This window comes from Parasteatoda tepidariorum, chromosome 1, assembly GCF_043381705.1.
Source record: "Parasteatoda tepidariorum isolate YZ-2023 chromosome 1, CAS_Ptep_4.0, whole genome shotgun sequence".
Lineage (NCBI taxonomy): Eukaryota > Metazoa > Arthropoda > Arachnida > Araneae > Theridiidae > Parasteatoda > Parasteatoda tepidariorum.
The window spans coordinates 17,807,868-17,871,440 of record NC_092204.1 but is presented as its reverse complement, the minus strand read 5'-3'; the positions used below and the strand labels follow the sequence as shown (position 1 = coordinate 17,871,440).

The window sequence follows — 63,573 nt, the reverse complement described above, 5'->3', positions numbered from 1 at the left end:
CTTAAAACAGACAAATTCAACAAATATTCAAATAGTGTAGGTTTATTCATGAACAAGAAGAAAACTAAAGTAATGAGAATAAATCAAAAGAAAAATGACAAAATTAAAATCGAAAATCACGAAATAGATGACATAGAATCATTTAGCTATTTAGGTTCTATTGTAGATAAAAAAGGTGGAAGTAGCGAAGATATTAGACAGAGAATAATCAAAGCAAGAACATGTTTTAAGGGATTACATAAATTTTGGAGAGAGTCAAATATTGAAATAAAGACAAAAATAGTTGTTTACAAAGCTATTGTTAGAGCAGTACTATTATATGGCGCAGAAACCTGGAAACAGACTAAGATCGAAATACAAAAATTAGAAACCTTTCAAAACAAATATTTAAGATTTATTTTTAAAATTTTCTGGCCTTACTAAGTTTCAAGTCAAAATCTATTAAGGAAAGCTAAAATAAAAACAATAGAAGATAAAATTAAAAAACGAAGAGGGAGCTGGTTCGGTCATATCCTTAGAATGCCCAAAGAAAAAATTACATCTGTTGCGCTTACATGGGCTCCTGATGGTAAAAGAACAAGAGGAAGACCCAGACTTACCATCCAGCGCATGTTTTTAGGCGAATTAAGAGAATGTAGAATATCTGGCTGAGAGGAAGCAAGATCTATTGCTACAGACAGGAGGCGTTGGAGGGATATGCTAGAGGCCTTAAGTGCCCAAAGGCACGTAGAGGATAGGTAAGTATAAGATTAAATTATACCATGAAATAAAATAACAAATGTACAATCTTTCGCTTAAACCTGTTACTTACTGTATGAAATATTTGTAAGTAGTTTTTCACGCATTTTATAAGCCTGAGAAAGACGCAGTCAGAGAATCTATATGTTTTGATATATTAAAAATTTAGCTAATAAGTATATAAGCATTAGTTATAAGCTATACTAGTGATTGAAAATTATATGTTGAACCTAAAAAAAAAATTGTATTGTGAAATAAGTTAGTTTCGTATGGTTCAAACATAAAAAAATCTTAAGGCTGTTTTTCAAAGGATAAGTCGTAATATGAAATTATTATTATTTTCTTTTAATAGTGTATTATTTTTAAAACAGCTGTGAGTTTACAACTGTTACTCCTGACTGTTAGATCAAGTTTAGCCTATCTAAAGTCAAACGTTGTTTACGCTTATTTTGAAAATGGCGAAATGAAAGCCGTAGTTTTGCAAAAAAGAGAAGCGTTTCCGGTCTAATTTTTTAATATTTAAAAACTTACTTCAATTCTGCATTACCTGGGCTCATAGAAATCTGCAAAAACTGATAATAAGGCAAAGATTTTGATAATTTTCATGGAAAAATGTCGCCATATTGTAGATTTTTAATTAAAAGTTTCATAACTTTTAAAATATTTAAGTAATTTGTCTGTTCTAAAGTTCCAGATAATTTTTCACTGCAAGATCATATCTATATAGTTTAAAATCATCCCATCGCTTCAAGCGTAAGGCATTTAAACTATGGCTTTTTTATTTTCCTTGGCGACAAAGCTTCGAAAAACAGCGTTAAAGTGTCTAGAAAAGTCTACTTTTTATTACTGATCTAGATAATGAATTCTGTCTTGCCGCATCGGTTTACCTGTAATCTTTAATAATTTATTTCAATTACAGGACACAACGCAATCCGTTCATTACTCTCAGGTTGAATCAGAGTCTGATCTTTAAAAAGTTGAAGAGACCCTATCCATCAACTAAAAAGTCGCAATCAGACATTATCTCCACCAGACATCGCAAATTAAAAATATATTCCCCGAGTCCAAAACTCCAAAATGGCGACGCATTCTAGAATAATTTCAAAAGAGTAAAAACATTCTATTTGGAAGTCAATGTGTCGTCACACGCTGTCTAGTTCAATTGTTTCGCGCTAAGCCAAAAATAGGGAATCTGAAACAATGAAAAAGATTATTTTTTTTTTATTTACATTTCAACTGAAAATAGTCGAAAGGTAACAACTCGGAGGTACAATACGGCATCGTTTGATTACAAAACGCTCTCGGATATAATAACTGGTAGTTAAAATTTTTTCATTGTTACTTTTCATTTTGGAAAAATAAAACTTTCTGGTTTGCTGCGATATATTAATAACATAAGGCTTCAAAAATACATAATTAACATTAAAACTATGTTTTATTTAATAAAAATAACTAAGGGACAGAGGCCGGGAAAGCCTGGTTGGTAGGACGCTGGGCGAGTTTGTGGGTTCGAACCCCGGCCGAAGTAAGTGTAGTAAAATGGTGACTGATGCACGTTAAGACTGTAGAGTCGCAAAGTCCTCCATGTTTCCATAACAAATCAGTACCTCTGGGGGTATTGAATAGGAGATTGATCGTTCTTTAATTCAGGTCAAAATTACGATTTGTGGATAAATGCATGGATGTATGAATGGGTCCCTATAAACGGCCCTATAAACGGGGGTGACGTATGGATGTGGCAGATGTCGAATTCTCGGCCATAGATGGCGCCACTGGAAGACAAGAACAATCGCACCCCTCTGCTTTAGCAGGGCACCCCTCTGTCTTAGCAGGCATACGTCAACAACAACTAAGAGACAACTATTACGATAAAATATCTGCTAATTTAAGTAATAATATAACACTACTCTTTCCTCAAAAGCATTTTCACATGATTGCAATGCTAAAAAATCCGTCCTTAATAGGTTAAAACCATAAATACTAAGTGTCATCTTAAGTATACGACTGTCATTTGGTTTAAAACAGTAGTGGTAGCAAACTGTGGAAACTATCCACTATGTCAATACTACCTTTCCTCTTTTTTTCCCCACAAAAGGGCTACTACACTGCAAAAAGTCGAGTATTTTGAGTTAAAATACGAAAGCCTTTTTCAGTATGTGATGTCATAGTCGGAAGGAAAAAAAAACGAGATATGTCCGTAACCTTAAAAAAAAAACGAAGATCACTGAATACTAACAAGAACGATAACCTGCAAATATATTTACGCAACTTTCTTAATAAAGATTTGAATGCATTATTTTTGTTTCATGCGACAATATGATAGTGATCCTGATCAGTATCAAACATCGTTGATGCCAATGAATATGAAGGAAGGAAGGATTGTCAATAGCTCTCATTTCATAATTGATAGCTCGGGTATCAATAGTATGTAAGGGAAATCTTGAACTGCCAATATGCTGCAAGAAACCAGATGCTGCCAAAGTTATAAAGGCTAGCAACATTGGACGGCTTGGACACCCTTTTAAATGTAATGATGAATTAAATCCAACTAAATTAGTGACTTTTTTCAAAAACAGAAGGTACACAAAAAAAGGAAGCTCCCCCCCCCACACACACACATATCAGGATGGTTGATTCTGTTGAGAGAGATCTGGAATCAACCGATGGCAATCTATTGCTTCAGACAGAATCAGATGGAGGCAGCCTGTGCAAGTGATAGGCTGCAGTGCTGAAGAAGAAGAAGAAGGATATTTTTTACCTCTAAAATTCCGTGAAGCAGAAAAATTAAAAGTTACTTTAAATAGCAGAATTGATCCGCGTGAGATTGAGTAATTGATTGAGGAGATTGAGGAATTGAGAACTCAAATAGAGCATTCGCCTCTTAATGGGGTGAGGCAGATTCCAATCATAGCGGTTGCTGGTTTATACGAATTCAGCTCCCGGCTCGCATCGACCACAGTGCTGATGCAAAATATCTTCATTAGTAGACATATCATGGGTTAGAATCACCTTGCTGTCGGGCTAACCGTCGAATATTTTCGTGACTTTTCTCTCCTTATAACGCAAACTCGTATTAGTTCCATCAAAAAGTCATCCACGAAGACTAGTTTGTATTTAGGATAAATATGACTCTATAACATTTGAGGTAATTATGACTGTCGTTTATTAGTCTGGTACTGAATTGAGAAACAAACAGGATTCCGGGCATAAAAAAATCGATTGTTTTAATCTTTTTGCTCATTTACTTTTAAACACTCTATCCCGAAAATATCACGGGCACCAGAAATAGAGAGTGAAACTCTATCATTTTGACGAGAGCGAAAAAGAGGTTTCAAGAATCTCTGCTCTTTGAGTTCAATACAAATATTATAACTCGTATTATTAATGTAAGAAGATAGATAGAACAATGCTGTTTCTTCAAAATAAATGGTAATAATATACACTTCTTCTTTATTTGAAATGGGTTATGGGGCATTTTCTGAACCAATGGATTTAAGGGCATTTTTTAAAACCGTTCGATGCATAAAATATTAAAATTAGACTCTCAATAAGAAAAACCTACTTTTTTATTGCAAAGAAAACTTATATTAAAATTGTATTCGATTTTTTTTTTTTTTTTTTTTTTTTTTTTTTTTTTTTTTTTTTTTTTTTTTTTTTTNAGAACAATGCTGTTTCTTCAAAATAAATAGTAATGATATACACTTCTTCTTTATTTGAAATGGGTTATGGGGCATTTTCTGAATCAATGGATTTAAGGGCATTTTTTAAAGCCGTTCGATGCATAAAATATTAAAATTTGACTCTCAATTTGGAATACCTAGTTTTTTATTGCATCAAAGAAAACTTATTAAAATTGTATTCGATTTTATTTTTTTTTTAAATAATTGTTTGGTATCGTAGAATGATTTCCGAAAAAGCGCCAAAAAGGCGAAAGATAACATGTTTGGTCTGGGGTTCCTTGGTTTTACGAAATGAAATTTGAAAGATGTGATTTCGAATGCGTGATTTATCTTAATATGAAAAGGGGAATCTTTAAAAATAGTTCACGTTAGAGCGTCGAGAATTATATATGTTTTTCCCCTTTAACAGTGCAGCACTGAGGCAGAAGGTACCTTGACGAAGTATAAAGAATCTTTTGTCTTAAACCGTAGAGGAAACAAACAAGGCACCGTTGTCACTAGAAAAACTTACATGCGGGTCATCATCATCTTTCCCACCTACAAATTCGAAGGTGATACAGAGCTGCAAATAGGTAATTTTTCCTTCAAGATACCATTTAACACCTTAGAATAGGAATAAGGATACCCCAATTACCACCTACTCAAAGTTTAGCACTCTCTTTTACGAACATCTACGAATGCGCCTGCGAATTTACGATTCGTAAAGTCCTTAGCAAATTTATGATTAAAGTAGATAAAATTTTCTCGTTTTAACTATAATGTTTAAGGCGTTGTATAAGTTAAGTTACTTAAGTTAAATATGTTAAGGTAAGGACGAATGAGCTAGATAATTTATATCTTCAGAAAATTGGTTAAAAGGAGAAGCAATTTTTGCACTGTTTTTTTTTTAAATATTTTTAAACTGTTTAAATCATGAATTTTGAAGTCAGAAATCGAAATCCATCTCGAAAACATTATGTTTATTTAGAAAAACCGCATTTTTCTGTCTGATTTCGTAACACAACTAATAAGAAGACGATAAATAGGTAAAAAGTTATTTAGGATGTATTTTGTTTGGATTATTGTATAGTTTTTTATACCTGTGGAATACAATATTTTCGGGGTTCAATTATTCGTTTCTTAGTTCCTGTTTCTTTATCCACGTTTGATGAAATGAATCTTAATTCCTTATGAGTTGCATGTGTCGAATTGTTACAAACACATTTTATGACAGTAAATATTTAATGACAAGCAGGGCTAGAAGCCTACGTATACCAAGGCCCAAAAGAGTAAAAACTGTTACGAAAGGCTTTTCATTCTAGCATTTCTTTCTAAAAAAAAAATGATACATTTCTGTTACTACCAAGAATTTTTTTTACAATTATACTATGTATATAAAACCGCTTTCTATCGGAAAAAAAGAAGAAGAAAGAGCGGATATTGCTAAAATAATTTAAAGAAGAAAATAGATAAAACTGTAATGGTTTTACTAACAGCTCTTCTTCTTTTCCGTCTCGCTTTCACCCATGTTAACAAGAAACTTTAATGATTATGTTGCAATGTTGAGTCGAATCTGAACTAATTAATAATACATTGTACTAAGCACCATCTATTAGAAATATTATTGACACATACAATATACAGGGTGTTTTGTAATGACCGCGCTTTACACATAATTTTGGAATCCTTGTGGAGGAAAAAAAGAGTTTATACATTAGGAAACACAAATAAATGCTTAAGCAAGGACAAAAGCAAAAACGCTATCCAAACCCAACGAATTACAACTGGTTATTATTATTGGACGGGACTAAAAACATTAAAACTTGTTTGGTTGCCTGAGGAAACTTATAATCCTTAAAAAGGGATTGTTAGAAACAACTAAAAGTTCAATCAGGCAATAAATTCAATCAAAGTTCAATCAGGCAATTTTTTCTTTAACACAGGCCTTTATATATAAGAATTATTTTAAAACTTTAGCATCGATTTCTCATACATGTCAATAAAGTTTAAAGCTTTTAGGAGTTTAAGGGACAGGCAATAAATTACGAACGAAAAAGAATGTCTTCGTACACCCCATGACAAAAATACTGTGATAAGCTTGTAAATCATCTCAATTGCATTGATTATCATATGATATAATTGTTTGAAAAACATTTCGTAAATCTAGCTTAAATATTTCCAGAAATATGGACATTTTCATAAAAAATTAATTTTTGGAATTACATTTTCTTACTATAACTGCAGAAATATTCAATAAAATTAAACAAAATTTTTGGAGCAATTTTTTCTTAGTAATAAAAATATCATTCCTAAATTATCTAAGAAAATCTTTAAAGATTGGTAACCAATGAGAAAAGTCCGATTTGAATATCTTGTAAATTTAAAAAGTTTCTACCAGTTTTCTAAGTATGCATTTGGGGGGGGGAAGCTTTGAATGATAAGGGGTTTTCTACAAATTTCATTTTGTATCATAAAATAAAATTTTATAATAAATAATAATACTCTAAAATGATAGACATGGCAACAAACTGTGATGGTATCAGGAAATAAAACATAATTTAATAGAGTGTGGAACAATTTAAAAAAAAAAGTATGAGAAAGCGTCAACAAGTAGGATCCTCAAAGCAAACTTGTAAAGTAAAATCTTTGAGTTTTTATTGCAATTTCTACTCATGTCATGTCATTTATCAAAGTAAATTCTCCGCCTCGATGCAAATTTGTTAACCTTTTTTTAAATTAATTTATGCGATTCAAATGCAATGTAAGTTTTCCTATAATTCCCGTCGTATTTTCAACAAAGTAAATTCGTATTTTTGACTGAAGTTTTTAAAAAGTTTTGCGACTTAAATGCGGTATGCGATTTTAAAAAACGGCGTGAAAAAACACTAAAAAGCAGGTTCCGTAACATGAATTTGAAAATTTTTTTTTTTTTTTTTTAATTTCCATTGATACACTTTCGGTCCATGTTCGCCACCAAGGAATAAAAAAATTCATTTAGAACCCCCGGAAATTAAATAAAGCAATAATCATTCAAATTATTATTTAATTTACTTTAAAATGTTATTGATTTTTATTTTAAACAAACATAAATAATGCTAGTAACGTGTCATATAAAATCCATTTCAATCTCATAAACTGAGCGCAAAAGCTTCATTTCAAATTTAATGTATAATTAATATACTTTTTCCTTCAAATTAGAAGATATACTGAAAGATGAATACATTATTTAAAATATTAGAAAATTAAAAAAAAAATTAGAACTAGATTGTATTTTCTGCTCATATTTTATTTAATAAAAGAGAATTTAAACAAAAATTATTTTTGTTAATTTTAAAATGTATTAAAATTTATATGTTATTAATATTTTAAACTGAGTATTTAAATCTAGTTATTATGTGTAACTTATGAAAATAACTTGTCGTATACTTGCAAAAATATTTCTCAGAAATAATTAAAGAATAAATAAATTTATGCATGATTTTTTAATTATTATCATTATATTTTTTTCTTGGCTGCAACTACCTGTGAAAATTTCTGAGATTGACCTTGTTTCGATTTCTTTTTTCACCTCAGTTAAAAATTACCATTTATGTTGAAAAGTTGTAATTTTGTAAATGTCCATGGAAACAATACGATTTGTTCCTTTTTTTAAAAAAAATGAAAAAACTACACTGGTTATCATAAATTAAGGAAAATTCACAAAAATCGCGATGACTCAAGAAATTACACATGGAATTTTATGAAACTTACCCACAATATACAACACATAGTAAGGTATTAAACAACATAAAAAGAAATTATCAGACATTAATAGTAGTATAGAAATTAGCACATGTATAAAATAAACANTTTTTTTAAAAAATGAAAAAACTATTTTTGACAACCAATTTTGAAAAGTTTTACTTGTCAGATACAAAGCTTGACGCAATTTTTTATTTTATTTTGTAATGCAAACTCGTGAAATCAATTTTCAAACTCGTATATCATTATAATAGCTTTCACTTTAAGATAGAGTTATACATTTTAAGTATTTTTAACAGCAACTTTTCAAAAGATTTTACGACTGAGATGTGTCGAAATCTTTTTGTGCAGTGTTGACTTTTTGTCTGTTGACCAAAGGGAGACTGTTTTGATTACAGCGCCACATGACCTTTTGAGGTTCGTTAAAAACATTTTGCTGTGCATAATATTTTTCTGATTTGGCATCACTTATTTTGCCGGTGTTTCTGCTGTCTGACATTTCAAGATGTCTGCTTGGTCTGCTCCAGTGTCTGGAAATCCACACGTGTTTTTAGATGTCAAAGTCGGAGAAGAAAAAGGTTTATACTTTATCCTTCACCTTATATGCCATCATCTCACATACTATATTTATAGTTTTAGTGTATTTCTTTAACTTATTCTTTAAAATAAAAGCAAGTTGTGTGTCTTTTGTCAACCAAAACATAATTCTTTAAAACCAAAACTAGATTAATCTTGCCTTTTATTTTTAAATTTATTAATTATTTATAAAGATTATTTCACATATAATGTCGAAGCATTAGGTCTGATCAATTGTTATATTGATTATCAGAGAAATCCATTTCTCTTTCATTTGTTTACATTAGTCTGTCTGTAAATAAAACATATTACGTGCTATTATTTTAGCTTATTCTTTGCCAATGTAATTTTTATTATTTTGTATCAACTTCTATCCAGCAATTTATAAAATGTAATACAGTATGTATTATATTCCCAAGTATTATGTTGAAAGGATGTTTATAAACAATTAAACTCGGACACATTATACAGAATGTTTCCAAACACTTCTATTTTTGAGACTTTAATAGTTTGAAGAACGATTTATGTATTTTATTAATGAGTAACAGGTGTTAATGTAGATATTCTTTAAAGCATTTTGTTCAATTAGAAAAACTTAGTTTCCTTAAAAGAAAACAGCAACAGTTTCTACAATCCAAGACATGTCTCTCTTACTCTGGTTCTCAGATAAGAAGAGTGATTGTTAGTTAAACTTTAGAAAAAACGGTAGTTTCACAAAATCCTTTTTCTTAAAATTTTAATTTTGTGTCTAGTAAGAAACGATAAATCCATATTTTTATCATTTTTTTGTGTTGGTTTTTTAATGTAATTATTAATTTTCACAAATTATATCTAAATTTTCACAAAATAGGTACCTTTCAGAAAAACCACGACAGACCCCTAAACTTATATGTGTAACTTAACTAGCGGAGATTTCCGTTTCTTTATCTGTAGCAGAATAATCGCGCTTAGTCTTGGAAACTTTCGGGCAGAGCCCTCCTAGAAACTAAAAAAATCACAGAAAGAGACCATCTCGAAAAATATAACTTGTAGCCGGGGGATATTTCTGTATAGTTATCTGTCGTGCCAACTACAATCAGCAAATACAAGGTGCCAAATTTATTTTAAACTTGCAAATTTTTAAAAAAAAACATGTAGATCTTTGCTCGGGGTGACTGCGAGTTATACCTTTTGAGTTCGTCCCTTTCTAAGATTTTTTTTTTAGTTTCTTGTGGGTTACTGCCCGGAATTTTCCAAGACTTGGTGATTATTCTGCCACAGATCATGATACGGAAATCTCCCCTGTAGCCACCCCCTTGGATTAACATCTACTTGTTTTATTTGGAAAAAATTTGCAAGATCAAAATCTATTTGGCACCTTGGCAATTGTAGTTAGCTCAGCTAATCATGATTCGGAAATATCCCCATTAATCATACTAACCTATCAAAATTAATGTTATTTATAATGAGATCATGACAATGTAAATAGTAAATATTGTTATTTAGAAAGTTAATTAAACAATAACAATGAATACTAGCTATTAACTTTAAGCTTTCAATGATACAATAACAATGAGAGAACAATGCTAGAACATCTGCTACTTTATTCCTATGTAGCATACCTAAAGTCTAATCACCTTCGGCAATTCATTGTAAGTTTTTGCTAGAGGTCTCTATGATAAAGTACACTAGTAAATTTTTGAAACGTGTAAAACATTCCTAACAAGATAAATTTTAATTTTCTCCTTATTTTAACTAATATGTAAGTTTTTTTTTAAACTTTCTTTGAGCTATTAATAAGTATTTTCTTACAGTTGGAAGGATAGTTATTGAATTGTTTAAAGATGTTGTGCCTAAAACAGCAGAAAATTTCAGAGCTCTTTGTACAGGAGAGAAGGGAATTGGAAACTCTGGAAAACCCCTGCATTACAAAGGAGCAACATTTCATCGAGGTAATGTCTTTTTCATTTTTGCTAAATGTGGCTTAATATCAAATTATTTTATTTACTGTATTGTTTTATTAAAAAATCAAGGTATAGTTAAGAACGAGAGGATTTTTTTCAGTAAATTATTAGTTTGAATATACTATTACACGTTTTTTTTTTTTTACTGAAGTGTTAAAGTTTAAATTTATATGGTGTTCCATAACCACTGCCTGCCCCTATTACATTTTTTGTCTAAAAGATAAATCAAACTTTTGAAATTAATTAATTAACTCAGTATTTTTATCATTTAAATTTTTTTTAAAATTAATTGCAAACCTTATTGGCAATCGAAATGGCCTACAGGTGACATAGAACAGAACTCTCCACCTATGGCAACACTTTACATGCTTTGAGTCATAGCAGAGATGCCAACTGCTCCGAACACGTCAAAATAATTTAAAAAACGGTATATAACTTCGAAGTAAATTTTGCAAATATTTGACTATTTTTGCTTGCTTATTAAAAGGTATGACATGCCATAAGTTCGATAAAGTGGTGAATTGCATAAGCCTACAAATTCATTAGAAATAGTGGTGCATAAANGAAGTGTTAAAGTCCATAACCACTGCCTGCCCCTATTACATTTTTTGTCTAAAAGATAAATCAAACTTTTGAAATTAATTAATTAACTCAGTATTTGTATAATTGAAAATTTTTTTTAATTAATTGCAAACCTTATTGGCAATCGAAATGGCCTACAGGTGACGTAGAACAGAACTCTCCACCTATGGCAACACTTTACATGCTTTGAGTCATAGGAGAAGGAAGTATGTTAGTTTCTGTCTTGATTTTCAAATAGATTAAAACTTTTAAGTTAGGAAACTATGTGGAACTGAAAACTGCATTGAACATAGATCTAAATGAAAACGTATTGTAAATTTAAAAAATATATTTTTAACAATTAAATAAAAAAAAGAAGAAAATATTGTAGGACATTCCGATACACAAAGATAAATCGGAAATCGTCATGGAGAAATCTTCAGAGGAAGGCATTGGGCTGTTTGGCCAACTGTGATGATGATGACATTCCTGTACAACTGAGAAGAGGATGAAGGTCAAGACATGAGGGGTAGGGTCAAGACATGAAACCGGTCTTCTCCCGAGGTGGTATATTCGAGCCTTGCGATCGCGAATAATTCAATGATATATTTTAGTTAAATTCATTTAGAATATATAGGAACTACTAAAATTATTTTGCATTAAACTGTGCTTAGGCAGGGGTCTGTCCAGGCCAAATTTACTACCGTTTAGCGGTACCTTCACAGGGTCGCATTCATTTCATCGACACACCATTTCATCGACAGGCCGTTTCATCGACTAGGCCGTTTCCTCGACAGGGTCATTTCGTCGACAGGGTCATTTCGTCGACAGGGTCATTTCGTCGACAGGNGTGGTATATTCGAGCCTTGCGATCGCGAATAATTCAATGATATATTTTAGTTAAATTCATTTAGAATATATAGGAACTACTAAAATTATTTTGCATTAAACTGTGCTTAGGCAGGGGTCTGTCCAGGCCAAATTTACTACCGTTTAATGGTACCTTCACAAATTCAACTTCAGGAAAAACGGTAGTTTCACAATATTCTTTTTCCTAAAATTTTATTTTTCTATCCCTTAAGAAACGATAAATCCATATTTTTACCCTATTTTTGTGTTGATCTTTTAATATAATTTTTAATTTTTCACAAATTATGTCTAAATTTTCACAAAATAGGTACCTCTCAGAAAAACCTAGACAGACCCCTGTTAGGTAAATGGGCTTTTTAGTTGTATTCTAAAATACTTTGATTTGTTTAATTATTTTCAGAAATACACTCTTGATGAAATTATTTTGAAAAGTTTTCAAAATTAAATGAACGCAACTAGTAATAAATTCAGAATTCTAAACTAGTCTTCTTTTTTCCTCCAGAGAGTTTCAAAGTAAAGTCTGTTTTAATCCTTATTTTGATGTTTGGTTCCTCTTTTGAATGATTTAAAAATTATTTTCAATAAGCCTTTTAATTATGATAAAAATGCGATGCACACAAAATTTGCATGTCGACCTCCCTCCGCATCCTTCATGTTGTTTGAAAGCCAATGATGCTGATGTTAGTGAACTGTTTAATTATAGATCAGTGCCACAATCATTGAACCTGGGGATCAATCTTAATTTAAGATTTTCCATGCTAGTTTAGAAAAGTGAAATGACAGACGGCATAGCTTCACCACCTCAAAATTTTCATGTCTCTTTTATTCATTTTATTTAATAAAGGTCAGACTTTCCACTTTTCTGCAGAATTCTGCTTTAAATTGCAAATGATTTATTGTTTACTAGGGAGGCCATGTGTTTGAAATAGCTTACATATTTTACACTATCATTAGTCATTTGTTGTGGTACCTGAATTTACAAATGGATCTTTGACTGAAACAGGTTGCAAGCACTTTAAGCTAATTAGACTTTCATCAACTTTACTTTTTTGTTACAACCGAGATCACATTTTCTAACTTCAGCTTCTCCCCATATTTTGAAACTTATGTATCCTCCATACCTATTAAAAGCGATTTGTGACTTCTGTAAATGTATGTCTCAATAACTTACTTGAGATTTTCCTTTGTAACTATTAAGATTGCAACTGCAATTTAGTATGAAAATATGAGTATTCATTGATTTTCATGTACTTATGTATATCGGTGGAGGTTTCACGTTCAGCTGACCACCTAACCGGAACATCTGCTCCTGCACCCCAAAGCCCAGGGTCAAGAAAACTGAGATGGGCACAGTAGGCCTTGGCCCTCTATGGGCTGTCACACCACTGAGTTTTTAGTTTATGTATATGGGAGAAACTAAAAGGAAATGAGACTAATGTAAAAGAAACTAAGATTTTTATACTTGAATTGAATTGCCATAAACAATAATTATGATTTGTACAGTAGTGTCAGTTATTGCTGTAATGATATTACATAATTATGTCAATTTTTGCTCTTTAACAAGGTAAATAAAATCTTATATGTCTAGTGGTAAATATTTCATAAACTTGTTTTTAATTTTACAAATATCGCTTTATTAGTATTATGAAGAAAAAAAAAAAAGAAATTGTTGTTAGTACCAAACAGAAATGAATTTTTCTTGGTTTGGAATTTTAATTTCTAAAAAAATTGAGTTCTATAATTTGTTCCATTTTCTTATATGCTAATTTAAACCATTTATTTACTTTAACACTATTTGATTTTTAATTAAAATTTAAAACTGCAATCAACTAATTTTAATATTGAAGTTCATGTAATGCCCTATAAAATTAGCTAGATATAAGCATCTATGAAAGAATATTAAAAAATATTTTTTTTTCTTATTTGTTCTATTTTCAATTTTAGTTATTCGTAGGTTTATGATTCAAGGAGGGGATTTTATACATGGAAATGGCCAGGGCTCAGAAAGTATCTATGGTGATAGTTTTGAGGATGAAAACTTTGACTTAATGGTATGCCTAAGTTTTTTTTAAAAATTATTATTAAAACACATTTAAAAGAAATTTTAATCTATTTTTATTGTACAATTTATTTTTATTTTTTGTTAAATAAATTAACAAAGTCTTTTCCTGTGGCAGAATTTTTTCAGACTTTCTGCGACAACCTTCCCTATTATTATTTTTTAAAGATACATTTAATTATGACAATTATTAATTTAAAGTGTTTACAGAAGAAAGTATCGAATAAAACATAAAAAAATTTAATTGTAAGAGTAATATTTTAATTCTAATATTTTAGGCGCTTTCTCACATATTGTATGCGGAAAAATCAGCTAATTATTTCCTCTTTCAAATTTTGTAAATCATTACAAAAATTAAAATTCGTACATAAATTAAAAATTGTAAAATCCGTCCAGTAACTCCAAAATAAAGACCGATGACGAAATCACTCGAATAGGACTCTTAAAAAAGAGATACTAAACTAAGAAGAAAAAATGAAAGAATCATCATTTCTAGAACTATCTTTTAAACTTTCGCGATTTCTGAATTTTTTTAATTTTATGTTATTAATATGACATTCTAGCTGAAGCGACTCATTACTTTTTTTTTTCAATCCAAAATGAGAATGGAAAATCCATAATTATTTCTTTCTTCCTCTCTGATACACAAGAAATAAATCTTTTGAAAAAAATTCTGCAGAAAAAAAAAATCGAAAAATTATGCAGAAAGGAATACTAATTTTTTTTCTTTTCCTGAATGAAAAATCTTTCTGCAAAAACTCGGTAATGTTCTGCAACAATTTCACAGTGTAGCCTCAATTCTGCCACATGCAAGTCTTAATCCTGTAAAAATATTATTTTACTTAAAATTTTTTTAAAAAAATTGATAGATTGTTACAGCGCGCTTTTTATGAAAGTTTTTATTTGCAGTGATTTTTTTATGTTATTGTAAAGTCTAGCATTATTCTAGGCACATAAAATTCTTAAGTTATTAAATGTTGTCTTTTAGAAATTCCTGGGTCTTAAAAAAAAATTTCTTCTTCTGTTTTTAGCATGATCAACCAGGATTATTAAGTATGGCTAATAGTGGCCCTAATACTAATGGCTGTCAATTCTTCATAACCACTGTACCCACCCCACATCTTGATAATAAGCATGTTGTTTTTGGTAAAGTGAAGTATGGTTTGGGTGTTGTATCAGAATTAGAAGGTCAAATCACTGACAATGATACTCCGTTAGAGGTTGGTAAAAATGTTATTTTATTGCATTGAATTTTTGTTGCGTGTCTAAACCCACTGACAGTTCTGCAAATAAAGTCTTATTTTAATATGTGGAAAAACCCCATTGAAAAACTGGTTTTTCCTTGTCATTAGATAGGGAAATAATGTATTGGGGGAAAATCATTCTCCTAATTTTGCCCATTTTCTAAACCGCCAGTGGGTTAAAAATCTAATGTTTTTTTTTTTTTTAAATCACTATTTTTTTCTTCTTCAAAATATGTTTACTGACACACGCATATTAAAAGTTGTTTAAAGATAGGTTTTATTTTAACATGCAATTTTCTCCCTATAGCAAAACCTGTTATTTTCCATATCATTAGGTAGGGAAATGGTGTATTAGGGCGAAACATTCGTCTAATTTTGCCCATTTACTAAACCGCTTGAGGTTTAAAAATCTAATGTTTTGAATTACGATTTTTTTCTCTATGTTTACCGACACGCGCACATTAAAAGTTGTTTAAAGATATGTTTTATTTATTTTTATTGATTGTCTAGTTTTGAAATGCATGCATTAACCAGTGTATTCTTTTCAAACTGTATACTGAATCTAACAGGTATTTAGTTCTGCCATTTAAAAATCTCCTTGCAGTTTTCTAAATTACCTCTGTTCAATAAATGTCTGCCATATTAAATTGTTAAAACGTGGACCTTTCTGTTAAATTTTATTAACTATTTTCAGTGCATTAATGACTTCTTATCTAAGAAGATCGTATCATAAAGTTAATGCTTTTCTTGTCATTCTACAAAATTTTCTTACTTCCTAAATATTGAGTGTGTGCTCGGCAATCATTGTTAAACCGCTTTTTCCGAAGATAAAAATAGTAACCTCATGAGAAGTTTGAAAAGAGCCCTTTCATTTTTGTATTTGTTAAAAAAATTTATGATTCAGCGCAGTTCCCTACATTAAATAATGTGTAAGATCTGGTTTTATGTTCCAATTAAATATGGTTTGGTGACAGAAAAGTTATTTTTGAATTTTAGATTGGAAAAGAAATGAATAATAAATTGTCAAATAGAGTGGCATTCTTTTTCTCCTCGAGCCTCGAAATTTATCTTATATTCCATCTATTAAATACATATCATCAAGCCTAATTGATAGAGCATACACATTCACCTTATTTTATTTCTCTAAATATACTAATTTTTTTACATCGCATACTCTTTACTTGTTTTTGTTACAATATCAGTTAACAGAAAATAATCTTCAACACTTTAACGTGTTGCTTTATGTTTGAATAGCTTGCATATTGCATATATTTCAGTATTAATGTGTGACGATTGACATGTTATGTTTGCAAGACATTCGACTTTGTAAAAAGAAACTATATTAAAATTCATTATTTGTTTTCAATGTCTCAATAATTTAAAATTATATTTTCTGCATTTAAAACTTTTTTTTAATTGAACAATGCAAAATTTTTAAACAATTGTGGAAAGAATATTTAATATAAAATAATTTTTTATTATTATTAAAACCATGTGTAATTTATGATTTTTATATGCTATATTTTAATTATACTGTAATTGAACTGTAAAAATTTATATTTGAATATTAAAAAACTAGAAAATGCCAAAATATATTCTGGGTTTTAATTATACAGTAATTGCATTGTGTAAAAATGTACTTGAATATTTAAAAAATAAATATTTTTCCTTTTTCTTAAATTGAAAATCTTAAAAATCATGCTTTAAAAAACTAATTTTTTAAAAAAAGAATATTAATGTATATTTTTTTCCTTTCCTGTCTAAAATTTATGCTACTCATTTCTTGTAACTTAATTTTATAATCAAATGCACTTATAAAAAGAAAATTTAGTAACCTTACATTATTAAATAAAACGTGTGTTTTTATTAAAATAATAAGACTTGTAAATTTCAATTATAGTAACAAAGCGTTTTAGGCAGTTCTCTATAGTCTCTGATACCATTTATACTTTTATATTGTAAATGATAAATTTTCTTTGAGTAAATAGGAAGTATTTTCCATTCAATTTTACAACTGTCATTTTTTTGCAGTCTTGTATAATAGAGAATTCTGGAGAATTTCTGCCTGGTCAAGATTTTGGTCTGTTTGAAAATGATGGAACTGATGACACATATGCAAATTTTCCTGAAGATTCTGATCTGGATTTCAATGATGTAAGAAAAATTATTTAATTTTTACTGTTCCTAAAATTGCATATGGCTTTTTACTGGTAAAATAATTCAAAATATTATAGTTTGGCTTAGATTTTATAATCAAACTTTCTTTCATGTGAATTACTATTTATTTTATCAATTATTTGTCTTTATTTTTTTAAAATTGAATTTTTCGTAGTGTTCATCTTGTAAAGCTAATTGTTTTTTTTTATGTTTAAAGTGCATTGAAGTCAAGTTGTGTCATGTCCGTTTCGTAAAGAGGGTTAATTTCTGACTAATGACATTAAAATTTTCTAATTTTTTGGTCATTCCTCACTATGATGAATTAAAGTCAGGAATCCAGTGTTGATATGTTTTAAGTTTATTATTTTTTTTATTATTAATTATTGATATGTCATATTACCATAAAGGTATACCCTGTAGTGAGAAGTCTTCATCACTAAATGATTAAAATTAATGTTATAGGTTCAGGATCGTATTTGTTTATTTTTCATGCTTGTTCTGTTTGTTCTATAAAATTCTTTTAATTTTAATAAATATTTTGCATTATAGATTGATGAAATACTATGCATTGCTGAGAAAATAAAATGGGCTGGAAATATATATTTTAAAAAAGATGATTATTACAGTGCTGTTAGAAAATACAAAAAATCTCTGAGGTAAAAGTTAAATTTTATCTGTAAATTTATACGAATTCTCGTGTGTTAGCTTGCATTATAATATTGTGTTTATATTGTAGGTATCTAAATAAACTCCATGAACTTCATGAAAATGTACCAAATTTAGATAAAAGGACAAGTCCCATAGTTGTTCCCTGTATTTTAAATAGGTAATGTACAATCTTTATTTGATGTTTACTTAATAATGGCTGTTAAACGTGTAATGGAAATTTAATAGGAACTACTTTAATGTTTTAACACTGTATACCTATTTTTTTATGCCTGCTATATTTATCTATGCAAAATACCTTATGTGCTAAATTTCTATATATATATATGTATGCATATGTAAACACAATATGTATTTAGGGGATTGTGGGGTAAGACAGGGTACCAAATATTCAAAGGCCTGTGGGAGAAAATTGCTGAAAATTTTGTTATATTTGTATAAAAATTACAATTTTACATTAAGGATCTTCAAAACTTCTACAAAATATGACTGTGTGCTTTGAAGAAGGTTCCCACATTAAAATTAGTTCTGGGCCAGTGAAACTTTTGTTCAGTCATGAATGTTGTTATCTTCAACATTTTTAGTTCTATAAAACATAAAAATATAATCTATAAATCTAATTTTGTCATTGACAGAAAATAATATATTATCTTTTCTCCAATATGACAAGAATGCATGCAGGGTTGCAAAAAACCCACCCTAAAGTGGGTTTTTCTAAAATTGATTTCTTATTTATCCTCTGTTATATTAAAGAGCTATTTTATTGAAATATATATGTAGTCTAGCCTAAAAAAATGAATCTATGAAATGAACGGCGTTTATAGACTGGAGTCATCTTCCTGGTTAGATTTGACTGTATGGCCATAGTCAGTGCCTTTGATTCGCTTTCTATGCAAAAAAAAAAAAAAAAAAAGTATTTCCTCAAATATTTTTTAAGATTAGAATGTAAATAAAAAGTAATCCTGTGTTAAAATGAGTTTCAAATGTGCTATGTATTTCAAATGTGCTATGTATGTACATATAGCATTTTGTATTGTGATGTCAGAAGAAACTATCTTCTGAATTTTGCACCAATTTATTTGTATTAATTATTAATTACACTTTAATTACCTATATGTTAAGTCAATTCATAAAACTAAACTTAATTGTTAATATTAAAATATGGTACCTATCCCTGCCCTCTCTTTTGAAAAAAAAAACCCCAATAAAACCTGAAATACCCAGAAAAACCCAATAGAACCCAGAAAAGTCCTATGAAACCCAGAAAAATTCACCCTGGTTAGGTTTTTCTGGAAAAACCAGTGTTTTTTGCAACCCTGATCACAAAACTAAAAATCCAGGACAAATCTTTGCTCACACTTCAGAAAATTCTAATGGGAAAAAATTTTCGGTCTCTGTCCAGTTTTGTTCTGTTTGTATTGTTAGCAAAATGAAAATGACGACAGAAAAATTAGAATTTGTTAACATTGATCTTAAAATTTTATAAACTCAAATAATTTCATATAACACCTGAAAATCTGCTACAGGACCCAGTTTGAAAATCCCAGCTCTGAAAACAGAACTAATTTCATCACAAACGAGGTACTAGGTCTCACCCCACAACTTGATCTTACGCCACTTTTCTCCCTATTGAGATTTCGTTTTAAAAATTTTTTCAACCAAAAATTCCTCTTGTACAACTAAAATTAATAATTTTAAATTAATTTTTAAAAACTTTGTAGGTTTATAATATATCTTACAAGAAAGGATTTTAAGCTAATGTTTGCAAGTTAAGATATTCATAAAAGGGAAGTCATTCAATTTACTACTTAATGTTTTAAAAAATACAACAAATATAAATAATTTCATGTAGCATTTTTAATACATGGAATTTTAAAAAAAGGTATTAACATCAAGTTATTTGATTTTTTTTCTGAAACTTAAAGGCATATGTATGCTTGTGTTCAGCTGACATTAAAAAAAATATCTTGAATAAAAGAGCAAAAATTATTAATTAAGGTCCGTTGTTTTTTTAAATTTTTACACAACTTTCAATTTACTTATTTCAGTGCTGCTTGTAAATTAAAATTAAAGCAATACGATCGAGCTTTGGAAGATTGTGATGAAGTAAGTTAGAAATACCTTTGAACTTCTGTTCTATTTTTTTTTTATCAATGTTTATACTCCTACAATTTTATTTATTTTATCTAGGCTTTAGATATTGACCCTACCAACGCCAAAGCTCTTTATAGAAGAGGTCAAGCCTTTCATGCACTGAGTGATTATGACCGAAGTTTAGTGAGTTACATTTTCACTTTCTGTTTTGCTAAATAATGTTTAAATGCCAATTTGAACTTTTGATGTGTTATACAATTGAAAAAAAAGTAGTATGGCTCAGTTTAACAAGTTTATTCACAGATCTTTTTCAGTCACGAAACTTCTAGTATTTATTAAATATTGTGGAACTAAATGTTAAAAATTAAGTTGTCTTAGTTACCAGCAAATTATAAAAGTCCTTAAAATTAGACTAAGGTAAATTAATTTTTGTTTCACATTGTGTTTAGGCATTTTATATTTTGTTGAAATATATTCAGTTAGAAATTTGTTATATTCAGTTATAAATCTTATGAAAGTCAGATTTTTCATTTCAAAATATTTAATTCTTCTCTATCATTTAATTTAATAAATAATTAAAATTGGAAATTCAGGTATCTCAGATTTGTTAAATATAGTGAAAATAATAATTTTCTTTAGACAAAAATATTTAATTTCAATACTCATTGTATTTTCATTTCAAAATTATGGAAAAATGTTTTTATTAATTTCATTAAAAAAATACTGAACCAAATTATAAATTTAAATTAAGAACATAATTGGGGCCATTCACTAATTTACATTTGCCATATGAATTCAATTTTAGAAATCTTTTTCTATTTTTAGTTTGCTAAACTCTCTACACATTCTTATTATTTCAGGATGTTCAATAATTATAATCTTGTTTAATGTTTTTCAATCTATGTAATTAATATAATTTAATGTTAATTAATTTAAAAAAATAGATTAAGAAACTCTGAATTAAATGATAAGTAATTTATTTTTTTGGTTAATTTAATCAAGAATTAGTTCTTTGCTGAAAACTTGTTATTTTATCACAATGCTAAAATCTGTAAATTTTGTAAAATCGGAAAAAATTTGGCATGGTAATTTTATGTGCACATATTTGATGAATGTAGAATTTTTAGCCATAGGAAGAAAATATTTTTTTTTATCCTAGTTATAATTTTTTTTTTTTAGTGCTAAAAATTTTTGAGTGCTTAAAAAGTACCTAAAAGGTGCTTATTTTTTGATGGAAAATATGACTGCACACTGTTAATGCTTTTTTATCATCTATTTCTTTAAAATTAAATTATCTATATAATGACAATCCTCTACTGAATTGCTTTTCTTTTTTTCTTTATCTTTATAGACTGATTTATTAGCAGCTCGAAAAATTGCGCCACATGATAAATGTAAGTAAATGTTTTGTCTGTATCTTACTTTTGAAACTATAACAGAAATAGCTTCACTCAGGTTACACCTACTTATATTTAATTTTTTTAATGTGAAATGTACAGTCCTCCTAAAAGGAAAAAAAGATTTGATCTTATGACTGGATGTTCAGGACGTTCTAGGACTCAATCTTAATAGCTTGAGGGAATGACCTCAAATTTACTAATTAATAAGTACAGATGGTATTTTAAGTAATGAAATCGGACACAAAAACGTACTTTCTTTGAATAAACGTTACCTTCTTTTTTTTCTCGATGGATTTGGATTTCTGAACCCTGCAATATAGGGGTAGCTGCATTCTGGAAAATATGGTCCCCATAGTTTGATCAGGAGAGCGGTCCAAAGTTCGTGCCCCTCTTTGTAAAGATTAGTATTTGCAAATTCTGTTGAATAGATTTCTCAGGAACTATTAAACAGATTTTGCTCAGGTTTTGCATTTTGCCTTCTAAAATTATGTTCTTTAAAATTTAAAAAATTCTATACCTTACTATTCAAATTTGTTTTGATTACTATTAAATGAAATAATATATATTTACTAAAAAATATTGTTTGCATCAATGGATAAACGAATTTTAAAATTGTGTGCAAAATTTTTTCATTTTACAAATTAACCCCTTCATGTTTTATTTTTACTTTTTTCATATTTCTCCTTATCTAGAGAAATTTCAAAGCGAATTAAAACATTTTTCATTTTACAAATCAGCCTTTTATGTTAATTTTACTTTTTACATATTTCTCCAACTCTCAAAAAATTCCAATGCTAATTAAAACAATTTTGCAGACAAATATAAAATTTGTTCGTCCAAAGATGATTCCATGCAAAGTATAACTTTTAGTATCTATTTATTATTTTATTTAATAATGGTCGAAAAATTTTTGAATTGTAAGGAATACAATTTGTTGCATTATTTTAAGGAGTGCAATTTTAAATTGCAAAATATAAGCTAAGTCAGTCGAACAGTTTCTGAGAAATCTAATTTTGAAGAAGTTGTATTTTTAAAATTCAACTTCTCAGGAATTATTGGACCAATTTTGCTAAAATTTTTAATTTTTCCATGCAAAAATACATATTTAAAAATGTTGTAAAAAGTTGTATACCTAACGATTCTAATTTTTTTCGAATGTTATAAAATAAAATAATGAAAAAATAGTAAACATTCATTAAAAGCTATTTTTTGCATGGAATTATCTTTGGCTAAATAAATTTTGTTATTGTGTGCAAAAATGTTTTCATTCGCTTAAAAATTTCATAAAATTGACATGAAGGAGGTCAAGCTTCAGACCGCTCACCTGACCAAACTATTTCGACTATATTTTAGGGACCAGAAATCCGAATCCGCCAACAACAAAAAAGTGTGTGTATTCAGAGAAAGTACGTTTTTGTGTTTGATTTTGTAACTTAAAAAATTGTCTGCACTAATTAATTAGTATTTTTGAGGTCAACCCTTAGATTTATTAAGATAGAGCCCTAGAAGGTGAAAATCCGATCATTAGATCAAAAGTTATTCAGGATGGTCCATTTATTTATTTTTTTGTGCACTGTACATATTATGACTATGAGATGTTTTACACTTGTCAAAAAAATTTCATAAACTACATTTATTAATATTTTCTTTTTTTTATTTATTTTAATAGCTGTTATGGCTGAAATAGCAGCTGTTCGAGGGGAGATGCAAGCCTATAAAGCTAGAGAACGACAGGTTTACTCCAAATTATTTGCATAAAAGAAAATGCAGTTATAGAGAAATATTGTAATTAACTGATATCATCTTCAAAACCTGTGGTATATTTGTTTTTACTGTTATTTCTTGTTTTATTGTGCATCTAAGTTTCATTCATTTGTGTTAATATGAAAGTCATTCTCATTATTATCAACTATTTTCAGCATATTACGTTGTCTATTAGCACTGAAGCTTTTAGTTTTATTTTAAAGAGAATAATTTGTATGTGAAAGTAAGAGTTAAATGATATTTATCTACTTTATCAAGAAAATATAACCATCATTAAACCTTAATTTTTAAAATTTAAAAATGGGATTTCTAAAGAGAATATGGGGCTAATATTTGTGTTTTCTTTTTCTAACCCACCAACAGAAAAAAATGTATATATAGCCATTTGGATACATGACCGAAAAAATGAGTAATTGTAAATTAATACTTATGTATCTCTAAGCTATAAAAAAAAATTAAGGTAAAAATAAAATTGCTACAATATTTCTAAGATGAATTTTGAACTCAAAATTTATAAAATCATTGTAAATAAAATACAATAAAAATATCTATCTGAAGAAGAAAATAGTTCTTTGTTTTATAACATAAAAACATCATGTTTGTAAAAATGAAACTGTTATAATTAGTATATAATTATGACGTGTGCAATATGTATTAAAAATGTAAAACGTTTTGAAGATTAAAACTTTTATCTGCATATTTATGCCAAAAATTTTATTGATAATAAATATCAAAGTTATGGGGAAATCATAAAATAAACGAATTAAGTAATTACCTAGTTAAAAATTTTCATACAATTTACATAAATGTTTTAATTATAGATTCATTTTATACAATATTTTAAATCTGAGAATTGTATTCTTTGTACAAAATTGGCTCCCACGTTTAATTCAATATCTATTTCTGGACAGTTGTATAAATTTTTAATTTATACTATAAACGTGAAAGTTTTGGGTAAATCACAAAAAATATAAATAATTACCTATTAAAAAAAATTGAAAGCAATTAATAATGTTTTAACTATAAATTTTTTCTATAATTGTTAAATATCTATATTTTTATGTGTAAAATATTTCAAAATTTCGTTTTAAGAATTCTACTTTTAGTGATACGATATAAATGAATCAAGTATTGAATACTATTTGTTTTCAGAAGTTATTAGTGTTGGTTTAAAATTTGTAGATCTATTTATAATATAAAGTGTGTAGATTTATATTTGTATATTCAAACATGCACATTATATTTGTGATAGTGTAGCCATCAAAATGTGCAAAATAACCTCAAATATATGTGTTGTGGTAATGAACTATGTAGAATAAATAAATGAAAAAGAGATATTATAATATTTGAACAATTGTTTCATTAAAATATTTTGATAAAATCTTTTACTATCTGTGTAAAATTCTATTAAAAATATTACATTGTAAAAACTTTAAAATGACTTAACAAAAAAAAAAATGCTAACTATGCAACATTTGACTGTGATTTAAATACTGTGTGATGCTGTTTTTATTTTTCCTCTCAGTGTAATTTTTTGTGCTAGATAGATTTTTTTCTTTTAAGAAAATTAATAAATGAAATTAATACATATTTTTAAAAAAAAATTATTTAATTGTTATTTCAAAACTAATTTGCTTGTGAGTAAAATCTACCTCTTATTTATTTTCTCACTGTTGTAAAAAATTATTTTAATCATTATTGTTTTGTTTCAAAGTTTAATTTTTGAAAGTTCAAACCAAGAAGATTTATTTTTAAGCTTTATTGTTAAATTTTAAGTATATTAAATATAATAAAGTAATTGTCAGATTAAGCTTAAGTAATGGTGATATTCTACACCAGAACTTAGTAGTTGTATCTCAGCTTTACTTTTCACTTGTTGTGCCATTTGTCTTATAAATATTGAATTAATAGGTTGTAATTTGTTAGTAATATTTTTGAAATATTATATGATTGTCTTGTCAAGAATATATTAGTAAATATATTCTTAATATTCTAAGTTAAAATCTACTGAACTGCTAATGTTACATTCTGTAGAAATTAAGACATTGCCAGTTAAATTTAAAAATAGGAAAATAATAATTTTGCTCTTCAAGTTTAGTTATTTTATCAAAATAATTTAATGTAACGTTTTTATTTCATAAAAAAAATTATTTTAAGAACTCAAGTGATTAAATAGGATTTCGTTTTGTATCTAATTTAAAAAGTATAAACTCACATAAAATTAAAAAAAAGAAAATTAATCATAAACTTATAGTTTTTATTATTTTTTTACTTTGTTATTAAAAGTTTTATTACAGTATAAGTTTTTTTTAGTGCGGTTTTTATTGGTGATGTTTTTGTACAGATATTTGTTAAGGTGTGGATATGAGATAATTGTCTTCACGTAAACAAGAAATTTTCAGTTTTTATTTTCACTTAAGTTATTTGCATATTGCATTTAATATTAAGTAAAGGTAATTTTTCTTTGGAAGATTCAAAAGTAATACTTAATAAGTCTGAAAATCATTCTAATGTTAATTGTTATTTTCTGCTTTAAAATTGTTATTCTGCTTTCAAAGTAATATATTCTAAGCAGTTTATTAAATCAGATAACTAAATAGGTTAATGTTGCAATCTTCACTGTGTATTTCATATGATGGGGTGAAGACAATGGATTTCAGAACTAAATTATGGTAAAAATTTCTTAATCCAATTCTCAAAAAGACTTATTTTCTAATCAGCATCTTCCATCTATAAAATGCCTGGCATATTTGCATTAAGATTTATTTAATCATGTAAATGAGTGGTTAAAAATCATTAAAATAAATCATTTAAGTTCATTTCAATGCTTAATGCCAATTAATTTTTTTAGTTCTTCAATCTAAATGTTATTGTTAATGCTTATTAATCTTTTTGAACTAAGAATTTTTTTATTTTATAAATGTTAACACCTGTAAAAAATGCTAATACACGCTTATATTGTAATGTAGGCACAATATTTCTGATTTTAAAAAGAAAAAACTAGATAATTTAACAGGTGTATGGAACATTATTTTAAATAAATGCTTGTTTTTTTATAATTTTTTTTCAGTTAGTTAAAAATTGCTCAAAAAGTTTTTTCAGACAGCATTTTAAATTTAAAAGAGATGTTTTTTTTATTTAATTTATGACATTAAAGTTTTAATATAATTTTTTTTAAATTTCCTAAAACTCTTTTAAAAAAATATTTAGTCCCCTAATGGCGAAGTAAAAAAACTCATATTTTGTGTTATAATTTTTAGGTATTGAGTTGGATACTGGAAATGTTAAAAAATTTCTTTACCTGCAATCTAATTAAGATAAATACAATTATTTCTATTTTATTAGCATTAATATTTTAATAAAGTAATTATCAAAATTTTCAAGATTTTTTTCGTCCCACATACCCACCCTAACTACTATATTTGATATAATTCAGATTATTGAAAATTGCATTAAATACTAATTGTTGAGCTCACTTGTGCATATTTTATTGAAAATTTAGTTGATACAGTATAATTTGTTTATTGCAAGTCTTAATTTAACAAATACTAAGTTATTTGAACATAAGTGGTTTAAAGAAATCTTTTGGTTCAAACTATGCAAAAAGTTTAGGTAGATAAGAAATGGAGAGTAACGATAAGTCCTTCACCCGTCTTGTCATGAGTTCGACAAGTCACAGTGCTACAGCGCTTGCAACCAATAAACAAAAAATTGTGAGTGATAATTACAGCAATAAATAAAAGATGTTGCTGCGTAAAACATCGAATAGATTCGGCCTCCTGTTACACATATGCATGCCTGTCTGTTCCTGTCCAAATTATATGCTGTGAGTGTTGTACACTAAACGATTGCCAAGTCACAAAGCCAAATCACTAACAAAACTCAAATTTTTTTCCTTCTGTGTAAGTAAAAAATAAGTATTCCGAGCATTTTCTTATTTACTTCTTTTGGATTTTATATTTGATAATATAGGTGTAATAAGCAACCTGATTATAAGCAAGTTCATCTGTATCCAATTCTGCTGATTAATATTTTTCTTGTGTTAAGTTTATTTTTAATGTAGCTATATTTTGTAAATGTGTAATTTATAATGCATTCTATATTCATGACATTTATTTGTAGTTAAGTTCTTTTGTTGTAATATGTACCTAGCCCTTGCACTTGTATTTGATATCAATGTAATTGTAAAAATTGCATTCAATGCTTTATTATTTCAAGTCTGTTTTACATATAAATATATATCTGTGCTCCCTCCATTTGTAAAATTGGCTATAGATCAATATTTATAATAAATTTTTGATATAGATTTTAGTTTTTTATTTAGAGTTTTAATATATAGTTGGAAGCAGATCTTCAATGTTTAGAACTGAAAATTTTGACTCCTACTACAAATTTTTCCCAAATCTGTTGAAAGTATTGTTATGATATTAATTTCAAATTTTATATACAATTACTAGAGAAAATAATTTATTTAAAATACATATATTTNATAGATTTTAGTTTTTTATTTAGAGTTTTAATATATAGTTGGAAACTGATCTTCAATGTTTAGAACTGAAAATTTTGACTCCTACTACAAATTTTTCCCAAATTTGTAGAAAGTATTGTTATGATATTAATTTCAAATTTTATATACAATTACTAGAGAAAATAATTTTTTTAAAATACATATATTTATTCTGAGAAATAAATTATAAAGTATTGATATTGTGAATAATCATTATAAGAAAATAACTATTAATCAATGTGTGATAAGCTTATGCACACGTATACAAATATCTTATGATAAGATGCTTTTGTTGAATTTGCATGTATTTTTATTATCTTTACAACTTAGTTAAATAAATTTGTTTTTGAAATTTAAGAATTAAAAAGGAACTTGATTATAATTCATTTATTAATATCTACTTTTCAAAAATTTTCTAAGTATTTTTTTATTAGCTCAATCTAACATAAGCTCAAATGGGAAAAACAAAGCTTGATATGAAATAATTCAAATTAATATTTGCCTAAATATATTTTATAGTACAGCCTATAGTACCTTACTTGATTCAGAGTCTGCAAAAGTTTTTCAATTTTGGGAATTCTGAATTGGAAAGTGGCACCCTCTGGTGTGAGTAAGAAATATTACTCGCACCCAAAGGGGTCACTTTCCAATACAAGTGACTGAACAATTTGTTAAAACTATATTACTATGCTTGAATGTGGTGATGTTCTAGTACAAAAGTTTCATTAAACACGTTTGAATAAAACTGCATGTTTTGACAATTCCAAACAGAGCACAAAATATAAATAACATGTTTCGAGTAAGATGGGAACATTAAAAATAAATCTTTAACTGTGAAATTTTAAATGAATTAAATTTTGTACTCCTGTCATTTGACATTCTGTACAATCGGTTGTATAAAAAATTCATTCTTTTCATTTCGAAAGTCATTTTCCAGGCGGCAATGAAGGGTTCAATGATAGCTACAAGAAGACTTTTATCCCAAATTATAATTTTCGTTAATCCAAATTTTTGATCACCTTCCAAATTACTTAGGTGCTCTAATTTCAACTGCAGCTCTGAGTGTGAGAACAATGAGTTTTAATTTTTTCCTGGCCACCACAATCAAAGTTTGTTTATATTATAGTGTCTGGAAATTAGCTTTATTGAATGTTTTGCCTAGCAAGTATATTTAAATTTTAACTGGAGTTCTGTGTTGATTGATAATACAAGTTGTCAATCGTTTTCTGAATAGTTATAAACATAATTTTCAACATGTAAAAGAACTTAATGCCCATCGAAATTTAAACTAGAGCTTGATGCTAATCCAATTTAATATTGTTTTTTAAATAATGCGAGCAAAATTAATGGTGATATTACCATAAAGTTTCAATACATCAAAATGCAAACAAATTAATGCAAGATTTCTTCCCTTCTTCCTAGTGCTGAGTAATTTTGCCTTAGTTTATTTGCATTTTGAACAAAAAATTTGAGTATTTGAAATTAAATGGTTCATTCTAAGTTCACCAGATACACTACTTTACTTTCAAATTAATGTAAATGAAGGCATAATTTTACAGTGAGCTAATAGAATTTAGACAATACGGCATTGATTTTTAAACGCTTCCATATTCCATGAGAAATTTTAAAAAAAATTTCTGTAACATAATCCAACTGTGAGCAGTCAAAGAAAGCAGTATTGTCTTTTTTTCTAAAATTAAGCCTTAAAAAGCAACTTTTAAGTCCAAGAAGGGAAAAAAAAAACTAATTTCTGTACTAGAAATGTACTACCATTATCAGCGCTAAAGGAAAAAAAGTGATTTTCTATCTTTTATGTTCCGACATCGATAATAGTTTATAGTGACAAAATGGTTGTTGACGCAGTAATAATCCCTGATTGGTTTTTTTAAAGCCCAATCTGGGGAATTTAAAATTGATATTTATCGGCAAAATAAGCTAATACACTATTTTCCTCCATTTTAATAGATTAGAACTGTCTGTGGATTTGGCTTAAGCCAAATTTCTCGTCAGTTCTTAATCCGTTGATTTCAAAACTAAAAGTCGATATCAGTGAATTCTTGTTTCCTCTTCCAGCTTTCAAACTCAGAGTAGAGGAAGTACAATTTCCTGCGATAAAAAATAGTTGAACTCAGAGTTCTTTTCCAACATATTTTGATTGTTCAAAATAGTAACAGGCATTTTGAATGAATGCTTTACAAAAATGCTGGAATTGTTAATGTGTTTCCCGTTAATAATGGTGCTGATCTTGCACATGACTTTTCACATTTCCATGGACGAAATCTTCGATTTCAGATTGGGTAGCTATTTAAACTACAATAAGTACGAAGACGATCTTCAGTCATCGAGGAAGGTATGATTTTGTAAGCATAAATTATAGTAAAATATGTTTCAAAATGAGAAGAGTAGCGGTATACAGTTTCAGTTGAAAAATATAGATATTTATTTATGTAAAAAATTATTTAGCGTGAAAACATAACAATTTTACTCTGAAAAAGATTGTTAATTGAAGAGAATAAACTAAGACTTTAAAAATCTATAATAAGTGCCAATTATAATATATATACATATAAGTTAAAAATATATAGAAAACATGGAAGAGATTAATGCAAAGAGAAGAAAAATGACATTTAAAAAAATATGTATTAAAAAGCAGGGAAGAAATAAAAAGATATAATATCTTCATCAGCTCACACGATAATATCCTCAAAAAGGAGTGCTTTCTAATATTGTATCAATATAGCCAAAGCAAAATATATCAATACAATATATGTATGATACAAGTTTTTTAGTATATATATAGATTTAAAAAATTGTATTATACCTATTTAATTTATTAACTTAGCCTCCTTTACGATTTGTTGTCCTACTCCCTATTCATTCAACCACAGAAAAAAGGAAAAAAACCGGTAAAACTTCTACTTTGCGATTGTTGAGCTCAAGCTGCCTCTGAAATCGTTCTTGGACGATTTTCTGACAAACAATGCTAGAAAAAAGTTTGGTCCTAATTGATGTTGCTAAAATTTTGTTTCATGAATATCAACCTTAATATATTTATCTTTTCAAATAAAACTATATTCGTTGAAAAACATTAAAAATCCATTCATGAAAACAAACAGGTGCTATGAAAAAAATTCATTAATGTAAATTAAATAAATAAACCCCAAAAATTTTACGAGTTATGTTTTCACATATATATTAAAAACATAAAGATTGAGCGAAGTAACAAAAACGGGGAACGTATATACTTTAAAGCTCATCTTCAATTGTCCAGTCAAAAAGAACTAGAGAAAAAAAAAGAAGATTAAAATAGTGTCGGAAAATAAATTAATAAATAAACAAGAATAATATTTCGTAAAGAAACCAATAGTATTAAAAAATATTAATAAGAACCAATCGAAAATGCGGCATGAAACGTAAAAGGAACAAACACCTCTGGTTAGACGCAGAGCGTGACTATTTTGATCTGAATAATTATTTGGCTCTGTACTTTTGACCTAAAATACTTTTTTTTTTTTTTTTTTTTCAAGTTGGATACAAAAAGAATTGATTCAAACTGCACAAATCACAGAATCGAAATCATTATAAATCAAGAACGTTTCAATCAAATTTTGTGTAGATAACTGAAATTACACCTTTATGAGTACACTTCTTCCATACTAGGTGTTTTTATCTTTCGTTCAAATTCCAACTATTGAAAAAAGAAGGTGGTGGCTTTCGCTATTTTTTTGTTAGTTATAGAGTTAATTATAGAGTTAAAATTTAAACATTAGGGATTTTTCAATGTGTTTGCAACAATTGTATAGATTAAATTCTTGTCAATGATATCTAGTTTTTCCTTTTTGGTTCTTGAGATTCTTTGGTGATAAAATTGTTATTACCAAGCCACTCAAAGAAGAGTGTGTCTTTTTTTTTTCCCAATTGAGTAAAAAGTAAGCATTTTACTTGTACTTCGCTGCTTTTTAAATTTAGTATTAAATTTATATTTTTTTGTTGCTTTTTTGAAAAAAAAAAATAGTGTTTGTAACGAGAACGTCGAAGAAATCGTTACTTTTTTATGAATTTTTTTTAAAAAATGTTCCTTTTTAAAAAAGTTTTTTTTTTTCGAAATTTATTATTTTTTTTTAACTTATAAATTTAATGTATGAAATTTACGATTTCGTTGAATTTGGATTTTCTCGAAATGTACTTTAAAATCGCTACTTTTTTCTATTTCATACTTTTAAAATCGAAAACTTTTATATATTTTATAAGCCAAAATTTTTATTCGTTACTTATTAAAATGAAAACTTTTTTCTCGTTGCTTTTAATTCGTCTTTTAAAAGTTATGTTCAAGTGTATGCTAAAAGGTGCATAACGATGCAAAAAACATTGACCTTGCTAAAAACATTTCCTGATTCAGATTTGAAAGATTTAGATATTTTTCAGTTAGAGCCTGGTGGACCAGGAGTTATAATTGATTCGAAAAAATATAGATGAAAATAGCTTAGAGCTTGCTATTCCATTCTATATGCCTGTGAATATTTTTTAAAAAGTATTATTGAAACATAGGGCTTCTATCACAGCTTTCTATCTCTCTCGATTTGTGGCCAGGTATTTTATTGCCTCTCTCATGTCTTTCCTATTGTTTACAATCGTCCTGAGCCAAGTATTTTTTAGGTCTTCCTCCTTTTCTACTGCCCTGAGGGTTCCAATCAAAAACTTGTTTTACTTTAAATTTTCCAAGTTTACGTAGAACATGACCAATACATTTCTTAATTTCCAGATTAATCGGTTTATGTTTTGCTTTTCTAAGGATTTCTGTATTACAAATTTTATGGAATCACTTGATACGTAAGATTCTTCGTAAACACTTGTTAATAAATACTTGAAGTTTTTTAATGTTATTTTTATTGCAATGACAAGTCTCAGAGCCATATAGTAGGGCAGATAAAACATTAGTATTGAAAATTCTAATTTTTGTTGAATTAGTTATGTTTTTCCAGAACGTATTGTGAATAGCATAACTGCTTCAGACTTTGTTTAATCTATTTAGTATATCTTCAACAGTTCCTTCTTTTTTGTTAATTATACTTCCAAGATACACAAAACTGCTTACCTCCTCTAGTCCTAAGCCAATAAAAAATTAAGACAACCGAATTGGAAAAAGTCAGTAACAATTTTTTAAAAATGTCACGAATGCGTGAATTGTGCTCCTTTTGACAAATTTCATTAACTATCCTTGAAGAGTATCTCGTTAATATGTTAAATTTCATGCTTCAAAAATTTTTTAAACTATTTTTATATTTTATAATCGTTAAAACGGGCTCATTATTTGCTTCTTTTTTTAAATTATAGTTTGCCCGGCAAGCATATTGCCAATGCGAGTGCCAAAATCAACTGGAAAGAAGCAAGACGGATTTACGCATCGAAAGATCAACTTGTGATTGTTTGTATCAAACAGAAATTAATAAAATATACACCCATCAAGGTTTCTGCAAGTAAGTAAATAAGTTTTCTACTATCTTTGTAAATAGAATCGGAGTATAAAGGTTAAGTAATTTCCCCACTCTCCACGCTTTTCCCCTCTCTGCTTTTTTTTCTCTCATGCAAGTATATTCCTTTCTGTCACTGCAACGTACTGCAAATGGTAAATGCTATGCCATCATAGATAAAACTCTTCTCACTTTGTAGTAATAAGTTTACCTTTCTTCCATTTAATTCTTAATACACTAAGTGACCACTAACTCTGAAACCAAATTCATTACTTTTAAAAGGCTATATCTATCTCTTATCACTTTTTTTTCGCACACTCTAAATCAAAAATAAAGGTATTTTGTGGTAATTTTTTTCCTCCTAAAACATATTCTCAGGTCATATAATAAATCTTGAAAAAACAAAAGTAATTTTTTTTTCAAAAGGTATTTACGTATTCATAGTATATTGATGTTGCTCAAAAGCTCAGTGATTCACTTTTTTCCAGACCATTAAGACGATAACTCTACGGTTTTCCAAGGGGTAGTGCTGTAGTCAGATTCACCTTGCATAGTCACTTTACTATACCTAAACGCCACTTTTAAAGTACAGCTGTAGCCAAGCGAAAGTTAAAAAGGTCGATGATAAAAACCTAGGGAGCGCTCTGTATTTTGTATTTTAAATAACATAAGTTTAAAATTCAATATACTGAAAAATGCAATTTTATTTAATTTTCAGGTGCTTGCCAGCCAATGAATTTCAGCAAGAAGTCCGAAGGAGAAGGCCTCCAGTTTGAGATAAAAAATTAAAAAAAGACGTAGAATCTACTTAAATATTATTTAAAGAATGTGAGCACTTATTCATCTAAATTCGTCATAGATAAATGTAAATAATCCGTCTTTTTCCAGAATATCATTTGAGTGACATATCTATGCTAACTAGTTATGCGCTGAATGCTAAGTGAGCAAACACAGTCTCATAAACGAATAGGGTATATAGTGCTATAGTACGTTGCTTTAAAAGTATACAGTATTTTGATTTGTGCTACAGTATTTGATTTTAAAATAAACATCAGGTAATTTTATTAATAGAAAAGCAATAGATCAAATATGGCTGAATTTAATTACCAAGTACATAAAAAACCCAAAATTAAAATACTATAAAAAGTTATAAATTACTATTTTTGTTAAAAGAAAATTCAAACTTTTTAAAAAGGGCTGGTTGGCCTCATTGGTAGGGCACTGGGCTTACGTCCAAGAGTTGGATCCCCACTGGCCGAAGACTCACCGTGTAGTAAATGTTGATTGAGGCACGTTAAATCTGTCGAGTCACTAAGTCCTCCATGTTCCCATAACAAATCTTACTTCTGGCGGTACTGATCCAAGAATTTCCTTGTATTCTGGATGGTTTATATACAAAAATTACAAGGCTACGGAGTTGAACTTTAGTGGTTGTAAACCCAAAATTGGGTCGGCTGTTCAACGACGGTTATAAAATAAAACTTTCAAAAAATTATGAGCATAGTAAAAAAGAAGTGAATTTTAAAGTTAAAAGAAATTAAAACTTATTGCTATTTTCTGATTTTAAAAAAAATTACTTATTTTTATATTTAATTCTAACATTCGTTTCCCGTGGTTTGACACACATATCTATCATATTTGATTTATAATTTTTCAAGTAAAAATGAGTATGACATCTGATATTATTCTATGATTCAACCTGTATAAATCATGAAAAAAAATTAAGTACACAGAAAAACAACAAGAGTAGTACTATGTAAGTCAACATTCACAACACACAGATAAAAATTTATTTTGTACAGCTTCTTATGATACAAAACAACTTTGTACATATAAATATAATTTTCTTTGTGAACATAGTTAGCAAGAACATCCATTAATAAAACAAGTGATTAAGAAATACAGATGTCATTTGTTACTTATTATGTGCAGTTGGTTTATTTCTTGTTTTAATCCATTCTAATTTCTATGCTCAAGAAAAAAAAAAGTATAACTCATTATAGAAAAATAACTCTTGTTTAGTTATATCACAAGTCAGTCTTATTTTTATCAAACTAATAAACTATATTTGATTTTCTATAAACTGTATTGACTAAATTTTCTCATCAAACTAAAAAGGTTTAAAATAAATATTAACATATCGTATGCTTGTAACAGTTAAAAATAAGTTTTTGAAACACGTAAAATGTTAACATGTATTTTCTGTAAAGTAAAAATAGAGGCAGCAAAACTATTTCATTTTCATTTTTTTAAAGAAATAATATATATTCCAAACAAGCATACATATAGTAAAATATAGTAATTTTTTACATTAGATTTGGGGAAAATACTCATTTTTGAGAAGATTTAGTAAACCTTTGTGAAATTTGCATTTTAGATCAATACTGATTGACAGAAGCTTATAGATATTTAATGGATAGTGCGGCTTTAGAGCATTTATATAAATTCATATTAGTGAAGATAATTTGTTTAATTTTACAGCTACATGTCTAAATTTTATTGTTAATAAAATAGTGGCGATATAAATTTTTCAAAACAGCTAAAATTATATCCATTGTTGGAAGTTAAGAAACAGTAGTACAGAAAATTATCTGTGACATAGTATCATTATTTAAACTCCAGCATGAATAACTGTCTTCTAAAAATAAAATTTTAATAACATTTTAATATTTTTAAAGTTAAAAAGCTCATTTAAAGCATCATCAGTTATATAAAAAAAACTACTATATATACATCCAACATTAAATGACACAATTTTGAGCATTATAAATTGATTTAAAAAATGAAAATTTAAGTAGTTTTAGTGACAATGACTAGAAATTAAGAAAGGATTTAAGCAAACTAAAGTTAAAAATATAAATCGCTAGAAATATTATCAGTTGACAAAACATTTAATCAGTGAAAATATACATTTAACTATACAATAAAATAATTTCCTACTTAAAATATACGAATAATTTTAACCTTCCACGCAAACTCATCTATTTTGATCATTATTATTCATACTTGCTGATGAGATTGATTTTTTTTTATTTTATTTATTTTCATAAATAAAATAAAAAGGATATTTTAATACAATGAACTGATTGTAACAAACAGTATGAGTCTAAAACTACATGTGAAAGTTAAAATACATTAAAAGTTTCAAATACAAAAGTTCACATTCATTAAAACCATCTTAAAAACACTTTTAAAATATATATATTTAGCAATATATGTAAGGAGATGTGATAAGTAGTTGCATGAAGTTTAGAATTAGTTATTTTGTAAAATTGATGTATTTAGTACACAATTTAAAAGCACAAATTAAATAAAGTAATAATTCTCCATTCTGAGAGAAAGGTCAACATCTATTCTCTTACAGCTCACATTGCTGAGAGAAAGGTCAATATCTATTCTCTTACAGCTCACATTGTTGAGAGAAAGGTCAATATCTATTCTCTTACAAGCCACATTACTGAGAGAAAGATCAATATCTATTCTCTTACAGCTCACATTGTTGAGAGAAAGGTCAATATTTATTCTCTTACAGGTCACATTGCTGGAGAAAAGTTAATGTCACCAGTATAAACATGAGCAACACACTGTAGACATTAGTTTTCCTGCTGATTTGACATTATTTTGTATCAATTATATCAAAATAGCGAAAAATTCTGAAATGTCTTCACGATGTAAAGGAGACAACTGAGTTTCTAAACTTAAAAAACAAATTTTTGTAAACATTTAAAACCTCTAAAAATGAGATGCTCAAAAAAGAAACAGCTGAAATTTTCATCAAAATAGCTATTTCCTCATTAATTAAGGTATCACTTCTATAAGAACAATCCCTTATTAAAAGCAAATTTTTTTCCAGCTATCAGACATTGCAAGCCAAACATTAAAAAAGTTATCGATTTCATTGATAAGAAGAATTTAACGACAAACCAAATGCACTTTAACTACAAACTCTCTAATCTATAGGAGGGTGCAGGGGCTGTGCACATGATCACCAACATGTAAGCTTAGTAGGACAAAAATACTATAGAAAATACTTGGATAGCTTAAAATTGGAGACTTGGGCTAAAATCTTAAGAGTTAACAGGTCTGTATGTGATAAGTCAAGATGAGTCTGTATGTATTATGAGATAAATGAAGATTAATTACACTTATAGATAATGCTGATTCAACTAAAGGAAGAAGGGAAAAAAACACATAATAAGGTAAGTAAATAATTCATAATAAATTTTCTTAATGCTAATGTGAATATGAGCAATAAAGTTTCACAACTTTACATACATTGCATCAAAATATTTCAAATCATAATATTTAATTCGATTTAATATACCACAACTAGGAATAGACAAATAGGTAAGAAGAAAAGGTCATGGCACCATAATGAGGAATGCATAACTTTTTATTTTAAATAGTAGGTCATCAAAATTAGAAAATACCAGGGTTTGGGCAATAAATAATGAACACGAAGCTGTAATCGTAAAGAGGAAAGATTTATTTAGATCCTATTTGACAGTAATTTATCTGACTCAAATATGCGTAGTTAGCTTTTTATTGAAATGCAGATAAATAAAGGAAAACAAATAAATTTAAAGAAATATAGATAAAAGATTAAAAGGCAATTATTATTGCACATACTCTTGCTTTTTATTTTATTTTTTAAACTATATTTTTTATAAAAAAAATATTTATCTTTTTAATTTTGGAAATCAGGCAAAGTAATACAGGTATTTTTTCTTCAAGACTGAAAAAATATTTACTCATGTTTTTATTAATATTTAAGAAAGTTCAAAGGTCAAGTCATAAAGGTCGCTTTTAACTTTAATAAGCTTGAGAGCTAGAAGAGAACAAAAGTCTGAAAATATTTATCAACTCAAATCATGAAAAAATAAATAAACCATTGTGTGCGAAACAAAATATAGAAATATTAAAAAAGTCAGAAAATTCTGTCAGAAGTCTGAAGAATCTCATGCCTGTTCATAGGATATAAGTTATGCATTCCTAATCTGAACGTTTGTTTTAACATTTTTACATTTGACTATGATTTAACAAACCACATACACACAAAATATTTATAATTCATATGCTTCATACAGTGACTGCTTAAAATAATAAAAATAAACTTAAAATTTTTCATCAACAACTGCTGAATAACAGACAATTCAGCAAAATGGTATTGTAATTAAAAAATAAAAACAATAACTAATTTGTACTCTTGTATAGTAAATTCTAGCATTTATGCAACACTTAGAAAATATAGAAGCTGTACGTCATAGAGTAAAAAACAACTTTTTAACAGTCAAACAACATGCACAAACTTTTATGAAAAACTCCCTCTGCCATGCACTGTTATCCCATAATTGGGAAAACCAGATTGTTATGTGGGAAATAAATAAATATTTATTTCTTCTGTTTCTTTCATATTTATTTCTTGGTGTCAACAGCAAAATTACAAAAAACCACTGGACGGATATAATTATCATGTAAGTTGATAGAACTTACAATTGTCTAAACGTTTACACATCAATTAAATATATTAAAATCTATGACTCATTTCATAACATGCAACCAACATAAAAAAATACAAATACTTCAAAGAGTAAATGTTATATTCTTTTAACAGGAAACAACCAAAAAACCATGTACCAGACCAGTAACCATCACACACGAGTGATTGGATAGACGATGAAAATATAAAGTACTTAATCTCCTATGTCTTTCGTATATTCTGAGTGAACAGCAGATTCCAAAGGGCAAAGCTAATGCCCACCATCGCACACAGGGCGACTAGATATAACAAGCTTTGATTCAAAAATTTCCATCTGTTGCCACTTTTTTCTTTGAAATTACATCCTATGTTCAAATATAGAATTATTATGAATAATTTATAATATTCTATATGAAAATTACTTTATTTTACGCTTGTTTCTTAATTTTTTCTCTTTTTTAGAAATGAACTTTGTGTTACCATAATACCTTTAAATGTTTACCATTTAAAGGTATTATTCAAATATTTTTCAAAACCAGATATTTTTCAAAAGAAATGTCTAATATTAAGCTTATTAAATTGTTTAAAACTTTTAATTCTTAAAAAAGTGGCCACTAGCATTAGAAAAAGTTCTTAATTTTGCTCTATAGCAGATTCAATACAATATAGCTGGTTGCCATTCTCAGCAACTGGACTCAACTCAGAATATCTCAAATAAGTAATGTGAAACGTAGGCCACCGTGTAACCAATCCTCTAAAACACCGCAAGTGTCATTTTTTAAATTTAAATCACACATTAAAATTAATAATAGTCACAATAAATATGGACATCCTTTCACAAATGATACAGAATTAAAGGAAAATATGCAGGTCATTATTAATATCCTTATTTTTTTTGGGGGGGGGGAGAAATATGGATTTTTATTTGAGTACCTTTTATGAATAAATATCAATTTGCAAAAGGAAGCCTAACAATAAAGAAAAACCATTTACTTAAAATTAAATGGCAATAAGACTAAAAAAAATATAAGGTAATGTAATAAATGTTCGCAATTTGATTATTAACAAGATAGATTTTAAGGGCAGAAGTCTTCAGTATATAAGCTAAATTTTGCTTTAAGTAAACATATATATATAAAATTGACAGCTAAAATATACAAAAGAAAATGTTAAGGAAAGACAGTGAGAGGTGCAAAATGATATTATGTAATATAATATAAAGTGACTGCAGTTTTTGAAGAAATATAATCTGGAATAACTTAGCAGAAAAAAAATCTGCGTACTAGCAGATTTTTTTTAAAACTTTACTTTAAAATTTTAGAAAAGCATATATATATATATATAAAGTTCTTGTAATCAAATTATACTTGTAAGAATTTTTGTTGGACTAGTATAGTTCTTTTTTATAAACAAAACAATTATTTGACTAATTATTATTTTTCTATAATAAATTTTATTAGTAAAATGAAACATTTGAAAAAAATAAATTAATACAAAATTATACTTTAACGCTACTTAAAGATTAATACAAAATTAATAACTTAATATTTCTAATTTGACAATTTCTTAAGAATTTGACACAAAATTTGCATAAAACAGAAAAGTCTGTAACGTTAACATCATTTTAACGAAAAATAAATTTAAGATTAAGAAAAGGTATATGAATCTGTAATGAATTATATAAAACTTCATAAAAATTAATATTAAAAGTGTACTTATTTTGAAAACTCAAGTCTTTCCCAATACTAATAAACTGAGAAAATTAAGAGTAGGTTTATAGTAAAGAATGGTTAAAAGCAAAGGTTATAGCAATTTGAGATTAATGAACATGAAAATATTAATTTAATTAGAACTTTAAAATATTCTTGAAAAAGAGCAGGCAAAATATTGAAGCTAAAATAATAATTGATTTTCAGATATTTCAGAGATAAAAAATGCAAGGAAAAAAAATAACAAAGCATAGTTAACAACAAGTTAACAAAACATAGTTAACAACAAAAAAAAATATTTTTTATTCATACTGACAATATATTTGAAATTAGTATTACATACCAGTAATACTTTTCAAATATATAAAGCAGTGTAGACTTAATAAAAAAAATTCCTTAAAAAATATTCAGATTTTATAAAAAGTTCAAAAAAGAAATAAATTAAACAGTTTACATAGTATTATTTACAGTATTATAACAGTTACTTATTATTTTGCAAATTGAGGAATAATTAAAATTGAAAAAGAAATGAAGTAAAGGAAACAATACTGATGAAAACGAAAGTTAAAATCAAGTGAAGATAATTACATTATTCTTTAATTTGTTCTAAGAACTAATACCTGAGTTACCCATGCACATCTTGTCAAAAAAGTTCATATAGCTGAACAATAACACATCAGCATCTAACCATCATAAGTAAATAAATTTCTGTCAACTTGCCCTTTTTTACAATCAACATTTTAAATTGCAATTAATTACATTACTTACATAAATTAAAAAATACATTAATTTACAATTTTCAAATGAAATCAAACTTTGCTAATGTAACTGCTAACCTTTTCAACCAGGATTCAAGAATATATCTATAACACCAAGATGAACCTCGGAAAAGCTGTCGAAAAAAACTCTCGTTAAATAAGACTAAAAGACAATACATTTCGACAATTTAATTGAGAAAAAATTTATATCATATAAATCAGTAAACATGCAATAATTATTAATTCAATAAAATTAGTTATTTCATTATAACAAAAAATGAACAAAGATTCTGCGTGTTAAAACATAAAATAATTCAAAAGTACAAATTTATTATTTAGATATATTTATGTTGAACTACATAAATGAATTTTTTTTAAATAATTATTTAATATATGAATAAAGAATCAGTATGTTGAAGAATAAAATAATTCAAAAGTACAATTAGTTTGATTACTTATATAGATATATTTATGTTGAGCTATTCCATTATAAATGAAATTATCTAAAAATAATAATATAATGTATGAATAAAGAATCTGCATGCTGAAAAATAAAATGATTCACAAGTACAATTCGTTTGATTATTTATATGGATATATTTATGATGAGTTATGTTATCATAAATGAATTTTTTTAAGGAATAGTAATATTAAAGAACTTTGCATTGATACATTGAGAGTCGGAAAATTTATGTATTTCACATTTTGTAATATTTTTCAAAGTATAAGACAGAAATTTTGAATAGTTCAACAGTTGATGTGAATAAGCTCTGGGTAAAATCGATATATTTTTTATGCAATTCCAATTCTTTTAATGCTTTTATAAGGAAAAAAAACACTACTTGACAGGAATTTTTGTAACACGTAAGTTGCAAAAATAAAATATGATATATTTGACAATCGAGACTAAAAAGTAATGGGATTCGGTTTCTCATCCTAACTCACTTAAAAATAGACAACAGAAAGGTAACTTTTTTTAGAACATGCTAAATTAACTTTTACAAAAATAATTTTTTTCTTTTTTTAAATTTTGCTTTTTATACAGTTTTGGTGAGGGTCACATTAACAGTTGTTAACAGAAAGAAAGAGAGAGTTAAATTTTCTATCACACTTATTATTCCAAAAGAAATTTATATATCAAATTCTAAGGACAAGATTTCAGAATATTTTTGTTAAAATTCTAGAAGAGTAAGTAATTTAAACAAAACAGCAAAACAAGATTTAAGAAATTAACAGTATTTTTTGTGAAAACTACAAAGAAAGGGCAATTTTTAAATGGGTTAAGATTTCATATTTTATCTTTCTTAATGTTGCTAAAAATTCATGAAATTATATGCAAAAAATCAAGTAATAATAATGGCATTTTTACTATATAAGTTTTAAATACTATAATATTAAGAGAAAAACAATTTTTTTCACTCTTAAGAAAATTATTATCGAAATTAAAATGACAAATAACATTTTTTTAAAATATAGATTACAAGGTATTAATAAAATATGTAAAATTTTAACCATAATTAAAATCAATAATATCAAAATATTCAACATTTAATTAAATTATTCACACATTACTATACAACTTTAATTATAAAATTGGATATTTTAAAATTACAAATACTTTTAAAAAGGCTTAATATTTGCAATATGTATTAAGCACAAAAAAATATATCTGAAAATATTATTGCTACTTTGAAGAAAAAATTAAAATTTTTACATCAACGAAATGTTAGTTTGTATGAATACAAAGCATGCAGACTGAAATAAAATTAAAAATTTTCTGCAAAGACAAAATCTCAATTAAAAAATTTTCTGCATGCATTGATTAACTTTTGTAACTAGTTTCAACTCTTTCCTCGTGACCTCATTTCACAAAATTTGTTTGAAAATCACTGATTTCTTTAAAAAAGTTTAATTTTCATAGAACTTTATATTGATTCATACAGCAGGGATGAGTTTGGTAAAAAACCAAAAATTTTATGTGTAAAATACTTTTTAAACAAATAGGGGTGATTGTGAGCCAAACTCAAAAAACCTGAAAATTTCACGAGTAAAATAATTAATGATGCATTTCAAAAAATTAATGTCTTCATAAATTTAAATCACATTTTCAAAACATGACATTCTAAATAAATTATATGCAGCATAATTTAAATGAATAATTATGTATAAGTTTACTTTTATCTCTTGCAAAATGATATTATGTNTACTTTGTTTCTCTTAATGTAGCTGAAATTCATGAAATTATATGCAAAAAAATCAAGAAATCAAAACGGCCCTTTTACCATATAAGATTTAAACCACGTGTATAGAAAAGTCAATATTTGATATAAATAAAAAAAATACAAAACATGATGCGCTATCTTAAATTATGTATATAGGAATCCTGGTGAATCCTTAAATCTCATTTGCATTGGTAGTTAAAAGCGTGAAAGCGATTTTTTTCCCTCAGGAATTCAAAAAAGATAAACTTCCGTTAAAGAGGCGGATTTTTAAAATTATTTTTAGTAAAAGTAAAAAATTTTCTGCAATAAGTGTTCGCACATTCCTGTAAATTATATTATCAATCTGTAAGCAAGGTAATTTTAACTAACCCCAAACCAGTCTTTTTCAAGAACTCCATAACAGATGGTCTCAATTTTGCCCCTCTTTCGCTGTGCAATCCTTGACCAGTTATAACAGAAATAGATTGAGGAATTGTTTGCTGTGGACTTTGCATTGCTTGTTTCCAATTACGAATGAATTTATCAAGAAGAGGTATTGCTTCCTGTACATACAATCCATGCAAATCAAGAACATGTGCAGATAAGGAATCATTCCTGCAAAAAATTAAAAGAAACATTTGAATCAAAAATAAATAAACGCTTAAGTAAGCATTATTGATATAAATACTTTTGTATTAAGTAAAATATGACAAAATTTACAATTAAATTATGTTAGGAAACAACAAGGTTAAAAATTCTTACCTCTGTTCAGAAATTAATTTGGAAGCCATTTTATTTATCTCTTTGAATTTTTGTTGATGTTCACTACCCTAAAATATTTAAAAAAATTAATAATAATACAAAATATCCTAGAACCTATAGTTTAATCATGATTATCAGAAAATAAATTTTATAATCAAACAAATTTCTTGCATTTAAAGTTAAAAAAAAGTTACAAATTTACAACATTAATAAAAGTTAAAGACATATAAAAGCAAAATTTTAAACTTTATAATTCAAAATAAAATTTTAAAAAATCCACAAAGAGTCTTTAATATAGAGCGGCTCGAAATGCATGTTTAAGAAAATGAACACAGATCAAAATGTGTGCTTACGTAAATGAACACAGCTAGTTAAGATAATGAAAAAATCATTTGATTCCGCTTTTCAAACTTTTTTTAAAGAATAAACTAACGATTAAAAAATAATGCTTATCATAAAATCTTATCATCCACTTCCATAAATCACTTGATGCATTTTATAAAATTTGTTTTTTTTTTTCTTTTTAAAGACTTTAAAAGTTCACAGTTGGTATAAGGTTATAAATTTATAATAGAGGGTAGTTAATTTATGTTGTAGCAGTGTCGAGTTTTAACTCGCTATATCATTATCTAAATATAATGGCATCGTCTGAAAAGTTACATCTCTAATGTAACCTATCCACCAAAAAAGAAACAAACAGGAATATTAAGCAAAACATTAAAAATCAAGGCAAATAAGGACAGAATATTTTGTATCAGGAAAATCAGGAGAACTACAAATCCTGCATAAAGTACATTAATGTATTATTTTATTAATTAAATGCGTTAAAGATGTTTGGGCACTTCATTTGGACATTTATTTTGTAGATCGACATACTCAACAAGGCACATATGAAGTTTTAAATTTTCTCTTCGTCTTCATAAATAATAAGAATTAGTGAAATAGTTCCTACCCTTTGAGAATAAAAAGAAGCAACTTCCGACATTCCTCTATGAAAAGCATCTTTTGCTTTTTGTATGAAGTACTGACGTTGATTGAAATGATCTGTGGCAAGTTGCCTCAGTTCTAGAGCTTCTGATGAAATTGTTGGTGCAGATGAAATTATTCCTTCTTTACCAGAATCAGAATTCGTATACTGTACCCATTTTTTCCAATCAGAATTAACCTAGAAGAAAAGCAAGCAAAAAAAAACTTATTTTAACTGATTTTCAATACATATTGGAAAAAAGTGAAATGATTGATTGTAATTGCTAATGATTCACGTAATAAATATATAATATATCAGTTACATAATTTTTAACTTTGTTTACTATTTTAATGCATAAACTCATCATCATGTTTCAACTAAAAATAAAAGTTTTGTGATAATTTTTGCTTCTAGCAATTTTGGTTTTAAGAAAACTAGCACTGAGTATATTAATTTTTTTTTTTGTATTGATTTTGCGATATAATTGTCTTTTTGAATAAACTGCAATTATTTTTTGTCAGTGGAACAAAAATGATAACAAAAATGGATATTTTGATTTTTTTTTCCATTTAAATAAAGCTTTTACAAATCCACCTTTGACTACACACTTAACACTTCAGAAAAATAGAAAAAATATAGATTACTGGGCATAAAACAAAACACTTCATGCAGAGGATGCATCAAGTCTCAACTGTTTCTCTCCAGTTATAAGTATAATACCTGGTTGTAAACATCCAAGGGAAGCAAAACATTTGGATGAAAGTAAGTGAAAACTTTTCTAATTAAAGGTATTAAACAAAATATAGAGAGACCATCAACAGGGTGAGATAGAGATTCATGACAAAGCCCTATACTTTTTACAAAGTGAGAAGGTGTTAGAAGATGAAAAATACAAAACACTTTTTTCGATTTCTCTCATAACTTATCTGTGAAATGACTCAAATGCATGAAAAAAGTTACAAAATTAGCTCATAAAAATTATAAGCAAAAAAAAAAAAAAAAAAAAAAAAAAAAAAAAAAAAAAAAAAAAAAAAANTAGTAGGATAAGTTAAGATTATGCCCATCATACTATTTGAGTTAAAGAGAAATAGTTTTATTTTAAATTCAAATTAAGAAGGATATCAGGGTAGTAGGCCAGGTCTAGCCATGACCTTTTTTCATAATAGAGAAATCTGTACCACCATCTTGCGCCTCACCAGCAGTCATATAAAGAGTTCATGTTTTTCTGAGGGTATAAAAGCAAACCCACTTTGCCCCAAGTACCACCAACACCAGACTTAATCTGAGCATATATTGGACTGTTTGGGACCTATATGGGAGGAAATTCATTGACTTCTCTTCTTGTATATGATTTTTTTCAAATGTTGACGAATTCTTAGATCTAGTCTAATGGAGTCTGAGCAGATGGAAGGTAAGCAACAAAAACAGAAAATTCCCAAACTAGGCTTCACCCTAACTCAAGAATTTTGATTAACTAAGGATTTTGAATCTGTAAAAAGCCTGATTTTAGAAAATGCAAATTCACACAACTTACAAAATCATTGAAGATATTTTCCTGTTTCTGGGCAGGTGCAACAGGTTTCTTGTAGTTTACCATTACACTCTCTTGTATCACCATCTTCTGTTCTCCCATTTCTTCCCCCAATGCCTTTATACTATTCACTATAGAGTAGCTGAAATGACAACATGGCCCTTAGTCTAGCAATTTAAATAGAGATGAAAAATCAATAAATTTTTTTATGAGGCATTATATATAAGGTGACATAATAGATAATTATCTTAAAAAAATTATTGTAAAATACAGAGAAAGATGTAGATTTACAAAAATTCTAAGTATTTAAAATTAATGACACATATAAAGCAAAATTGGGAAATTTTGCTACTGGCAAGTTGTAGCATTTTTGACAATAGTTATTTTTTGAAACACGAGGCCACTTTTTCAAAAATTGAATATTTTAAAAGATTAAAAAAACTGCTGATAATAGCAATGTAAAGCATTCCCTTTGAAGCATTTCTCAAAATTAAAAGGTTCGTTTCTAAAATAAAAAAAATATTTTAAGAAACATGCATGAAATAAAAAAGTTTATAGTACTAATTCTATTTCTATTCTTCCTAAAAAAAAAAATAGCGATTAAATGCACACAAGATGCATTTTTGAGGGAAAAGTGGTAATCAGCTGACAACTGGCATTTGTTATATTTAGTTGCGCTGTTGCCAATGGCGACAGTTAATTTTGCCCTACAATAACACAATATTAACTACAAATGAAAAAACAAATAACGATTAGCAAACTATCATTTTGTATAAACTATTCAGCCTTTAAAAAAGTTTTAATGCAAAAATTTTCATTTTTTGAAAATTTTCAAATTATAAAAAATTTATAGATATGTAATAAGAGATATTTTAGGAAGGATAACAATATAAGAAGGTGCAATTAGTGATTTTTGAGGATACAGTATTACAGATACAGTATTTGAGATCTTGCCCAATAATTTGAGAACTTTACCAAAGAACAAGAATCCTTGGCTTCTAATTGCAAAAAAAACTTAGTAAAAATTCTAAACACTCTATTCAAACGAAAGGAAGCTAAAGTATAAAAAGTTAAGAGTTACTCAAAATGTTTAAGGACACTCAAAATATCTAAAGGTTGTATAGAAAATAAGAGCATTTTCTCTTATATAGACAACGAATTTGAAGTTACTTTCTATATTCATATAATGCAAACGTATGTAGAAATTCAATTAGAAGCCTTCTGCAATATAAAATTTGTTCTGATACTTGGTTCAGGGTACCCGGTGAAGAAGTATTGCATTTATATTAGAGCTTTTCCAAGTTTAGATTATCAGTTTTTAAGCTACAGATTCAAATGGTTTTAACAGACTTTCATTTAGAATTCGATTGGTTCAAGAATTTCATATTTCTAAGTTATGTATAAATTACAAGTATAGAAAGGAAACTTAAATCCTTTACATCTATTATGTGGATCACTGAGGAAAATCAAAATCTAAAATAATGTCTTGAAAAAATTGGGAGATGTCAATTTTACGAAGGGAAAAAAAATGAGAAAAAAAGAGTATAGAGAATAGGAAAAAGCAGAAAATGATGATAAGTAAAGAGATTTAATATATTTATTTCATCATAAAATTGAAATCAAAACATAGTTAAAATTTAAAAGTATAAAGTTTTAAATGATAGCCATTATTGTATATTTTTGATCAATTTTCATTTTTAAATTTTATTGATTTAACTTACAAACATATTTTGCACCACTAATCAACTTACTTGTTAGACTCAAATATTTCATCCAAAGCAGTTGGATCAGCCCCAGGATACAAATTATATAACTCTTGCCTTTTTAATTTAGTTGAGAAGTCTATGTCTTTCTTTAACTAGAAATTAAATGCAATAAATTAGATCTGCTAGTTAATCAGTATCCTTGCTCAAAGATGATAACATTATCACTAAAATTACTAAGAATTCATTTAAATTTTTGTTTTTCTTACTTTCTCTGAGTTTTTTAAATATTTTTTTTTCAAACGAGTAATATAACAAACAAGAGAACTGAATATAACAAGAAAGCAACAAATTTTGTATACTTTTTGTCAAGTTAAGAATAGAGAGAAAAATACATTGAATTTAATAATTAAATTTGTTGCAGCTATTTCATTTGTATAAAATATGAATACCTTCTCTTTCTTGTGAAGCTCTAACGCATATTCCATATCCATAATTTCAGTTAGAGTTAGAGGCTCATTAACACTATGTTCTGATAGAGAAGGTGTAACTTTGCTAAGAATACTTTGCTTCGGTTTCCTTTTCTTTTTTGAGTCTTTATTTATAGTTCCTAGTAAAAAATTACAATTCAAAGGAAAAATAACTTTAAAATTACATTAACGAAACATACAAAGTTATAAAATCATAATGTTTTGACAATTAATAAAAAAAAATTATTACTTTCATATTCCTAAGAAATATAATTCTACACTTACCCAAATATTACTTCACCATAAATAATTAAAAACTTATTTCATATACCTTTCAATAGTTGAACAGTTTGAAGGAATTAAGTTTTCATCTAAGTAGTTGAACTAAATACAGAGGTAAAAATAGTTGAACAATATGGCCAAATCCTTTGTGGGGAGAGCTTCAAAGACAGAGACAAAATTTATAAATATTTTTATAATAGAAATGTGAATGTTTCATCTCTTTAAAGAAAACCCAACAACACCTTATATTCAATGCAACTTCGTTACCCAAGTCATGCATTGTGCATATTCAGCTTTAAGCTTAATGAGCCATGATTTTATGTATGATAATGAACTAAACTTGACAAATGGTAGATCCACAAACTGCGTGAAAATAAGATCTGATATTCTGCTAACTTCAAACTTTTTTTTGCATCCATATGGACGTCATTCATAGAATTAGCTGAACATACATTCACAGTCTACAGTAGTGCATTCACAGTATTAACTAATTATTAATTGTATCAATATACTGTTTTCAACACATTCTTGAAAACTTCTTATATTTTCATGTTGTTCTATTTTAAACCGCTCATGCATAAGGGCCTCATATGCAGTGCAGAATAATTTTTCCAAACAGCTTTAGTTGATAAATTACACGCAGTTCGTGAAGTCAGAACGGTCAAGCGTTTTCTTCTTCTTTTTTTTTTCCCCTTTGGGGACTTGAAGTAGAATATCTATAGTTTAGCTTGGCTTCAGCTTTGATTCCACAAATGAGCAATAAAATGTTATAAAAGGATTCATTTACAAATATGAAAATTTAAATTACAGCATTGTTGAAGAATTTTGACATATTAGATTGTAATGATAGAATAACCAGCTTTTCGTCATCACACATATCCAAAAAAAAAAAGAAAACTCTCTATCTTCAAAATTTAATACCTCTATTCTAAAAGTCTATTTTCCCCCTCATTCCTGAAGATTTTGTCCTTTTGTTTAGCCACACAAACCAAGTCCTTTGCTCAGTTGGATTGCAGCTGAGAATATTTGCACAATTATTTTTTAAAATTCATCTTTTCAATTTTATAAATGTTCTTTTTTTACAAATATATAATTTTTTATACGGACAAATTCTTAAAAAATAAGGCATTTAGGGCAACACTAAGATATGTTATAAGCAAAACTTTAGATAACAAATAAATTGCAACGACCAAATAATGAAAGGCTGAACTCAATCAGTAATTTATTGCTATAGAGGAAGGTTACAATCAAGTTAGGGTTTGCATCATGTCAAAAAGTAAACAAAAAAGCAGAATGACTAACTGGCCATCCTGTTTTTTTGTCTTTTTGTTTCTTACAGGTAGAAAACAGACTAAAAAACAACTGCATTTTCCTTTTTCAGAGCAGTGAAACAACTGTATCAACTTTCCTAAATTTAAAAAAAAAATGTTTTTACATTTTTTAAATTTATATTGTTTAGAAGGAGGTCAAGTCAAGACTTAGCAAGACTTTTCAGCTATGGGCCATAAGTCCTACAACTCAGTTTTAAAGAAATATTGTTTAAAAAGGAAACAAATTAAGAGCCAATTTTTAAGGGAAAAAAATTGGGCATATCAGGCAGGTTTGAATATTTGACATTTTCGATTTTATTGAAACTTTCAGGATATGTTCTTTATGAAGAAACTATAAAACACATGTTTATTTATTTTTTCAAAAAAAATTTTTTTTCCTTTATGGGAGTCAAAACTAAAGATTTTTTTAAATTTTGCAAAAAAAAAAAAAAAAAAAAAAACCCCATCAATTTATAAGTGGCAATACTTTTTGTGAAACTAGTGAATGATCTTTGATAGTAGAACATAAAATAAGGTTAGTGTCATGGTTCATTCATTTCACAAAAAGTAAAAGCTTTGTTATAGTTTTGCAGAAAGAATATATCTTTACAATTTCAGCAAAATAAAAAACATCACGTTTTATCTAACATTGTCTAATTCTTATAAAAAAAAATTTAAAAAAACTGGCTATTAAATTTTTTATTTACCATTTGAATCAGGCGGGTTTTCATCATTTTCCATACTATTCTTCCACAACTTATGAATAAGTTCAGCAGTTTTCATATCTATTTGAACAATTCTTTGACATGGCAGTAAGAAATCTGAAAAATTTTAAATTACTTTTGAGAATAAGAAATTTTTTTCCATGTGATTTAAAATATGCATGCAATAATATACACTGATGCGATTAAGGAATTTTGCTTTGATATAATAATTTTATTCCACTCAGAACTGCGAATGAACCTTTTTTTTTTCAGATTGAGGAATAAGCATATTAATTTTTCAAATATAAGCTGAGAATACAGTTTATAACCTTAAAAAATTAACCCTAACTTACAAACCTATAGGCCAATTAAAAAAAAATAAGACAAAATATTTTGTGAGCAACTTATAACTTCCTTTTTGGACTATCCAGCTAACTTAGTTTATTTATTTACTTTTGTTCAAAAATAAAAATTCATTCAAAGTCCCACTGGTTCCTTCCTTTCTGATTTTGTTACCCTCCTCTCTTTTTCTCCAGTATTTCAACTTATGAATTGTTCACATAAGCAAGTCAACTTAATACAAAGCCATAGTAAATCAAATGCTGATAGTGAGAGCCATTTGAATTTTGAAGTCATCATACTTAGCTTTTTAGGAGGTATAAATAACAAAACTAATTTGTATTAAAAAAATTTAATTACATATGTGCATATTTAATAAAAAAGGAGTTTAAATTTTGACAAGATTCACAAGAAAAAAAGATGCTGACAAGAAATTAAATAGTGGATTAATTTTGGGAAAAATAATTGTTTTAAACCAGTATCTGAGAGAAAATAAAGTAGCTATTACATCACTATAACAAATAAAATTAATACTGCAGTAGAACCCAGATTGCTTGACACCTGTTTATACTAGAGTCCCAACATCTCAACGTAGTTTAGAAAGTTATGATAAACAAGCAACAACCTGCAATTGGCTGAGAGCCAAAATTACAATAGAAACCCAAATAAAACTTTTCCTAGAACATTGAGACTATTGACAGGTTATCTTTATCTGACAGAACTTCATAGTAATAATTATGTTTTCTTTTTTTCTGGGGCGACGGATTCAAAAGTATTGAAAGTATTATTATACACAAAATTAATGTTATATAATAATAAATTCAGTGAAAAAAATAAATTTCAAATTTTGTGATAGTTATAATTAGAACTGTTAACAAGTTATATCTTAAAATATGTTAAAACTTTTTAATTTTTTGATAAAACATTACATTAATTTGCTGGATAAAAAGATAATTTTTTGTAGAAAATTTGAAAAACTGAAAATAAAGTTTTATTTTTATATTTAAAGAATTGGTTGTATCTGTTAATCTCTCTCCCAACTTCCAAAAAATATCAAATAATCTAATATTCTACTGCATTATTAAAAACAAATAAAAAAGGTCCTAAGCAAATATCAATTACCATTACACTCCCTTTCAACAACTGGACCGAAAAGTTCTTCTAACTGGTAAGCAAAAGCAGGATCAAGAGAAAGCTGCAAATTGTTTATAGAAGTCATGTCAGATTTTGACTGTGAAATTGATTCATCAGAATTAATTTTGCAATTATCATCTGTCATCAATTGACAAGGAATCCTGTGCTTAATAGGTGATGAGTTTTCATACATTTCATTAGTAATTACAAAATCAGATTTAACATTCTTCTCCTTGAGGTCAAGGCTTGACTGATTAGATTGGAAATTTAGTGAACTATTCATGATGGATTGACTAGCATTGGGAAGAGATGGTTCGGTAATAGACGAGTCAATATTTTCTATTTTCGTAGCATCATTATTAACATTTGTAAAATTGTATTTATATCCAGAATCTAAAAGCAAATTTGTCAACCAAATTTCATTTCCGTGACACAAATCCAAAAGGTGTAACAGATCATCTTCACAAACATCAGGAAAGCATTCTTGGACACGATTTAGTTTCTCTGATTTTTCAATTTCTAAAGCTAAATCATCAGTACTTGTACTTTTTTCAAATTTTGCCACTTGAGATATATTTTCACTACTTTCAAAATGCATTTCATTAGTATCTTGCCAACATATTGAGTCAAGGGAAGGGATTAAGATTTTATAATTCATCGAGACATATTCTCCTGCCTCTAACTTCTGCATGATTACAAAGTCCGATGGCTCTGTGAGAGTAGATGTTTCACAAACTTCAACAGTAGTGTCAACAAGAATGTCATCATTTTTACTATGGCTGGGTATGAATTCCGGAAATTTCCAATCTGTATCTATATGCAAACTTGCATCTTTAAATAGATAGGGTCTTCTTTTAATTTCAGGAACATTAGATAAATTTTTATTTTCAGGTAAATTATTCTTAGATTCTATCTCCATAGAATTTTCAGAAGTATTTGAAATAAATTCTCCAATGCTACTTTCTTTTTTATCCAAGATTTTTCTTGGAGGTTTTGGTACTGGTGGCAAAATATCTATAATCTCGAGATGACTACCTGTGAGGTTTGATTCATGGTCATTTTCACTTTCCCATTCTTGACATTCTTCTAGCATAAAGGAATTGGATACTTGTTTATCTTGGTCAAAACTATCAAGACTTTTGGATGAGTTAGTTCTTTTGTTAGACCTTGGTGGCTTAGGATCACAAATTTCAAGCGATTTGGAAGGTGTTAAAGATGCAAAACGATATTTGTTAGTAGAATCCTTTTTAAATGATTCAGACTCTGGGAATAATTTTTTAGCATCATCATTAATGTCAGTAAATAAAGCACTATTCGGAGCTTTTGAAATATCCAAATAATTACTATCTTGTAGGTTCTTATTTCTTAAATTTATGCCATTTGTTTTATCATTTTTTGCACATACATTATCTTTAGATGAAGTTTGATTATTCAGAGATGTTTCATTTAAATTAAAATTTAGTAAAATTGGCTGATTTACGTATGGAAAACTTTTTGGTAGAGAACAGCTTATTTTATCTGCATTCTTATTCACTGAATCAACGCTAATATTTTTTATATTGGATTCAGGATGAGAAATTATATGCTTATTTAAATTATTCAGAGATATACTTTTTGTAACTTTAACACAACTCAAATCAAGAGGGCTATTCTCATTTCCAAACTCAATGTGATTTGAATTTTTAGTTAACATTTCTTCAACAAAACTGAGACTTTTAACTTTCTCACTCAGTTCTGATTCTGGGTTTACTTTGTCATGGGTTAAATTTGAAGATATTTTATTACCATTGTTGGTATCATAATGTAAGTTTAAATCATGCTCTAAACTATCAGATTTACATTTTTGGTCTTCAGGTTCATTTTCATAATCGGTCACAAATGATAGTGATAATTCATTTTGAGAAACATCTTTCCAGTAAAAATCTTCATCATGTTCAGTGATATCAACCCAATCAGCATCCTCGCACGAGGTTGCACTACGCGTCTCTTCACTATCAACTTCAACTAATGATTTTAATTCTTCTAAACTTTTTATACTATTATCTCCACCAACATTAAACTCTTTATGGGAGATTTCATCAAAAGTTTTATTTCCGCTTACATCAATTAGTGATCCATTTAGATTTTTAGGAGAATCAAAGGGTTGCTGCTCAGAGTGCAAAGTAGATAAAATATTATCATTCTTAGATTTTTTGTCTTGAGGAGGAGTAACTTCTTCCAATGAACTTGCACTTTGTGTTTCCTCACTATCAATTTCAACTAAAGATGTAAATTTTTTCAAATTCTTTAAAGACTCACATTTAGAAATCCTTAGATTTTTGTCAGAGACAATACTCTCAACATTATTTACATTTTCCCTTGCGTCTAACAAACCTTCATTAAAATTTTGAGTACAACTATTAAATTGCTGATCTGACTGCAAAGGCATTGGAACATCATCCGCCTTAGATGGTTCTTCATGGTGAATGACGGCTTCGAAAGAAACGCTGTCTAACAATATTTGCTGGTACTTTTCAATGTCTTCTATTTGTGATGGAATACTCTTTCTAGATAAGTTTTCTGCTGGCCTGTTTAAGCTATCTAAATGTTGTATTATAGAGTCTACAGTGACATTATGCTGATATCTTTCAAGCATTTTCTTTATTTTTTCCTTTGGAACACCATGAGTATTTTTCAACGACAAATCTCTGGGTCTAAACTTCCAAGGAGTATTTGGTTCCAAAATAAATATTTCATAAGCATATTTTCTACCAAAGGCAACATAAGGAAACATTTCCCAAGCTTCTGTATTAGTGTTATCAATGATAATTGGAGATCTGTCGTCAACAAAAGCTTTTTGTGCACGCCGTTTTGTCCAAGCATGGGCTTCATCAAGTTTTGTACAGTCAAAAATATATTTACCTCTGTGCACAAAAAAATCGTCCGTGCTTAATATAACACCAGAATGCTTCAGTTTTTTAGCTAAACTACTTTTACCACTGCCTGGTAAACCTCGCAAAATAATCAAAACACGCAAGTTTGATTTTATTTTTTTAACAATTGATTTATAAATACTATCCTTCTTATTTCTCTCCTCAAAGGTTTTAAAGGGAGATTTGACTTGATTTGAGCTTTTAGAACTACCATTGGTGAAATTTTCTTTTTTATCAGGAGACTTTAAAGATGCAGAGGAGGAGTTTCTTGCAAAAGGCGTTACAAATTGCGGAACATAGTTCATGTAAGGTGCAGATGAAAATTGCTGAGAGTAACCACTAGGAGGAAAATTATGAGACTCATTTGGAGGACAATAACTCAGACAAGGATCATAAAAATTACTATACTGAGGCATGGACTGATATGGACATGGAAATCCCATATTTTGTCCCTGAAACATTACATTTGAAGGGTAAGTGCCCTGCATTTGTGTCTTTATCTTAGAAGCATACATTGAATCATTTATTGGTGTTGCAGAGAATGAATCGACACTTCCTACATTAGAAAGATACTTAGAAAAGCTGTCCTTTAAATTAGAATCTTCTTTAGATTGATTTGATACTTCATCTTCTGATACTTGTGAGGCATAGTTCTCACTGTTTCTTGAATCTTCACTAACTGATGATGATATGCTAGTCGTATCTTCAGTATTACTAAGCTTCATTAAAGTTTCAACAGCTTGCTCCACTAAATAAAACAGATGAGATAAATTAAAAATGATTCAAAATATACAAATAAGCTTTCGAGAAAACAGGTATTAAAATTTGCTAAATCTATTTCAATATTTTAACAGTTAGTAACATAGAGTTGCCAATCAATAAAATAGTAAATAAAGATTTAAAAAAACTAGAAAAATTGTGGTAGTCGAGAATAAAACAGTTCTAGTTTGTTTTTTCTCGTATTTCCATTTTTGTTTTTCGTTGGCAACTTCATGTTTTCTGTTTGAAATTATTTTTGTTTTCCTCATTCATGCATGTTAAGTCTTGAGAATGGGCACTTATTTTTGAGCTCTTAAAACACAGCGACTTTTATTAGGGATGTAACAAATATTCGGCTTACTCTGTCCTTTTGCAGAATATTCGGTTGGTCGACTGTTCAGCCAAATATCCGACAAAGGTTTATTTCAGAATTTGAATAATTAAAAAATAATAATAAATCTAAAATTATATTTTTTTTACTTTTCAATATTAGTAATAGATTTTATACGCATTTCAAAACTTGCTAAACTTTGCTCAAGTTCTAAGATTTGCCACACAGCTTGCAAATTTACACATGGAATATATCTAATAATTTATACTGGAAGACAAACGGAGAAACGAAATTTGAAGAATTAAAACTAGATTATTTAATGCTGATTCTGGAATTTTGTTCATCCTATTTTTTAAAATCCAGGCAAGTAAATTTCATTGTTTTTTCAACACTTTTTGCTCTTAATATACTTTATCACTTTTTTCCCATAATGCAATATAAACAGGGTTGGATTTTTGATGTAAAAAACGTCTTGAAAAGTGCCAAAAACTATCAAAAACCTGGGACAAGTTTCTTTTTTTAACATTGGAGACACTTTATTAATGTAATAAAGTGTCACTAAATCAGACACAAAACTTGCATTATATACCTACAACTATAATTATGATTTTTATTACAGATCACGTATAAAAAATTTAGTCAAAACTATTAATTGGTTTTTCTAATAGTACTCCAAATACTTTAAGATCCATATTATAACGATTTGGTTTCCATTACAGGTAATAACTATGAGTTGTTATTGATTATCAATCTAAATATTGATTTCAATTATTTTCCATTACAATTTAGGCATAATTTTTAGATTAAGTGAAATGAAAGTGATCATCAACAATTTTTTATTTTATTTTATAACCGTCGTTGGACAGCCGACCCAATTTCATGGGTTTACGACTACTTACGTTCAACTCCGTAGCCTTGTAATTTTGAACCAATCCAGAAGACAAGGAAACTCCTGGATCAGTTCCCCCAGAGGTATTGATTTGTTGTGGGAACATGGAGGACTTTGAGACTCGACAGATTTAACGTGCATCAGTCACCATTTACTACACGGGGAGTCTTCGGCCGGCGAGGATCGAACCCACGACCTCTTGGATATGGGCCCAGCACCCTACCGACCAGGCTATCCCGGCCTGATCATCAACAATTGTAGGATCTCAATGCATAACATTTTATCATTGATCCTCAATATTTCTTATTCATTGCACTCAGGGGAGCAGGAATATCTCTAACCGCACGAACAAGGCTTTAGAGGAATTTCAGGCAGCCATAGGGAAATTTTTGGTCTAAAAAAATTTCCACAAAATATTTTGTTAGAAACAGTTTACTATTTTTTTATTATTTCATTTAATAACAGTCTAAAAATTGTTGAAGTGTAAGGTATAAAATTTTTTTACATTATTTTAAAGAATTTAATTTTAAATGGTAAAATACGAAATTTGAACAAAATCAGGAGAAATCGAATTTTAAAAATATGACTTTTTCAAAATCCTTTGGTTCTTTCTTTTAGTTTAGCATACTGTACATGAATATCTCTAATATTAGCAAACTAATGATAATTAGATTATGATTAGCAGGGGTCTGTCCGGGCCGAAATCACTACCGTTTAGCGGTACCTTCTCAAATTCAATTTTAGGTAAAACGGTAGCTTCACAAATTCAACTTTAGGAAAAACGGTAATTTCACAAAATACTTTTCTTAAAATTTATTTTTGTATCCCTGATGAAACGATAAATCGATATTTTTGTGTTGATTTTTTAATATAATTTTTAATTTTTCACAAATTATGTCAAAATTTTCGCAAAGTAGGTACCTTTCAGAAAAACCTAGACAGACCCCTGATTAGTGAACTAATCATAATTTAGAAAAAATATAATTGTTTAATTGACTGAGCTAATAATTTTTTCAATCAATCAATTCAAGGATTCAATTAAATTACTATTAATATTCAGTATAGCTATTAGAATAAATTTCGTAGTAACATATTATTTTATTATGTTACAATATCTTTAGTAGATCTACATTCTAGTCTATGCAGCTCAGCAACAATTGAGAGAATAGTTTTGAATTTCGGTCTTATTCATACAAAACTGAAAAATGAATTTGGAATTCAAAACGTTTTTGTAATCACATGCTTCAGAGAAAGGAAGAGTTAAAATGGGAGTAAATGAAAATTGATTTTACATACAATGAACATGATAATTGTTGAAAGTTTCGTTGTTAATTTGATTGTTTTTGTATTTATATTTTCAATATTTCAAAAAAATTAACGGATTTGATAAATTTAACATTTTTATTTATAGTTATTTAGAATTTTCTACATCAAATGTCAAAATAATTTAAAAACATAATTGGTAATTGGCACTTGCAATTTCATCTGTGCATTTCTTCATGGATCCTAGCTAATAATTATTCTTATACGAAAGTCTTGGGTTTTAGACACTTGTCAAAAATAGTTTTTTGACATGACGAATAAATCTAGGCAGGGTTGGGTTTTTGACGTCAAAAAGTGGTTTTTGACATGACAAGGGTATAATACTGGTTTAAACCGTCAAAAATGTCAAAAACTGAAGTTTGCCAAGAAAATATATAAACTTCAAAACTACCAACAGTTGCCATGCATTANAATTAACGGATTTGATAAATTTAACATTTTTATTTATAGTTATTTAGAATTTTCTACATCAAATTTAGGGTTCTTGACAGTAGTTGTCCAAACAAAAAGAGAGTTTAATGTCAAAATAATTTAAAAACATAATTGGTATATCACTTGTAATTTCATATGTGCATTTCTTCATGGATACTAGCTAATAATTATTCTTATACGACAGTCTTGGGTTTTAGACACTTGTCAAAAATAGTTTTTTGACATGACAAATACATCTAGGGTTGAAACTGGATAAAATCGTCAATTGTCAAAAACTTGCCAACCCTGAATATAGACAACCAGTAACAGAAAACTGTGATTTTCAGCATTGAATTTATGTTTCAAAAACTAAGAAAAAAGTTTCTTTTTTTTCTTGTTTTTCGCTTGCCTTTTTTTATATAAATTTTTCTTTTCATTTACATTTTCCTGAATTTAATTTTTAAAAAAATTACTTCTGTTATTAATATTTGTTTAAAAAAATTATCTTATCAGATTATTTTTGTTTCATTTCTGGTGTTTTACTGTTTTTAACACAGAGAGGCATTTTAATGAAGTGTTAACATAGATAAACAAAAACATAGAAAACTGTCATTTTCAACATTAAAGTTACGTTTTAAAGAAATAAGAATATTTTCTTCCTGTTTGTTTTTTTCCTTTTTTTTATTAACTTCTCTTCTTGTCAGCGCTTTTATTATGCCATAGCAACTTTTAATAAACGTAATTTTTGTCATCATCACTTTTTTTAAAAACGGTGGCAATATAAAAATGTTAAAGTAAGATTTTTGACGTTAAAGTCTTTGTTTAAAAATTCTGAATGATTTTTGTTTTAGTTCCATCTAGCTTTTTTGTTTTCTAAAAAATTTTTGTTTACATTATGACATGGCAAATTAGAGGGTTTCTATTAGATTTGATTCTTTTTCCCTCACTTTTTCTTGAAAATACAGTTATTGAAAAACTGAGAAGTTCAGCTTTAAATTTTTCTTTCAAGAATTTGTTTTGATACATAATTTTTTCTTTTCATTATAAAATGGCATATTTGAAAGCAATTCTGAGAGATTAAATTTTTTTTTAAAAATGTATAGATACTTTTTTTTCCAGAAAAAATTATGTTTAGCATTCAAGATTTATTCTCTTTTTCATACACTTATAGATGACACCTGAGTATGATGGACGGTCTGACGAATTATGCGCCCGAGTAGCTAAAAATTGAATATGAGTTAAAAACACCATTTAAATTGCTTTCATTTAAAACATTAAGAATATGTTTCATAAATTACTGCCACATCTCAATATAATGAAATAAGTTAAGAGTAAATCAATTGATTTCTGCTGATTCCAAAGACAAGCACATTGAAAGACGAGCAGGATGCGGAAATATCCGCCGTTATAACTTAACCTAATACTAACTAACAATAATTAGCCCTAATAACTTTATCATTTTGTTTTGCCCTAAAATTTTATGCATCAAAGCAAATATTTAGAATAAATGTGCATTTATTCATTATTCAATATTAATTATATGTTTAATTTAACTTATGAATATTATTATACACCTATAGATTTAGATGGAAAATGGATAACTACAAAGTTGTAAGCAGAAAGAAAAAGATTAAATAGGCAATTTCATAAAAAACACTAAATGTAAACAATCTAGTTTTAAATCATTATACCGTCATAAGCACATTCAGAAAACACCATAGTTATGACATCTTCATCAATTTTTCCTTGAAATATATCTTTAAGATACTTAAGGGACATCTTGGGATCAGTTCCATCCAAAGCAACAGAAGGATTTCTGTAGATTTCAGCTCCATCGCAATTAAGCATGGTTCTGCAATAGGGCTTGAATTTTCCTTTTGATTTTTTCGGCATTTTCAAGTTTTGTGACTATTTATTGAACCATAAAATAAAGATTGATTTAAAATTATAATAAAAGAAGAAAAATGCCTAAGTAAATAAACAACATTCATGTTTACAACACAAAAACGTCAAGAGGACAAACGTTGTTTATTATGTGACTGGATGTGGAAATCAAGAAAGTTGTAGTTATTGTCAGTATAATCTAAACACTAATTTAAAAACCCTTGAGTTGAATACGATCAAACGAGTGATTCCATTTAGTTCGTAAAATAATAGTACATATTTTCTTCTTCTTTTTCAGTTTAACGGGAATGCACCGAATGAAGTCAAACTAGATTAGTAAAAAAAAATCTAATTTTTAATAGTATTTAGGGTGTATATTTAATGATCATTATTAATGTCTTAATTCACTCATGAAAGAAAAATTTTGTACCAATTTAAAATTTAATAAAATTTAGATTCGTCTCCCAACTACTTCAACTTTGATAAAAGACGTTTTCATTGGTGAATACGGAGATTGCATCATTTATGATTCCACTTTTCATTCGATGAAAAAATATTACCAGCCAATCATATTTTGTTTTTCAACTCTCCCGCTTTAGAAGATAAGAAAACGAAAATAACGCGATAGGCGAAGATAGACGGAGAAAAATGCCAGATTCAAAATGATCATTCGCAACGTGACTGTTGTTTATGTCTAGTTGATTGCAAGAAAACTGTGGATATATTTCACAATGTTAAATACACAGTATTAAAAATTGCGGATGTATATCGAAGTGATATCAGAGTTTCTAATCATGAAAGAAATGAAAAAGGTTAGATTTTAATTTTTTATAAATAACAGTTCTTTACCCTATAATTTTATTGAATTAAATTTTTTTGAAATAATCCAAATTTACTAGTTAATTAAAAAAATGTATGTTAAAAAGTTATTGAATAAAAAAAAAATTATATTCTTAAAAATAGATTACATATATAACCTATACCTATTTAGTACGATATACTTAAGGAAATAATTGACTTCAATAGAATAAAAATTTTGTTCGAATATTTTATTTATTTATTTATTTAAAATTTAGCAATAATAATTTTCTTTAAAGGTTATACACTTTTTGAGAATTTGTGTGACTCGGGATATGCTACTAAATTTTGTTACATAATAGTTCTTCTATTCAAAAATTTTATATGTATGTATATATATGTAACATAATTGGCTTTAAAAATTACAATACTGTAATACCCCATTATAAAAATGTATCAAAATAAAATTAATTACTATAACATTGCTATTTTCACAAAATTCAAACAAAATATATAATTGTGTCCTTTTTTTAATATTTTGTCAAATTAAAATAAATTATACGCGAAATTTCAAAAAAAATTTACATTTGTAATTCTTAATTTAGATTTAAAATTATGTTACATTAATTTATTTTGTTAATCTGTATTCAAGTCGCATTTTATAATGTTTACGGTTGTTTTTCCCCTTAATTTGTTTGAATTTTATGAAAAAAGGTTATGCATATTAAATTGTTTATTATATAAACTGAAAAAAATTGTAAAAGATATAAATTATTATAATTTAAAAAGATAAGACTTTTAATTATTTATTAATTTTATTATAAGTCTTTTAAGTAATGAGGGTTTCAATTCCAGAAATTTTTCAAATGAAATCTTTAATTAAAGTTAATTTCGTTAAATTTAATTATAGATGAATCAAACTGAAAGTTAGCTAAGAGAATTTTCTTGAAAATTCAAAGAAATTTTTGGAGGACTCTTTGTAAAATTTTTCTTAGATGCTTTACATTTTTTACGTATAAAAATTATAAATATGTAGGGAAGAATAGGGTTAGGGTGGATATGGGGCTAGAACAAACAAATGGAATATTTCTGTATAACTCGAAGAATTTCTGTAAGTTTTTGGGAGAATAACAGCACTGCATTTTATTTTCGTATAAAGTTACACGACAAAACAATAGATTGTTTGGTAGCAAATTTAAATTCTAGGATTTTAAAGGGAAAAAGCAACTTCTTAATTGCATCTTTAAATTAGTTTTATTAATCACTTTTTAATAATACGAGTTATTATGTAGTGAATGAGTATTTTTATTACATATTTTAATTGATTTTTTTATAAATTTATCATTAATGAGTTTTAACAAACTAATGATTCCACGGAGCTATTGTGGGCATGTCAACAGTCTTTTAGTGGTAGTAAATTTACGTTCATGTTAGAGGGCACAATTCTCATACAGATATATTTTTTTT

At 27.6% G+C, this 63,573-nt stretch overlaps 4 protein-coding genes across 4 annotated transcripts in view; 3 read left to right on the top strand and 1 right to left on the bottom strand.

Annotated features, from left to right (window-relative positions):
- The first annotated feature begins 8,565 nt into the window (after positions 1 to 8,565).
- On the top strand, positions 8,566 to 23,944 carry LOC107438282 (Cyclophilin 40). Its single transcript, XM_043041086.2, has 11 exons — positions 8,566 to 8,716; positions 10,508 to 10,645; positions 14,033 to 14,139; positions 15,179 to 15,367; positions 17,423 to 17,545; positions 18,098 to 18,204; positions 18,285 to 18,374; positions 20,263 to 20,320; positions 20,405 to 20,491; positions 21,660 to 21,702; positions 23,378 to 23,944. The coding sequence occupies exons 1-11, from the start codon at positions 8,644 to 8,646 to the stop codon at positions 23,464 to 23,466; spliced, it is 1,104 nt and encodes a 367-aa protein (XP_042897020.1). The 5' UTR covers positions 8,566 to 8,643; the 3' UTR covers positions 23,467 to 23,944.
- A 6,140-nt stretch (positions 23,945 to 30,084) lies between these two features.
- Positions 30,085 to 34,331, top strand: LOC107438275 (uncharacterized). The gene is made up of 3 exons (XM_016050510.3): positions 30,085 to 30,329; positions 33,314 to 33,456; positions 34,169 to 34,331. Exons 1-3 carry the CDS (start codon positions 30,180 to 30,182, stop codon positions 34,224 to 34,226), a joined length of 351 nt encoding a protein of 116 aa, XP_015905996.2. The 5' UTR covers positions 30,085 to 30,179; the 3' UTR covers positions 34,227 to 34,331.
- Positions 34,332 to 39,815: 5,484 nt separating this feature from the next.
- Positions 39,816 to 61,638, bottom strand: LOC107438280 (NEDD4-binding protein 2). The gene is made up of 10 exons (XM_043041087.2): positions 61,116 to 61,638; positions 52,788 to 56,459; positions 51,330 to 51,443; positions 49,013 to 49,170; positions 48,609 to 48,715; positions 46,861 to 46,999; positions 45,312 to 45,524; positions 44,360 to 44,427; positions 43,988 to 44,212; positions 39,816 to 41,530 (listed from the first exon to the last, which is right to left on the bottom strand). The coding sequence occupies exons 1-10, from the start codon at positions 61,315 to 61,317 to the stop codon at positions 41,479 to 41,481; spliced, it is 4,950 nt and encodes a 1,649-aa protein (XP_042897021.1). The 5' UTR covers positions 61,318 to 61,638; the 3' UTR covers positions 39,816 to 41,478.
- A 210-nt stretch (positions 61,639 to 61,848) lies between these two features.
- Positions 61,849 to 63,573, top strand: part of LOC107438279 (phospholipid-transporting ATPase VA) — a 119,700-nt gene continuing 117,975 nt past the window's right edge. Inside the window, exon 1 of the mRNA XM_016050515.3 lies at positions 61,849 to 62,120. The gene's annotated coding sequence lies outside the window, so the exon portion shown is untranslated. The remainder of the gene's footprint in view (positions 62,121 to 63,573) is intronic.

Coding starts and splice junctions, on each gene's coding strand:
- LOC107438282 (XM_043041086.2), top strand. CDS start 8,644: ATGTCTGCTTGGTCTGCTCCAGTGTCTGGAAATCCACACGTGTTTTTA. Junction 10,646..14,032: donor AGGAGCAACATTTCATCGAG/GTAATGTCTTTT, acceptor TTTCAATTTTAG/TTATTCGTAGGTTTATGATT. Junction 15,368..17,422: donor ACAATGATACTCCGTTAGAG/GTTGGTAAAAAT, acceptor ATTTTTTTGCAG/TCTTGTATAATAGAGAATTC.
- LOC107438275 (XM_016050510.3), top strand. CDS start 30,180: ATGCTGGAATTGTTAATGTGTTTCCCGTTAATAATGGTGCTGATCTTG. Junction 30,330..33,313: donor ATCTTCAGTCATCGAGGAAG/GTATGATTTTGT, acceptor TTTAAATTATAG/TTTGCCCGGCAAGCATATTG. Junction 33,457..34,168: donor ACCCATCAAGGTTTCTGCAA/GTAAGTAAATAA, acceptor TTTAATTTTCAG/GTGCTTGCCAGCCAATGAAT.
- LOC107438280 (XM_043041087.2), bottom strand. CDS start 61,317: ATGCCGAAAAAATCAAAAGGAAAATTCAAGCCCTATTGCAGAACCATG. Junction 56,460..61,115: donor TTCTGAATGTGCTTATGACG/GTATAATGATTT, acceptor TGTTTTATTTAG/TGGAGCAAGCTGTTGAAACT. Junction 48,716..49,012: donor AGCTTCACAAGAAAGAGAAG/GTATTCATATTT, acceptor TTTAATTTCTAG/TTAAAGAAAGACATAGACTT.